General features: G+C 41.5%; 2 protein-coding genes across 4 annotated transcripts; one reads left to right on the forward strand and one right to left on the reverse strand.

Annotated features, from left to right (window-relative positions):
• Positions 1-10,659: 10,659 nt before the first annotated feature.
• Positions 10,660-38,668, forward strand: LOC120309272 (regulator of G-protein signaling 8-like). Of its 2 annotated transcripts, none has more exons than XM_039346332.1 (7): positions 10,660-10,701; positions 11,124-11,540; positions 19,356-19,441; positions 21,925-21,990; positions 26,800-26,861; positions 29,629-29,795; positions 37,393-38,668. In XM_039346332.1, exons 1-7 carry the CDS (start codon positions 10,669-10,671, stop codon positions 37,582-37,584), a joined length of 1,023 nt encoding a protein of 340 aa, XP_039202266.1. In that variant the 5' UTR covers positions 10,660-10,668; the 3' UTR covers positions 37,585-38,668. The 2 variants fall into 2 exon arrangements, with proteins under 2 accessions (XP_039202266.1, XP_039202267.1); XM_039346333.1 differs by having other exon boundaries at positions 11,124-11,303.
• A 14,093-nt stretch (positions 38,669-52,761) lies between these two features.
• Positions 52,762-66,432, reverse strand: LST1 (leukocyte specific transcript 1). 2 transcript variants are annotated; one of them, XM_039346335.1, is made up of 5 exons: positions 65,995-66,432; positions 64,249-64,306; positions 58,095-58,202; positions 55,290-55,360; positions 52,762-53,400 (listed from the first exon to the last, which is right to left on the reverse strand). In XM_039346335.1, exons 2-5 carry the CDS (start codon positions 64,280-64,282, stop codon positions 53,137-53,139), a joined length of 477 nt encoding a protein of 158 aa, XP_039202269.1. In that variant the 5' UTR covers positions 64,283-64,306; positions 65,995-66,432; the 3' UTR covers positions 52,762-53,136. The 2 variants fall into 2 exon arrangements, with proteins under 2 accessions (XP_039202269.1, XP_039202270.1); XM_039346336.1 differs by having other exon boundaries at positions 55,338-55,360; positions 65,995-66,402.
• Between the last annotated feature and the right edge of the window lie 5,326 nt (positions 66,433-71,758).

The raw sequence follows: 71,758 nt of genomic DNA on the forward strand, positions 1-71,758 counted from the left end.
CCACTGGTCTAATTCATACTTCTAAGGTCAAGTAGTGTCCTCTTTACTTGTGATATATTGCTGGACAAATGCCCCAAATTGCCTAAATAATGTCAAACCTTGTAGAACAGGGGTGTTAAACTGCCGGTCCATCAGCCGGATGCGTCATCCGGAAGCCGCGTCCACCCCATTGCCAGCAATGGCAAAACCATCCCGATACATTTCGTGATGTTACATGATGTCGCAAGTTTGACATGTCTGTTGTAGAACATTTGTGAACTGAGTTCACAAATAATTATATATGTGCTTCACATTAGACAAACAAATGGGAAATTAATTCAAGTTCACTATTAAAATACAACATGCATTGTTGTTGTTAATTGCGAAGTCGTGTCCGACCCACCGCGACCCCATGGACAACGTTCCTTCAGGTCTTCCTGTCCTCTACCATCTTCTGGAGTCCATTTAAGTTCTCACCTACTGCTTCAGTGACTCCATCCAGCCATCTCATTCTCTGTCGTCCCCTTCTTCTATTGCCCTCAATCTTTCCCAGCAGTAGGCCCTTTTCCAGTGAGTCCTTCCTTCTCATTAGGTGGCCAAAGTATTTGAGTTTCAACTTCAGGATCTGGCCTTCTAAAGAGCAGTCAGGGTTGATCTCTTATAGGACTGACCGGTTTGAACGCCTTGCAGTCCAAGGGACTCGCAGGAGTCTTCTCCAGCACCATAGTTCAAAGGCCTCAATTCTTTTGCGCTCAGCCTTTCTTATGGTCCAACTTTCACAGCCATACATTGCAACTGGGAAAACCATGGCCTGGACTATACGCACTTTTGTTGGCAGGGTGATGTCTCTGCTTTTTAGAATGCTGTCTAGAGTTGCCATAGCTTTCCTCCCCAGGAGCAAGCGTCTTTTAATTTCTTGGCTGCAGTCCCCATCTGAGGTGATCTTGGAGCCCAGAAAAATAAAATCTGTCACTACCTCCATTTCTTCCCCATCTATTTGCCAGGAATTGAGAGGGCCGGATGCCATGATTTGGTTTTCTTAATGTTGAGTTTCAAGCCAACTTTTGCACTCTCCTTCTTCACCCGCATCAAGAAGCTCTTTAGTTCCTCTTCACTTTCTGCCATTAGAGTGGTGTCATCTGCATATCTTAGGTTGTTGATATTTCTCCCGGCAATCTTAATTCCAACTTTTGATTCATCTAGCCCTGCCTTTCTCATGATGTGCTCTGCATATAAGTTAAATAGGCAGGGCGACAGTATACAGCCTTGCCGGACTCCTTTTCCAATTTTGAACCAATCAGTGGTTCCGTGTCCAGTTCTCACTGTTGCTTCTTGACCCTCATATAAGTTTCTCAAGAGACAAATGAGATGGTCTGGTACTCCCATCTCTTTAAGAACTTGCCACAATTTGTTGTGATCCACACAATCAAAGGCTTTAGCATAGTCAATGAAGCAGAAGTATATGTTTTTCTGGAACTCCCTAGCTTTCTCCATGATCCAGCGTATGTTGGCAATTTGATCTCTAGTTCCTCTGCCTCTTCGAAATCCTGCCTGTACTTCTGGTAGTTCTTGATCTACATACTGCTGGAGTCTAGCTTGTAGGATTTTAAGCATAACTTTACTAGCATGTGAAATGAGTGCAATGGTGTGATAGTTTGAACATTCTTGGGCATTGCCTTTCTTTGGAATTGGAATGTAAACTGACCTTTTCCAATCCTGTGGCCACTGTTGAGTTTTCCAAATTTGCTGGCAAATTGAGTGTAGCACTTTTACTGCATCGTCGTTTAAGATTTTCAATAGCTCAGCTGGAATACTGTCACCTCCACTAGCTTTGTTGTTGCTCAGATTTTCTAAGGCCCATTTCACTTCACATTCTAGGATGTCTGGTTTGAGGTCAGTGACCATCTCCTTGTGGTTATCTGGGATGTTAAGCTCATTCTTGTATAGTTCTTCTGTGTAGTTTTGCCATCTCTTCTTAATCTCTTCTGCCTCTGTTAGGTCCCTGCCATTTTGGTCCTTTATCATGCCCATCTTTGCATGAAACGTTCCCTTCATATCTCCAATTTTCTTGAAGATATCTCTGGTCCTCCCTATTCTGTTGTTTTCTTCTATTTCTTTGCACTGTTCATTTAAGAAGGCATTCTTATCTTTTCTAGCTACTCTCTGGAATTCTGCATTCAATTGGGTGTATCTTTCTCTTTCTCCCTTGCCTTTCGCTTCCCTTCTTTCCTCAGCTATTTGCAAAGCTTCCTCAGACAGCCTTTTTGCTTTCTTGCATTTCTTTTTCTTTGGGATGGTTTTAGTTGCTACCTCTTGTACAATGTTGCGAACTTCCATCCATAGTTCTTCAGGCACTCTGTCTATCAGATCCAGTTCCTTAAATCTATTTGTCACCTCTACTGTATATTCATCAGGAATATGATTTAGTTCATACCTGAGTGGCCTAGTGCTTTTCCTACTTTTTTCAATTTAAGCCTAAATTTTGCAACGAGAAGCTCATGATCTGAGCCACAGTCAGCTCCTGGTCTTGTTTTTACTGACTGTATAGAGCTTCTCCATCTTTGGCTGCAGAGCACATAGTCAATCTGATTTCTATGTTGACCGTCTGGTGATGTCCATGTGTAGAGCCGTTTCTTGGGTTGTTGGAAAGAGTGTTTGTTATGACCATCGTATTTCCTTGCACAAAATTCTATTGCCGGTGCCACTGCTTCATTTTGTACTCCAAGCCTAACCTTAGCCGTGTTATTTCCCGGTTATCCTTTGGGCTTCCTTCTAAAACCTAACCTTAGCATTCCAATCCCCCATGATGATAAGGACATCCATTTTTTTTGGTGTTAATTCTTAAGGTGCTGTGGGGCTTCATCACAACTGGGTCAATTTCGAAATTCCTCTTACAGCCCCAGTGGTTTGGGGCAAAAATCGGATTTGGACTATTGTGCTATTGCCTGCGTTTGCCTTGGATTCGAATGAGATCATTCTGTCATTTTGGGATTGTATCCAGTAATTTGCTTTTCGCCTATTCTTTTATTGACTATGAAGGCTACTCCATTTCTTCTGAGGGATTCTTGCCCACAGTAGTATATCTGATGGTCATCTGAGTTAAATTCACCCATTCCTGTCCATTTTAGTTCGCTGATTCCTAAAATGTCGATGTTCAGTCTTGTCATCTCTTTTTTGACTACGTCTAGCTTGCCTTGATTCATGGATCTTACATTCCAGGTTCCTATGGAGAAAAAATCTTTACAGTATCGGACTTTCCTTTCACCACCAGATATATCCACAGCTGAGCGTCCTTTCGGCTTTGGCACAGTCGCTTCATTCTTTCTGGCGCTACTAGTACTAGCCCTCTGCTCTTCCCCAGTAGCATATTGGACACCTTCCGACCTGAGGGGCTCATCTTCCAGCATCATATCTTTTTTCCTTTTAGTACTGTCCATGGGGTTTTCATGGCAAAGATACTGGAGTGATTTGCCATTTCCTTCTCCAGAACTCTCTGCTATGACCTGTCCATCTTGGGTGGCCCTGCACGGCATAGCTTATAGCTTCATTGAGTTACGCAAGCCCCTTCGCCACGACAAGGCAGTAATCCATAAAGGGGAATCCCTGTTAGGGAGATTTAAGTGTAGAAGCAGCCAGCATAATTTTAGAAGAGACACCCAGTTGTCTCACACAGTGTGGAGTAAAATGCCTCTTCAGAAATTGTGATTGCCATGTTCAGGTCCCCCTCCAAGAAGGGTAGGCTAAGCTTAGAACCATCTTCCCCCTATCTCTAAAGATAGTCTGGTTCTGCTTTGAGGTTGGAAGACTGATGTGAGATGCCCACGGGGAAACTGAAATGAAAGCCGATGCCAGATTGGATTAAGATTGCTGGGCGAGTGGATTTTGAGTCACACCTAATTATTTATTATTTTTGCCTATCAGTCCCAGCGCCACCGCGCATCTATTAGATTGTGCATCAGAGTGCACTAGGAAAGGAAGAAGGAAAAAAAAAGGAATACTGATAATGAGTGGAATATAATTCCACTCAAAATGTTTTTCCATTTCAGATGCCAAGATTCCGCCAAATAATTTTTGAATTAGCTTCTGGAAGGAGTTGCTGCTTTGGATCAATTCCCACCGTAAGAGCAAATGGATGGACTGCTTTCAGGCCAGAAAAATTGTGTGACTCTTCTCCAGAAGAGAGACACTTAGAGGCAGGGTGAGGGTGTGTGTGTGTCGTAGCTCAAACAAGTCTAGTTTCCTAGCTTTCCGTCTGCAGGCTTTGCCCCAAAGCAGCAGCTGACCGATGAGAATAAGAGAGCCTCTGAGCTTCTACAGACTCCCATTCAGCACGTATTTGGGTTCAGGAACCCAACACGCAGAACCAGAGAGTAACATCGTGCAGTGTGGAGTGTCCCTGTTCAGGCCTGAAGCCAGCAGTGCCCTTTCCCAGGAACTCTGTCTGTTTCCCCTTCCTTGGAGAGGGTGTGTGTTTGTGTTATTTTCTCAAGAGCCCACAAGCTGAACCTATCCTCCCCAACTCTGCTAATGCCTCTCTTGTGTGTGGATGACACTGTTTAGTTTCATCGCCACGGGTGACCACACCAAAGAAGGCAGTACAGAAGTGAGGATGTACAGTGCATTTTCCTACTCTTTTCCTGTACAGGTAGTCCTCGACATAACGACCACAATGGAGCCCCAAATTTCTGTTGCTAAACGAGACAGTTGTTAAGTGAGTTTTGCCCCATTTTACGACCTTTCTTGCCCCATTTGTTAAGTGAATCACTGCAGTGGTGAAGTTAGTAACATGGTTGCTAAGCGAATCCGGCTTCCCCATTGACTTTGCTTGTCAAAAGGTCCCAAAAAGGGATGGATGACATGAGCCCAGGACACTTGCAACCGTCATAAATATGAATCAGTTGCCAGTCATTTGAATTTTGACCGTATGACCATGTGAATACCGCAGTGGGCGTTAAGTATGAAAAACGGTCATTAGTCACTTTTTCCCGTGCTGTTGTAATGTTGAACGGTCACTAAATGAAGTGAACCGTTGAAAGTCAAAGACTTTCTCAGAGGAAACAGTCCTAGATTCATAGGATTATATTTAAATGTGTGTGTTTACATTCTTTCCTCGTGGATCCTTGTCCCTCTGTTTCTTCTTATTTCCATTTTTGAATTTTTAACTCTAAGCTCCCTTAAGCAAGACCCATTTCTTTTTTTCTATCGAGTTGTGTTCTTGGCATATTATTAGGAATACTTTTATGGCCAATCTCTATAGAAACTAGATAAGAGATAAGGTAAGGTAAGGTAAGGTAAATTGAGGCAGAAACTTTCTGATTTTTAAAAATTCCTTGGAAAAGAATATCCAGATTTGCTATAGGTACATAGTAGGCACATAATAGGATTTGGGAGACCAATAACAAGGTATTATGTAATCGGGTTTTCCATGCCAACCTGACTACTTAAGTATGTCCTCTTTCTTTCTTTCTTTCTTTCTTTCTTTCTTTCTTTCTTTCTTTCTTTCTTTCTTTCTTTCTTTCTTTCTTTCTTTCTTTCTTTCTTTCTTTCTTTCATGACCCCAGGTGGGTCAAGTCTTTTCACTGATAATAGGGAAGTGGGCAGCTGACTATTTTCATAGAGTCTCTGGTTTCTAGGAAGCAAAACCTTACAATTATACAATTCAAAGAAGAGGAGAAATCTCAAAATAGCCCAGTGAAGAGTGAGCATGTTCAGTGGCCCTGGAAAGCTATAAAACCATGGGAAAGGGAAGGTGGGGCATTGGAAAAGATAAGATAAGATAAGATAAGATAAGATAAGATAAGATAAGATAAGATAAGATAAGATAAGATAAGATAAGATAAGATAACCTTTATTGTCATTTTTTTTTACTGTGGGCACAACGGCACACATCAAAAATGAAATTTAGTTGCCCGGTCTCAAAGTGAAACACATACATGACACACACCTAAAACATACCATATACAACCTATGTATAGACCCACACCCCTACATATACTTAACAAATAAATATTAAATACTGTCCATCTTGAATATATAACGGAAGGAGGAAGCTTGAGAGTTTGAATTCCCATTGAAATCAGGGGCTACCTTCAAAATGCAGTGTAAAGAATCTGCTGAACCAAAGCAAAGAGCCACACAGCTCATCATCCTGTTCCCATGATGGTCATCAGTAACCTTCACCCATGTGCCCCAGTATATTGCTCCTAGGCCTGGAAAAAAAGGCCAGTTTGATTAGCAGTGATTAATAGCCAAGGGGATGTCTTGGTAAGTAAATTCACAGTGAGACTGCTTTCAAACTGACTGTATACAATTGCAGTATCCTATATCATCGCCTTTAGTTGTGCAGACTGGAAGCGTTAAGGAAGCACAACATTCCTTTTGGACTTATGTGTCATTCAGGAGCAAAAATCTTGATGGAAAAAAACAGAAGCTGATTCACTCTCCCCTCCAGGAAAAGATCATTAAGCATAATATTGCATCTATCCTTTAAAAGGATTGATAAGATGGAGCGAGTCCAGAGATGGGGAACAAAAATGGTGGAAGATCTGAGGGACAAAACATATCAGGAGAGATTGGAGGAACTGAATAGGTGCAGCCTGTAGGACAGAAGGGAAAGGGGAGGGGAACATGATTGAAACCTTTAAATATATTAAAGTTTGACTAATGTTCTAGATCAGTGGTTCTCAACCTGTGGGTTGGGACCCCATTTGGGGTCGAACGACCATTTCACGGGGATCGTCAAACAACGCAGTCCGCCATTTTTCCCCCCTTTTTCTTAGCTGCGCTACTCCCTTTTATTCTATTGGCTTTTGAAAGCCAATAGAATAGACTCTCTTGAATAGAGTCTAATTCTATTCGCTTTCAAAAGCCAATAGGAATTATCCAGGCTGTCTCTGCCCTGCTGAGCCCACCAAAAGTCCCATTCTGCAAACGGTGCTGCACCAGTTGAGTAGTCCTCGACTTACAACCGGTTGAGTAGTCCTCGATTTACGACCAGTTGGGGGTCGCGGCATTAAAAAGGTTGAGAACCACTGTTCTAGATGAAGGCAGCATTTTCAGTATTAAGCAAAAATAAAAAACACAGCATAACCCCAAACTGACATGAGGGATGTTCAAAAGTAATGTTAGAAAGTATTACAGGCAGTCCTCGACTTACAACAGTTCGTTTAGTGACCATTCAAAGTTACAACGGCACTGTAAAAAGTGATTTATGACCATTTTTCACAGTTACAATCTTTGTAACATCCCCATGGTCACATGATCAAAATTCAGATGCTGGGCAACTGTTTCATACTTAGGACTGTCCCAAGGTCATGGGATCACTTTTTTGTGACCTTCTGAGAAACAAAATGGTGAAACCAGATTCACTTAACAGCCTGGTTCCTAATCAACTTCAGGGATTCACTTAACAACTGTGGCAAGAAAGATCATAAAATGGAGCAAAACTCACTTAACAAATGTCTCACTTAATAACAGAAATTTTGGGCTCAATTGTGGTCATAAGTACCACAGAAAGAGTAGCAGAAGCTTGGAACCAACTTCCAGTGAAGGTGGTGGGTCAGTTATCAGTAACTGAATTTAAACATGCTTGCAATAAACACATGCCCATCATCCCACAAACATTATAAAATAAAATAAAAATAATTAACGAGAGGCCCATAGTGCTCTCTGAGCTTGGTTGTTTTCTTGCAGACGATTCATTACCCAAATTAGCCCTGATGACGTTACCTAGTTAGGTAATGAAACGTCTGCAAGAAAACAAACAAGCCCACAGAACACCAAGAAACCCTTCATTTCAAACCTGAGCTACAAATATTCTCCTTTATTAACAATAATTAAAAATAATAAATAAATCAGTAAGTTAAAAAGAAAACAAACAAAACTTCAAAGGGCAAACTCAGTGGACCTCTAGGTCTTTTTCTGCCATCAGCTTTCTATATTTCTTATGAAATGGGAAGGGGGAAGGCAATATTTTAAAAATAAATCATACTGGGTCTTGGAGAAGAGGAAAGGTAACATCTCAAGTTGAGCCTGACTTGTAGTAGGCATAGCATTTTTGGTGAAGATCTGGAAGTGCCTTGGCATTTGGTGGATTGTTTTTTCTGCTTTCCCTGTCTAGTCTCCAGTCTTGGAAATGGCTGGTAGTCTTCCATCAAAGTACCAACCATATATCTGACTTTGTTTAGCTTTGTCAAAGTCAGCCAAGAGTGACTACATGCTCTGTTACCTTGCTGACTGTTTGGGGTAGGGCTGACCAAATGATCTTTGAGACTCTACAAAGAGTACAGAGAAGAGCAACAAAGATGATTAGAGGACTGGAGGCTAAAGCATATAAAGAACAGTTGCTGGAACTGGGTGTGACTAGTAGTTTAATGAAGAGAAGGACGAGGGGGGACATGAGAGCAGTCTTCCAATATCTCAGGGGCTGCCACAAAGAAGAGGGAGTCAAGCTATTCTCCAAAGCGCCTGAAGCCAGGACAAGAAGCAACGGATGAAAACTAATCAACCTAGAACTAAGGAGGAATTTCCTGACAATGAGAACAATTAACCGGTGGAACAACCTGCCTCCAGAAGTTGTGAATGCTCCAACACTGGAAGTTTTAAAGAAGAGATTGGACAACCATTTGTCTGAAATGGTATAGGGTTTCCTGCCTGAGCAGGGGGTTGGACTAGAAGACCTCCAAGGTCCCTTCCAACTCTGTTATTTTATTCCATTCCATTCCAAGAATCTGGAGGTTCAGAAGACGACTAAGGGCCTATTATATGTTATCAAACCCTGCAGAATAGAACAGCTGATGTGGGGTTGTGGTTTTCCTCCATTGGTTTAACCAAAATGACTCTGATAGCCATGGTGGCATAGTGGCGCAGTGGTTAGAATGCAGTATTGCTGGCTAATTCTGCTAGCAGTTTGATCCTGACCGTCTCAAGGTTGACTCAAATTTCCATCATCCAAGGTCAGTAAAATGAGGACCCAGATTGTTAGGGGCAATATGCTGACTCTGCAAATCAATTAGAGAGTGCTGTAAAGCACTGTGAAGTGGTATATAAGTGCTATTGGTATATTTATTCAGGAAAATATTTTGCCGAATTTTTCAAGTTTTTAACAATACATTTATTTAAGATTCAAAAACAGGGAGAATTTAAAGGATTCATTGAATTTAAAAAAACAGCATTTGATACTAAAAAAAACTTTGCAGAAATGGCAACAGTACTGTTAATTATGGAGCTTTCTGTTCAGCCTTGTTGGAGAATTAGACAGCACAAAAATGCTCTCCCCATTGCCAGGCCTTCTTGTGGCTCTGCTATTTTTATTCTTGGTCATTAGCCAAAATGTTCCTTCCAAAATAACGATAGACAAACTCTGGCCCATTTGCTACACCTTGAAGCTGCCTCTGCATAGTATTGGAATAAGGAGGGAAATGCAAGTGGTCCTCAACTTATAACATTTCATTTAGTGACCATTTGAAGTTACAACAGCACTGAAAAAAGTGACTTGTGACCATTTTTCGTACTTAGGAACATTGTAGCATCTCCATGGTCACATGATCAAAATTCAGATGATTGGCAACTGACTCCTATTTAGGACGGTTGCAGTGTCCCGGGATCGTGTGATCCGCTTTTGCGACCTGCTGGCAAGCAAGGTCAATGGGGAAGCCAGATTCATTTAACAACCATGTTACTAATTTAACAACTGCAGGGATTCACTTAACAACTGTGGCAAGAAAAGTCATAAACTGGAGCAAAACTCATTTTGGGCTCAGTTTTGGTCTTAAGTCAAGGACTACCTGTTACCACTTTGGCACCCCCTACAGGTAAGGAAATCTTTAGGCCAGTGGTTCTCAACCTTTTTAATGCTGCGACCCCCAACCGGTCGTGAGGACTACTCAACCGGTCGTAAGTCGAGGACTACTCAACTGGTGCAGCACCGTTTGCAGAATGGGACTTTTGGTGGGCTCAGCAGGGCAGAGACAGCTGGACAATTCCTATTGGCTTTTGAAAGCCAATAGAATTAGACTCTATTCAAGAGAGTCTATTCTATTGGCTTTCAAAAGCCAATAGAATAAAAGGGAGTAGCACAGCTAAGGAAAAGGGGAAAAAAATGGCGGACTGCGTTGTTTGACGACCCCTGTGAAATGGTCGTTCGACCCCAAATGGGGTCCTGACCCACAGATTGAGAACCACTGCTTTAGGCTGTCTCCTTAGTGAATCAAAGAAAAGGTGAACAGCCAAAGGCAGAATAGTGATATTACAAACAGGGAGTGTTTGTGTCATGATTAAGTGCAAGCAGGGACACGGCCTGATAAAAACAAGCCAATATCAAGGATCTGGGTAAACAGATATGTCATTAGCAAGTGCTGGAAGCTTTTGAGGCTCAGTGCCAGCCACAAATAAACCAACAGGGAGTTCCATAACCGAGGCACTAATATGAGGAATGGCTGTTCTGGATTCTTATTTGGTGAATCATGAGCCAATGTGACAGTCTCAAGAGGAATATCTCCACTAGGACTGGGGGGGGGGGACACACGACAGCAGTGTTCCAATTTCTCAGGGGCTACCACAAAGCAGAAGGGGGGGGGGGTCAATCTATTCTCCAAAGTACCAGAAGGCAGAACAAGAAGCAATGGATGGAAACTAATCAAGGAGAAAAGCAACCTAGAACTAAGGAGAAATTTCCTGACAATTAGAGCAATGGAACAGTGGAACAACTTGCCTCCAGAAATTGTGGGTGCTCAAACACTGGAGCCTTTAAGAAGGGACTGGACAATCATTTGTCAAAAATGGCATAGAGCAGTGGTTCTCAACCTTTCTAATGCCGTGACCCCATAATACAGTTCCCCATGTTGTGGTGACCCCCAAGTGGGTGTGGCCACCAATAAGAGGGAGTAGGACAGCTAGGGAAAAGGGAACAAAATGGCGGACAGCATGGTTTGGCGACCCCCATGAAATGGTCGTTCGACCCCAAATGGGGTCCCGACCCACAGGTTGAGAACCACTGGCATAGAGTCTGCTGCTGGAGCAGGGGTTGGACTAGAAGAGCTCTAAGGTCTCTTCCAATTCTGTCATTCTGTTGTTCTGTCTTGGTGGATGGTCAAGTACCTCCAAGGAATAGGCACGGTACTAAAATTTTGTTCTCCTCCATCTAGATGTTGAGCCCTCTCCAGAAGTGCGGCTCTGAAGGTTGCCTCGTCGATTGTGACTTCCTGCCATGGCAACGGAGCACCCTTCGGAAGCAGGACCAGAGCTGTGAGGATCCGGAGTTGAGGAACGACTGTGAAAAGCAGGAGAAACCTTCCACCCCAAGCATTCGCTTAGATGACACCGAGGTGATCAACTGTCTTCAGCTCCCTCTTCAAGATCCGGGAGGGTTCTGGCGCTCTCGAAGTGAAGGACGTTTGGATCAACAAGGGGCACCATGCCAAAGGGGAACTGAGGAAGGGAACAAAACAGGAAGTGGGTGGAGCTTGCCGTCCCCCAAATCTTTGAGGAAAGAGCGACAACTGGGCGAGAAATTGACAGCAGCAAAGCAACACCTGAGGAATTTCTTTGGAGGATCAAATAAAGTCAGTGGAACTTCTTGATTTCTTACTGAGCACCTTACCAATGCTTTCTTCCTCCTCCTCCTCCTCCTCGTCCTCCTCCTCCTCTCCCCCAGAAATGCAAGCCTAGACCTTTTTTTATTTGCCTCTCCATTTTTATTTTTATTTTAGTTTGCTTGTAGTCTAAACATCTGAGTGTCTTTATTCCCATTGGTTTGAATCTCTGGAATTTGCTGCTGTGAACAATGTATCCCATTAAGATTACATAGCTCATAATTAATGATCAAGGAAAGGTTATGGTCGGGGGCCTGGGATACTGAGTGGTTTGTTGGGTTCCCCACAGAGGCCAGTGAATCACTCAGAGAGACCGAGAAGCCTTCTCTTGCCATTCTCCAAACTCCCTTCCCCCACCTGATATTTTTTTTCAAAGCAATGTTTTAGTTTTTTTTTTTAATTAAACAAGAAGCTGACATGCCGCAGAACAAAGAGTTCTCCTCCAACAGCGTTTTCATTAGCCAAAATGACCGTGTCCCTCAAGCATTCATAGCCAAGAAAATTTGCTGGATTCTAGGGTGTCGCATAGGTATCAATAAATAATAATAATAATGATAAAGTTGGAAGGGACCTTGGAGGTCATCTAGTCCAACCCCCTGTTCAGGCAGGAAACCCTATACCATTTCAGACAAGTGGCTGTCCAGTTTCTTTTTAAAAACTTGCAGTATTGGAGCATTCACCGCTTCTGGAGGCAGGTTGTTCCACTGGTTAATTGTTCTGTCAGGAAGTTTCTCCTTAGTTTTAGGTTGCTTCTTTCCTTGTTTGGTTTCCATCCGTTGCTTCTTGTCCTGCCTTCAGGTGCTTTGGAAAATAGCTTGACTCCCTCTTCTTTGTGGCAGCCCCTGAGATATTGGAACACTGCTATCATGAGAAACCTCATCCTTCTCTTCGTTAAACTAGACATATCCAATTCCAGCAACCATTCCTTATATGCTTTAGCCTCCAGTCCCCTAATCATCTTTGTTGCTCTTCTCTGTACTCTTTCTAGAGTCTCAACATCTTTTTTACATCGTGGTGACCAAAACTGGATGCAGTATTCCACGTGTGGCCTTACCAAGGCATTGAAAGGCATTGTAAAGGAGAATATTTGTAGCTCAGGGTTGAAATGAAGGGTCCTTGCTTCTCCCTGAACTTGGTTGTTTTCTTGCCCAAATTAGGTAACATCGTCAGTGCTAGTGTTACCCAAATTAGGTAACATCGTCAGTGCTAGTGTTACCCAAATTAGGTAACATCGTCAGTGCTAGTGTTCCCATTTGCGTGCTTTCTGAAGCGTTTGATGCCCATATGTGGAACCAATAAAGGATATTTGTAATTCAGGGTTGAAGTGTGGGGGTCCTAGGCTAGCACTGATGATGTTACCTAGTTGGGTAATGAAACGTCAGCAAGAAAACAACCAAGCTCGGGGAGCACCAAGGATCTAGAAAAGATACAGAGGTAACTTGAGGTTGCAGAAGGCATTCCAGAAATGTTGAAGGTGGCAGTAAACAATTTCACAGTGTATTTTCAGGCAAATTGTGTCTTTGGGTGCCAGCCGTATCCATCTGGTCACTGGCAACGATGTGATGAGTTTGTGAGATGCTCATGGCATGTCACAATTCCAAATGTATCCCCAAACAGAGTCTCTTTAGAGACACAAGGTAGAGAGCTCAGTGGGAAGTAGCCACTGCCATCCAATTGTGGAGAGGGGGGGGTCAAAAAAAAGCAAGATGGTGGTCACGGCAGCCATATCACAGCCGTGCCTTTGTACATGTATGCAATATTAATGCATTACAAAAGGGATGAGACTTCAATTCTGCCTTCCTGAAAACACTCACCCCAGGAGATGCCAATGGAAAAAAAACATTGTCTAAAGGAAAAACAGGTGTGGTCCTCAGAGCAAAGAAAGGAAAAAAAAAAACAATTGGATTTCAACTTGCATAATTTCCTGTCATGCAGAGCTTTGAGCTTTCAGGTCCCAAATGAAAACCATCTAATTGAAAGTCATTGTTTTCAAGCTGGGAAGATCACCTAGGTAGAGGAGCCTCTCTGCCCTTGGGACTCTGTGGTTCTCTGCCCCACTTTGTAGTGGCGTTTGATGTATGGCTACAGTGGCCAGTCCTTTGTGAAGCAAAACAGTTCCTTTCTATCACTGTTGCTAGCTTAAGCCAGTGTCTTGCCAGATTGGTATTCAAATAGTATTTTCCCATAACTGCAAGAATAAAAGACAGGATGCTTCAATCTTACTCAGAGTAGACCTAAGCCACTCATAACACAGCCCATAACTGAGAATGAAACCACGATCCAAATGGGTTCCTTAATTATCCGGCCAGTCTAAGGAAAAGGTTGAGCCATTTTTCTATAAAGTAAGTTCCCAATTGGAGAATAACAGAATAGAGTTGGAAGGGATCTTGGAGGTCTTCTAGTCCAACCTCCTGGTCAGTAGGAGACCCTATACCAGAGGTCCCCAATTTATTGAGCACCAGGGACCGGTTCCATGGAGAGAGATTTTTTTGCGGACCGGAGGGAGCATGGTTTCATGTACTGCCTGCATCCTGCGGATGGAGCGTTGCTTCTTTGTGCAGCCTGGTTTCTGGCATGCCACGGCCCAGTGTTCAGTCCATGGACTGGGGGTTGGGGACCCCTGCCCTTTACCATTTCAGACAAATGGCTGTCCAGTCTTTTTTAAAAAAAGCTTCCAGTGATGGAGCACCCACAACTTCTGAAGGCAAGCTGTTCCACTGGTTAATTGTTCTCACTGTCAGGAAGTTTCTCGTTAGTTCTAGATCAGTGGTTCTCAACCTTTTTAATGCCGCGACCCCCAACCGGTCGTAAGTCGAGGACTACTCAACCGGTCGTAAGTCGAGGACTACTCAACTGGTGCAGCACCGTTGGCAGAATGGGACTTTTGGCGGGCTCAGCAGGGCAGAGACAGCCTGGACAATTCCTATTGGCTTTTGAAAGCCAATAGAATTAGACTCTATTCAAGAGAGTCTGTTCTATTGGCTTTCAAAAGCCAATAGAATAAAGGGGAGTAGCACAGCTAAGGAAAAGGGGGAAAAAATGGCGGACTGTGTTGTTTGGTGACCCCCGTGAAATGGTTGTTCGACCCCAAATGGGGTCCCGACCCACAAGTTGAGAACCGCTGTTCTAGATTGCCTGTTTTCTTGGTTAGTTTCCATCCATTGCTTCTTGTCTTGCCTTCTGGTGCTTTGATAAATAGGTTAACCCCCTTTTCTCAAATATCAAATATCGGAACATTGCTATCTTTTTCTTTAAGTTGGTCTGTTGGTCACGATTTCTTGTCAAAAGGTAAAGTGTTGTAATATTGCTTTTATTTTCATCTGCAAAACCTCGATCCAAGGTGGGACTCTTACGCAAGACTTAGAAAGCTGAGTTTCTCTAAAGAGTTTGGAAGAACAGAAGAGTGCAGTAGCTCACATTTCTGCTTGAATGGAATGGCACAAATTTCTGTGTCCCCCCCCCCCAGCAAGACTGAGATTGTTTGATTTCTGTGGTGTTCTGAAAACTAATGCATCAGATGCATGAAAAAAAGTTGGTGGGGATAGGTTTTTTCTCAGGGAAGATTTTGGGGCAAGGGGAAAAGATTTTTCTATGCTCTTTATTCCCTCAGCTAATAGATGTTTAAAAGTTAAGGCTCATATTTCTCACCTGATAGTGGCAGGAAATGATGCAATCAGTTTTCAGCCACTTTGATAAAAAGTATGTTCAGAGGCTGCCTGCAGATCTGAGACTTCAAGTTGCCCATCTCTGTTCTGGAATAAAACATAAGGAAAGTTTCAAGACCCCAAGAAATTTAGGGCTGTCAAAAGCTTATAAGTCACGTGATCCTCAGTAAGTTTCAGGGAAAGCCCACTGGTGAATTATCACAAATGAGCACTAATTGCAAATTTTGAACATATACACATTTTGGTAAACTGCTGAAAGAGCTCTTGTTCAGAACATTTGAAAGAGAATCTCATCTACAAGGAATTTTCATATGGAGATCAGCCAGATATTAATGCCTACTTCTTTGTATGATTTTAGTAGATGAGCAAATATGTTTGATTTCCCAGTATAGGTAATCCTCAACTTACAATTGTAGTTGAGCCAGGAATCACGGTTCTAAGTTGTGGCCATTAAATGAGTCACCATGTGACCAGATTTTATGACTTTTATTTTTGTGGCAATTATTAAGCAAATACCGCGGTTATTATCTGAATTCATTTTACCCAATGGTCACTTTTTTTTTTTTTTGCTGGAAATCAGAAGTAAATGCCGGAAACTGGCAAAAAAACCCCACATTGAAAACCATGGTCATGTGACTGCTGGATGCTGCAAACAGCCACAAAGGTGAACTGGTTGCCTAGAATCCAAAATGTGATCACATGACTGCAAGGTGGTGTGTGTGCCACCATTGTAGCTCAGAAATCAGGTTGCAAGTAACTTTTGAGGAGGTCATGGCTGGCTGAGGAATTCTGGGAACTGAAGTCCATAGATCATCAAGGGTCCAAGGTTGAGAAACACTGCTCTAAACTCTGATTAGAGAGAATTTTCAATTGGTCTTTTGAAAGCATTTCATTTCAATAGGTCTGTATAGGGTTGCAGGGAGGCATGTGATTTTTCTCTGTCCTTGAGCTGGCTTTGTCCTTGGACAGCCATTATTCTGAGCCCACTTTGTGGATTTTCAAGGTCTGGAAAAACTGAACAAACCTGAAGTTTATCCCTGGCAGCCCACTTGGTTTATTATTAATTGAGTAGTACTGTGGCTATCTCTTTTAAGTATTTATTTATTTAAAGCAAGCATGTCCTGCGCTTCAGCTAGATAAGTAAAGATAAATAAAGAGACACAGATCCTGCTATTAGACTGAGTATTTAACAAAAACACTGACATAAAAGGAAGAAAAGGAACGGGGAAGGAGAAAGTATTTGCTTTCCCTGAGTTATTGCAAAGAGCCACTTTCCTCTAAAGCAGTGGTTCTCAACCTTTTTAATGCCGTGACCCCAATCGGTCGTAAGTCGAGGACTACCCAACCGGTCGTAAGTCGAGGACTACCCAACCGGTCATAAGTCGAGGACTTTCCCTGTCAGGGAGAGCCGTGCATGCGTGATGCTGCCCCCTGCGCCGGCTGAGGCGTAGCTGGCAAGGGGCAGCGACGGCGCAGGGCGACCACTGGCTGGGCCACCAGCTGGCCCAGCCCAAGGGAAGTAAGGCACCCGCCGGGCCCTATGTGCGCCAGCAACCCTCCTGCGCCCGCCGGCCTCCCACCTCTCACCCCTGGCCCTCTTTTACTTACATTTTTAGTAGTTGCTCAGCAGGGAGGGGTGGAAACTTCCAGACAGCTCACCTTCTCTGCAGACAACTTGCAGCACCATTTCCAGAATGGGACTTTTGATGGGCTCAGCAGGGCAGAGACAGCCTAGACAATTCCTATTGGCTTTTGAAAGCCAATAGAATTAGACTCTATTCAAGAGAGTCTATTCTATTGGCTTTCAAAAGTCAATAGAATAAAAGGGAGTATCACAGCTAAGGAAAAGGGGAAAAAATGGCGGACTGCGTTGTTTGGCGATCCCCGTGAAATGGTCATTTGACCCCAAATGGGGTCCCGACCCACAGGTTGAAAACCACTGCTCTAAAGACTTGGGAAACCCTAAAGATGGTGTCATTTTACAGATGCCCTCAGTTTGGGTCTTCCTAAATCAGTCACTTCAGCAGGTGCCTTGGAGCTGTCTGAGATTGGTATCTTAGGCTAGCAGATCTGGACTGTAGGCAACTAGAGTTCAGCAAGGCATTTGACAAAGTAGATCACAATCTACTTCTTGGAAAGCTAGAAAAATGTGGGACAGACAGCATCACCACCAGATGGATTTGTAACTGGCTGACAAACTGTACTCAACGAATAGTCCTTAATGGTACTACATCTACGTGGAGGGAAGTAAGCAGTGGGGTACCACAAGGTTCCGTCTTAGGCCCAGTACTCTTCAATATCTTCATAAATGACTTAGATGAGGTAATAGAAGGGGAACTCATCAAATTTGCAGATGACACTAAGCTGGCAGGAATAGCCAACACCCCAGAAGACAAGCTCAGGATCCCAAAAGATTTTGATAGACTTGAACAATGGGCCCTATCCAACAAAACGAAATTTAATGTGGAGAAAAGCAAGGCTTTACACCTGGTCAGGAAAAACCAAAGGTACAAGTACAGATTAGGCAAAACCTGGCTCAAAAACAGTAACTGTGAGAGGGACCCTGGAGTCCTAGTGGACGATCACTTAAATATGAGTTAGCAGTGTGCTGCAGCAGCCAAAAAAGCTAATACAATCCTTGGTTGTATAAACAGAGGTGTAGAATTAAAATCATGTGAAGTATTAGTACCGCTTTATAAAGCCTTAGTAAGACCACACCTGGAATGCTGCATCTAGTTTTGGTCACATTACGAAAAGATGTTGAGACTTTGGAAAAAGTACAAAGAGCAACTAAGATGATTAAAGCGCCTGGAGACTAAAACATATGAAGAACGGCTGCAGGACTTGGGTTTGGCTAGTCTAGAGAAAAGAAGGACTAGGGTGACATGATAGCAGTATTCCAGTATTTGAGGGGCTACCACAAAGAGGAGGGGGTCAGTTTATTTTCCAAAGAACCAGAGGGCAGGACAAGAAACAATGGATGGAAACTAATCAAAAAGAGAAGCAACCTGGAATTAATGAGAAACTTCCTAACAGTAAGGACAATTAACCAGTGGAACTGCATGCCTTCGGACGTTGTAGGTACTTCATCACTGGAAGTTTTTAAGAAGAGACTGGACAGTCACTTCCCTGAAATGGTATAGGATCTCCTGCTTGAGCAAGGGATTAGACTAGAACAGGACTTTTCAACCAGTGGTACGGGTACCACCTGTGGTACATTGGCACCTGGCAGGTGGTACGCGACCATCCTAGAAAAGTGATAGCAGGGGAGGGGAATGGGCTGAACTGGTGGCAGCACCGCACAAACCTGAGTGAGAGACGGCTGGAGCTGCAGGGCTGTCAGGGCTCAGCGGAAGCGCCAGGATCAATGCCAGGCTCCAGCTGGAGCTCGGTGCTGATCCTGGCGCTTCTGCTGAGCCCAGAAGAAGCGCCGATCAGCTGGAATGTTGCAGCATCTCCAGGGTCTTGTGATTTACATTCAGATGCTTGGCAACTGATTCATATTTATAACGGTCACAGTGTCCCAGGGTCATGTGAAGTGACCAAAACCTGCTGCAACCACCCAGCAGATGGGGGGGGGATAAAAATCAAATTCCCCCACCCCACCCCCGCTGCCAATCCTCAACAGAAAAGCTCACAACAATGAAAACCTCGGACAGGAGGAAGATCGTGGCCGGGCGGGCAGGCAGGTGTCTTGCTCGGCTGTGGCTTGGGCACTTTTTTCAGTGCCATTGTAACTTCGAACGTCACTAAGCGAACTGTTGTAAGTCGAGGACTACCTGTACTTTATCACTTTTTTCCTGGTTTTTCTTTTTTTTTGGGTCATCAAGTTTTTGACACCTTGCTAGGCGACGGGTGGTACTTGGATGTTGCCATATCCTAAAAGTGGTACAAGGGGTGAAAAGGTTGAAAAGCCCTGGACTAGATGACCTCCAAGGTCCCTTCCAGCTCTATTCTGATTCTGATCTGCATGGCCACTAGAGGGCAGTAACAAGATATAGAAACTCAATTTCTGTTCCCACCTATTGGTCATCCGGATATCTGCAGCCTGGATGCGGCAGCCTTTGGTGTTGGCTGAGAGATGCCCTTTAGGCTCAAATCTTGCTTTTTTGTGTTTCAGTCACTGGCCTCCAGTGTGGAATCAGACGTAGGGTCAGACTGCGATGGCAGCCATCAGAACACACAGCAGAAGCAAAAACATCCCCGGTGAGTGTCAGTGGAGCATTAATTGCTGGGTTTCAAGCTATATATCTCAAAATAGCCCTTTAAAACTATGCCTTCTTCCTGGGCATGTTGAGTAACCTACACTATCTCTCTCTCTCTCTCTCTCTCTCTCTCTCTCTCTCTCTCTCTCTCTGCCCACACATGTGCACCTTCAAGGTTTTTTTTTTTTTACCACTTCTCGCAACTACCTGGAAAAATCCCTGCAATTTTCTTGGCAAAATTTCAAAATTAGTTTGCCCTTGCTCTCTTCCTAGGACTTAGAGCAGTGTTTCTCAACCTTGGCCATTTTAAGGCATGTGGACTTCAACTCCCAGAATTCCACAGCCAGCAACGCTGGCTGTGGAATTCTGGGAATTGAAGTCCACATGCCTTAAAATGGTCAAGGTTGAGAAACACTGACTTACAGAGAGGGACTGGCTCAAGGTCACCCAACTGGCTTTGTGCCAAAGCCTAGGGCTAGAACTCCCAGTCTCCCAGCTTCTAACCTGGTAAATATCTATAGATAACTGCTACACCTCTTCTCTTTGAGCCTCGAAGTTGTAAATTCTGTATCTGTAAAACAGAAATCATCAATTCTGGCCAAGTTATACCCCATTGTAAACCTGGGTGAAAAAAACCTCCTCCAACCAGGTTGAAAATACCAGTCAATGTGGTAGAAACGGGATTATGGTTCAAATAACCTGGAATTCACCAGTTTAGGAAAGGCTGATCTAGATGAAGAAGTTTGAATGTTTTTTTGGGGAAAAAAAAGATAATATAAATATATCTCATTTCCTATGGCTGTGAATGACCTCCGGTGCAGATTTTCCTTCAGATTGATAAATGAGTGTTTATCTCTCAGTCTCCTAATAGCGCTGGAATATCTAATATTAATCTTCCTGATATAGGAGATATCTCAGATGATTCATTTCACCATACAATACTTTATTTGAGACTGCAACAGAACGATGGTTTCAGTCCACCATAGAAGCACCATTCCCCACTGCTAAGAAAAGCCTAATTCCTCTCATTCTGCTTTTAAAAAACAGAAAATTATGTGTACACCTGTATATACTGCAGACATGCATCTACAGCTCTGTGTGGAGATTTTTCTTTGTTCTTAATCTTTCACTGCTTCCGATGCTTTAAAAAAGAACTATGGCAACAATGTGGAGCTATTAGATGTATGTGTTTGGGCTTTTCCAATCTGACCTGTGATCCTGGATATTGATGTACAAACTCTACATATCTTAAGTTGCTTTAGGAAAACAAAACCAAGGCACTTTGGATACATAAAAGCTCTGTACTTGCCCTTGTGTGCTCTAGGAGTAGATAAATGGTATATAAATCAAACCCTTGGACAAATAAATGTAATTCGGGTTATCATCTTAGTGCCTTCTAACAAAGAGGAAGTAGATAAATTATTAAGTCAATAACGACTAGGATAATAACATTTTACAGATAGGAAATGCCATTCTCTTCATCTATGAGGAACAACTAAGGGTTAATATGCAAACGTGTAAGTCTTTTTTAATGGTTATGGAGAATAGGAAGGGTGGGACATGACTGAATGGCTGATGATCACAGGGATGAAAATTGTCAATCATCTAGATCAGAAGGAGGGGAATTATGACCCCTTTGTGACTTGTGAACTTCAAGTCCCAGAATTCCTGAGGCAGCATAGCTGGCTGAGGAATTCTGGGACTTGAAGTCCACAAGTCATAAAAGGGCCATAGTTCCCCACACCTGATAGATCAGCGGTTCTCAACCTATGGGTCGCGACCCCATTTGGGGTCGATCAACCATTTCATGGGGGTCGCCAAGCAAGGCTGTCCGCCATTTGTTTCCCCTTTTCTGGCGGGTGCCTTACCTCCCTTGGGCTGGGCCAGCTGGTGGTCGGCCTGCTCCATCTCTGCCACTTGCCAGCTACGCCTCGGCCGGCGCAGGGGGCGGCACCACACATGCGTGGTGCTCCTGGGCAGGGAAAGTCCTCGACCTACGACCGGTTGGGTAGTCCTCAACTTACAACTGATTTGGTCCTCAACTTACGACCGGTTTAGTCCTCGACTTACGACCGGTTGGGGGTCGCGGCATTAAAAAGGTTGAGAACCACTGTGATAGATAATTGGGTTATCCCAAAGGTACTTTTGAAAAGGCAACTGGACTTTCTTGTCCCCCCCCCCCTTCTTATCTAAGAAGTGAAGAAGCTTCTTGGATGAAAAGCAAAACATTGTATGTTTCCTTAGTAAGGGGGAAAAAAATCCAAGAAAATCCAGTTGCCTTTTCAAAAGCATCTCTTTGCATCTCTTTCAATGGTGATAGATTGGGGTAGCAGCTAAAGCTAAGCTTGGGGGCCCTTTGTCCAACTGGCCATGCTTCACATCCATCTCCCTAGCTTCCCCCATCACTTAACTTTCATGCCTGAATTAGCGTGCAGTTTGACTGTGTGTGTCCCTGATTCCCCATCTTTCATTTCTGTTTCTTAGAAAGAAGAACAAAAAAAATTTCCTAAGGTTGTGGAGCTCAGGAAATCAGGACCTCCAGTCACTAAGGTAACCTCACTTTGAACCAGATTTCTCAGCTGGGAATGGGAGCCAAGAGATGGTAGTTGGGACAAGCTGCAATGCGTGCAACTCCATAGAGATAACTGTTGTGGTTCCAGCTAATGAAACATTCCAAAGAACTTCCAGGCATTTATTTTCCTAAAAGACTTTTATTGTTACAAAATGTCGGCACAGGCACAATGGAGGGATGCTAGGATCTAAGTTCTCTTCCTCTGAGCAGTTAAATTATCAGCATGTTCCCTCCCTAAATTAGCCCTCATATCTCACACTATCCAATTAGGGTGAAGGTCAAATGTTTTCTTTCCCGGGCTTTACCCCCAACACCCCGTCTGCTCTTTATTAACCCCATATTTACCAGACAATTCTGCATATTGTCAAAAGCAAGAATATACAATATTTGCAGCGTTGACAGATAACTATGTCAGAGACCTTTTAAGTTTCTGAAAAGGCTGACATCGGTGCCAAGAGACTGTAGTTATATAGGTAGTCCTTGACTTATGACTACACTTGGGCCCCAAATTCCCACTGCTAAGCGAGACAGTTGTTAAGTTTTGCCCCCATTTTACAACCTTTCTTGCCACAGCTGTTAAGTGAATCACTGCAGTTGTTAAGTTAGTAACACGGTTTGTGAAGTGAACCTGGCTTCCCCATTGGGTTTGCTTGTCAGAAGGTCACAAAAGGGGATCATGTGACCCCCGGAATGCCTGCAGCTGTCATAACTATGAGCCAATTGCCAAGCATCCAAATTTGGATCACGTGACCATGGGGATGCTGCAGCGGTTGTTAAGTATGAAGAAGGATTGTAAGCCACTTTTTTTCAGTGCCGTTATAACTTTGAATGTTCATTAAACGAATTATTATGAATTGAGGACTATCTGTAGTCAACTGTCTCTATGACCCCAGACCAAGGGCTTTCCAGAAACATAAGATCAGGGGGTAACCAACTCCCGGTCCGCAACATGCCAGAAACCGAAACAAAGCCCCATCCACGGAATGTAGGCATCACACAAAACCACACCCTCTTCCGGTCCACGGAAAAATCTCTCTCCACGGAATCAGTTCCTCATGGCCAAAAGGTTGGGGGCCGCTGCAGTAGACGCACTGCTCACCACTACTCAAATACCTTCCACTGCTACACTTTTCAAAGCCAAAACTACTTTGCTAGTCATTGGCCGCGACTTACTAAATTAAAGCTCCCGTCTTCCTGTCATGCAGGGCTCCCTTGGTTCAGCTCCCATTTCTTCCCAAGGAAGAGAGGGCTCCATCGTCTGCCCACTGAACAAGATAGTGGTTACGTTCTCGCAAAGTGCAGAACCCCACAATTCGCACCATGCAAGTACATTGAACGAACGAGAGGGGCTGCCTGCATACAACTCACTCGTAAACAACGACCCAAAGATTAAAACTTTGCAAACTTGTATGCATGCAATCACTAAGTGGTTAACGAGCTGAGTTAAATTAAGTGTAGTTAAATGTATTTTGGAAATACACTCCAGTCTGTTGATAGGACACCAAATCAAATGTTCATGGTTTTTTTTTCAGAAGAATCTGACTTCCCATGAATGAGGAGACATCCATCTGTCTCCTTTTATTTATATCCAGGAACAGGAGGGGCTAGGAGAAATTGTTTTTTGTCCCGAGCTAGATTCCTTGCAGAGTGCTGTTGAAAGAAAGCCAAGAGCTCATAGAGCCTCAGGGCAGCAAATTGGAAGCCCTTACGATGATAAACAGATAGATGGAGAGAAAGAGAGTACCCTAGAGACCTAGATAGGGTATGCGAGCTTGCAACATTAGAACTCTAATGGGTCTACATTTACTGTAATTTTATTACCTGATTTGAATGTCCACTATGTTGAAGGAACCTGAATGTGCTTTTAGAGCTACAGATGGTTTCCTGAATGGATCTCGTCTTAGAGGCAAGTCCAAGATAAGTACTGTCTCTGTCAGCCCTCTCCACTTTATTAAGCATCCAGATTGTGGGACTAAAACTCCCCATCATCCACAGCCACAGGTGAGCAGAGGGAAGCCTCGCAGCACCAGATTCACAGTGAATCTGAAGGCTGCAAAGAAGAACCGGCAACTTATTGTATCCAGAAGCCTGCAAATTTGAAACAATTTCTCTTTATTACTAAGGGCTGTATGGGGTAGAAACAGGACAGTGAATTAATGGCATCACTAGAGGGGACAGTAATAGCATTCTACTTGATTTTCCTGTTTGGAGAGGATTGACCAGAAATTATTCTATTGCTTTTCACAAAGTTTGCAATCGATTTTCTGGTTTGGAAGTCTCGAGGGCTGCAAAAAAGACAACTGCTGGGCTGCACCTGATCCTTGAATCGCCCCTCTTGATGTCAAGAATAATCTGGATGTTTGGCTGCAGAAGAATCAGATAGGGCCCCAAGAAGACCTGTGGAGTGGATGATTAAGTTATTGTGGCCGAAGCATGAAGTCTTTCAGCCATAGAAAGTGAAATCAAAAGCTCTGCAGACTCAACAGCCAACTAAGAGGAAAAAGGAGAAGGAAAAGATATAGGGTAGGGTAGGGTAGGGTAGGGTAGAGTAGGGTAGAGTAGAGTAGAGTAGAGTAGAGTAGAGTAGAGTAGAGTAGAGTAGAGTAGAGTAGAGTAGAGTAGAGTAGAGTAGAGTAGAGTAGAGTAGAATAAGAATAGAATAAGAATACTGTGGAGTAGAGTAGAGTAGAGTAGAGTAGAATAGAATAGAATAGAATAGAATAGAATAGAATAGAATAGAATAGAATAGAATAGAATAGAATAGAATAGAATAGAATAGAATAGAATAGAACCTTGGAGGTCTTCTAGTCCAACCCTCCATACCATTTCAGACCAATGTCTGTCCAGAAAGATGCTGTAAGAACTTGCTGGCATGAAGCTATAAGAAATGCAATCCTTCTGATGGAGGTGAATGACTTGGAAGAGAATTTCATTGACCTGCTTTGATTGTGAATGGAACTTTTCTTCATATGGGTAAAAACAACCTGCAGGAACACTTGTTCCCGAATGTCTATGGAGATTTTCAGTCAAACAAGTCATGGTTGTCCCAAAGATGCTTTATCAAAAGGCAACTGAACTTTCTTGGTTTATTTTTTTTCCTTGAAAAGAGTTTCGTTTTTCATGCGAGAAGCTTCTTCAGTTATGAAACTTCTTTGGTTATGAAGAAGCCTCTTGAATGAGAAGTGAAATGTTTTCAAGGAAACCTCCCCCCCACAAAAGTCCAGTTGCCTTTTGATAAAACACCTTTGGGGCTTGATCCTGAAACTGAAGGAAGACAGTTGCCGTTTTGAGCAGTCAGTGCAAAATGCTACATTTTTGTTGATGCAATTAAACTACTGGGAATTGGACACCCTTGCCAATCCACGGAATGAGATTAATTGATTATGCCATCAAGTCTGTGATGACTCTTAGTGCCCACATATAGTAGATAGTGATTTAATCGATGAAGATGCTGTTTTCTGGTGCAATTTTCTAAAGCACCAGAAGGTAAAACAAAAGGCAATGGATGGAAATTAATTAAGGAAAGAAGCACTCTAGAACTAAGGAGAAATTTCCTGAGAGTGAGTACAATCAACCAGTGGAACAGTTTGCCTTCCGAAGTTGGAGGCTTTTAAGAAGCCTCACTGGAGGCTTTTAAGAAGAGACTGGACAGCCACTTGTCTGGAATGTTACAGAGGGTTTCCTGCTTGAGCAGGGGGTTGGACTAGAAGACCTCCAAGATCCCTTCCAACTCTTGTTATTCTTATTTTTCGAGATTTGTCTCTAAGCTGGTCTTCCAACAGTGGCCTCATTGCTAGTGTAATTTAGCCCAACCAGCTTGTTGCTGATCCTCTTCTTCTCTTTCCTTTTACCTTTCCCAGCGTTAGAGCCTTCTCCAGAGAGCTAGGTCTTCACATAACATTCCTGAAAGAATAACTCCATGTTATTCTTACATTATTTGCAGCACAGACTAATAAGATAACTCTTACTAACGTTCTTTGGGCAAAGACCTCTCATCTGTCACATCTGATTTCCAGTTCCAATCAATCAGAATAGAGCTAGAATGGACCAGTGGTTCTCAACCTGTGGGTCGGGACCCCATTTGGGGTCAAACGACCATTTCATGGGGGTCGCCAAACAACGCAGTCCACCATTTGTCCCCCCTTTTCCTTAGCTGTGCTACTCCCTTTTATTCTATTGGCTTTTGAAAGCCAATAGAACAGACTCTCTTGAATAGAGTCTAATTCTATTGGCTTTCAAAAGCCAATAGGAATTGTCCGGGCTGTCTCTGCCCTGCTGAGCCCGCCAAAAGTCCCATTCTGCAAACGGTGCTGCACCAGTTGAGTAGTCCTCGACTTACGACTGGTTGGGGGTCGCGGCATTAAAAAGGTTGAGAACCACTGTTCTAGACCAACACCCTAACCCTAACCCTAACCCTAATCCTCACACCATTTCAGACAGTGGCTGTCCAGTCTTTTCTTTAAACTCTCCAGTGATGAAGCACCTACAACTCCTGAAGGCACGTTGTTCTACTGGTTAATTATTCTCACTGTTAGGAAGTTTCTCCTTAATTCCAGGTTGCTTCTCTCCTTGATTAGTTTCCATTAATTGTTTCTTGCCTTGCTGTCTGGTGCTTTGGGAAATAAGCTGGCCCCTTTCTCCTTTGTGGCAGCCCCTCAAATACTGCTATCATGTTCCCCCTAGTCCTTCTTTTCTCTAGACTGGCCATGCCCAGTTCCTCATAGGTTTTAGTCTCCAGGGCTTTAATCATCTTAATTTTCAGTCACTCATTTTTGTTCTCTCTTCAGGCCAACTCCCGAGGAAGCCCAAGAATGGGCAGAATCTTTGGAAAAACTGCTACTACACCCATGTAAGTTTACACAAGTGGCTCGTCAACCTTTTCAAGGGATTGTTTGACACACAGTTTATAGATTTCTGGGTGTCTTTTTCACAGAATGGTGTTTGAAAATTAGAGGGTTAGTCATCCTGAGAACCTTTGTTTATTCCAGATGGTTTCTTGGCACCAACCCAGCCTGCTTAATAATAATAATCATTAATGCCGATTCCCAGAATTCCAACCGGTAGAGAGCATAGGCAAATATGTAAACAAAAGGCCTTTTCATAAAAATGGTCCGGTCCTTGCCAAATGAATTAAATCCTGTTTTCCTCAGAATCCAGCTTTCTCAGAAGTCCTGTGGGACATGGAGAGAGACGTTAGTAGAGGAACAGTCTAGTTTACAACAGAGCAGAAAGCAGTTGGAGTGGCCAAATTCCAATCAAGTAGCTTGTTTGATAGGACATTCATCCCTATTCCCTCCTGGCATATTCTTTAGGTCAAGATTTGGTAACCACCATATTCCTAGGAACAGGACTGATGGCCAACAGACATGTTGCTTTATGAACGCCTTCTTGTGAGATCTGGACATGATGTGAACTTTAGTTCTCAGGGATCTGCAGACTATCACGATGGGTCTGGAAGAGGGAAATAAAATCATTTAGGGCTCTGGTTCATACCGGTAAAACATACTGTTATGACTTTCTTGATCAGGGACATGTTTTGGCTATGATCTAGGACAGGAATCTTCAAACTTGGGCTCAGCTGTGGTCGTAATTCGAGGACTACCTGCAGTAAGGTTGACAAAAGCTATTGTATAGCTTAATAGCTGTCCTCATAGATTTGTTTTATTTTATTTTTTTCCTTCTTCTGTGGGTTTAAAATTGTAATATAATAATAATACTAATACTAATAATAATAATGATAAAGTTGGAAGGGACCTTGGAAGTCATCTAGTCCAACCTCCTGCTCAGGCAGGTAACCCTATACCATTTTGGACAAATGACTGTCCAGTTTCTTCTTAAAAACTTCCAGTGTTGGAGCATTCACCGCTTCTGGAGGCAGGTTGTTCCACTGGTTAACTAATTGTTCTAATTGTCAGGAGGCAGGTTGTTCCACTGGTTAACAATTGTTCTAATTGTCAGGAAATTTCTCCTTAGTTCTAGGTTGCTTCTCTCCTTGATCAGTTTCCATCTGTTGCTTCTTGTCCTGCCTTCAGGCACTTTGGAGAATAGCCTGACTCCCTCTTCTTTGTGGCGGCCCCTGAGATATTGGAACACTGCTATCATGTCCCCCCTTGTCCTTCTCTTCGTTAAACTAGACATACCCAATTCCAGCAGCCGTTCCTTGTTTTAGCCTCCAGTCCCCTAATCATCTTTGTTGCTCTTCTCTGTACTCTTTCTACAGTCTCAACATCTTTTTTATATCGCGGTGACCAAACTGGATGCAGTATTCCAAGTGTGGCCTTACCAAGGCATTGTAAAGTGGTATTAATACTTCACGTGATCTTGATTCTATCCCTCTGTTAATGCAGCCTAGCACTGTGTTGGCTTTTTTGGAAGCTACAGCACAATCCCCAATGACACAAGTACTCTCTAATCAAAAAAAACCCATGACCCTTATTGGAAAAACTAGAGCGTAAATATCTGTATGAAGAGGCTCATTATTAAATATCATTCTCTCTGTGTTAGCTAGGTATTTAAGGGCAGCATCTGCAAATCAGATTTTTAAGAGCTCATCGTTCATAGAACAATACATAGTTTTCAATAATGATAGGAAATCAGGCATTCAAATAGCAATCTGCTCTGCCTGTCCCTAAGGTAGAGTGGAGGAAGCCTCTCAAAATTCAGAGGGACATTTCAGCTGGATTTATTGTTTCTGGAATTTCCCTGCTCATTTCTTAAAAGTTTGTGTCTTCGTGGCAAGAGATTTTTTTTTAAAAAAAAAAAGTCTACAAATAGTACTCGGATTAGAAACTTCCAGACAGTGAGAGCAATTAATCAGTGGAACAACCTGCCTCCAGAAGCTGTAAATTCTCCAACACTGGAAGTTTTTAAGAAGAGACTGGACAGCCATTTGTCCGAAATGGTGTAGGATTTCCTGCCGGGGCAGGGGGTTGGACTAGATGACCTCCAAGGTCCCTTCCAACTTTACTACTACTACTACTACTACTACTACTACTACTACTACTACTACTACTATTATTATTATTATTATTATTATTATTATTATTATTATTATTATTACAACCACAACTGAGCCCAAAGTTGCTTTTGGTAAGTGAGACATTTTGTTAAGTGAGTTTTGCTCCATTTCATGGCCTTTCTTGCCAAAGTTGTTAAGTGAATCACTGCAGTTGATAAGGTAGTAACCCAGTTGTTAAGTGAAATTGGCTTCCCCGCTGATTTTTTGTGAGAAGGTCGCAAAAGGGGATGACATCATCCAGGACACTGCAACCGTCATAAATATGAGACAGATGCCAAGGTCTGAATTTTGATTTTGTGACCATGGGTCATAAGTGTGAAAAACGGTCATAAGTCATTTTTTTCAGTTCTGTTATAACTTTGAACAGTTACTAAACAAACTGTTGTAAGTCAAGGAATATCTGTACTAACATTTTCTCATTTCCTAAAACATCCACTAATATCGCTTGGTAACCTGAAGTAGAAAAAAAAAAATCCATGCGATAAACTGCAGAATTTATTCCAGGTGGAATTAACAGAATTTCTACAGATTTTACGTAAAAAGAAAAGAAGGAAAGATTTCAATAAATCGTTTTGGTTTGTTCATCTCCGCATTATAGATGGTCGAGCTGCTTTCCACGCTTTCTTGAAATCAGAATTCAGCGAAGAGAACTTGGACTTCTGGATGGCCTGTGAAGATTATCGAAAACTCCGAGGATGTGACAAACTCCAGGATAGTGCAAAAAAGATTTTTGACCAATATATCACGATCCAAGCTCCAAAAGAGGTAGGGGAATATTAAAGTTTCCTTTGGATTCGCAGATTCATTCATGAAATGGGATGCATTTGTTGGAGAAAACCATTATTCCTCATTTTACTTTGTGTTTTTCCCCTTATATCAGTGGTTCTCAACCTTTTTAATGCCGCGACCCCCAACCGGTTGTAAGTCGAGGACTACTCAACCGGTCGTAAGTCGAGGACTACTCAACTGGTGCAGCACCATTTGTAGAATGGAACTTTTGGTGGGCTCAGCAGGGCAGAGACAGCCTGGACAATTCCCATTGGCTTTTGAAAGCCAATAGAATTAAACTCTATTCAAGAGAGTCTATTCTATAGAATTAGACTCTATTCAAGAGAGTCTATTGTATTGGCTTTCAAAAGCCAATAGAATAAAAGGGAGTAGCACAGCTAAGGAAAAGGGGAAAAAAATGGCGGACTGCGTTGTTTGGCGACCCCTGTGAAATGGTCGTTCGACCCCAAATGGAGTCCCGACCCACAGGTTGAGAACCACTGCCTTATATTATCAATACACATATGGTGTAAGAGAGTTCATAACAGAATAAGAAGGGACCTTGGAGGTCTTCTAGTCCAACCACTGCTCAAGCAGGAGACCCTGTGCCAGTGATGGCGAACCTTTTAGAGACCGAGTGCCCCAAAACCGCCCCTCCCACCTGTCCCCGCTCCGCCCCCTGCTCCACCTGCCTGACCGTAGGGCATCCCACCACCACCATGGCCCGCCGCAGATCGCCCAGGTAGGCCTGCAGTGCCATGGCGGCCACGCCCTCTGCCCGCACCCCACAGCATCATTTGTGTGCAATGGAGCGTGAGGGCGGAGTCTTGTACCCACTGCCCGGCTGCCATGTCCTTGGCTGCACTACTCCAGGCGGGCCAGGCCCAGTGGCGAAACTCCTCCCGGGGGGGCTGCTGGGGAGGAGGGGGCTGCGAGAGGAGGCGGGGATGGGGCAATGGTGCGTGTGCCCACAGAGAGGGCTCTGAGTGCTGCCTCTGGCACCCGTGCCATAGGTTTGCCATCACTGCCCTACGCCATTCCAGACAAGTGGCAGTCCAATCTCTTCTTAAAAGCCTCCAGTGTTGGAGCACCCATAACTTCTGAAGACAAGCCATTCCACTGGTTAATTGTCCTCACTGTTAGGAAATTTCTCCTTAGTTCTATGTTGTTTCTCTCCTTGGTTACTTTCCATCCATTGCTTCTTGTTCTGTCTTCAGGAGCCTGACTCCTTCTTCTTTGTGGCAACCCCTGAGATATTGAAACACTCCTCTCATGTCAGCCCTAGTTTTTCTTTTCACTACACTAGACATACCCAATTCCTACAACCGGTCTTCATATTTTATAGCCTCTAGCCCCCTAATTATCTTTGTAGCTCATATCTGCATGCATGCATGAGTATTGCTGCACATATAGGCATCTCAAATCTTTGTATTCGTCATTTGAGCAGATTTTTTTTCTTATTCTTTTCTTACAAAGTTTTTTTTTTCTCTGTACTAATCCAGACAAATGGGTGTGTCTCTACCAGGCCAAATACCACACAGAACAAATCTCATATATTCATGCTGGTGGCCGATCATATTGAATTTGCTTTTTTTGTAGTGTTTTATCAAGATCTAGTTCGAAAGCTAGAAAGGAAGAGATGCCGATGAAATGAAAATATGCAAAACTATATGTCCTTCATAGTGGTATGATGGAGGAGGTGAATGCATTTCCTCAGTTGTTTTTCTTTCTTTTTTTAAAAAAAACAAGTTTTATTAGTTTTTTCATTTTACAAACCAGTGCTTAAGAATCACTGTAGTGGCAGGGCAATCAATTGTCCAAATACAAAGTCATACTCATAAAGACCTCTCTATTCCCTCTAGTACAGTGGTCCCCTTTTCCTTAGCTGTGCTACTCCCTTTTATTCTATTGCAGTGGCTCTCAACCTGTGGGTCGGGACCCCATTTGGGGTCGAACGACCATTTCATGGGGGTAGTCAAACAATGCAGTCTGCCATTTTTTTTCCCCTTTTCCTTAGCTGTGCTACTCCCTTTTATTCTATTGGCTTTTGAAAGCCAATAGAATAAACTCTCTTGAATAGAGTCTAATTCTATTGGCTTTCAAAAGCCAATAGGAATTGTCCAGGCTGTCTCTGCCCTGCTGAGCCCGCCAAAAGCCCCATTCTGCAAATGGTGGTGCACCAGTTGAGTAGTCCTCGACTTACGACCGGTTGAGTAGTCCTCGACTTACGACCGGTTGGGGGTCCCGGCATTAAAAAGGTTGAGAACCACTGCTCTAGTAGTATATTATATTCAAGTTAATGTATTTCAGTACAACTAAGTCAGTCAAAACAGTCATCAATAAGATTTCATCTAAATAAATCCAAATCATATATTAAACTTACTATTTCAATTGCTATATTCCATATTGCTAACATAAATACATAATTAGCACTTCAAATGTCTCTCCATACCTTTTTTTTTCCATTAACACAATCAATATTCATTTATTAATATCATTCCTTCTTTTTTTCTTAGTAACATTTCATCTAAATAAGTCCAAATCCTGTATTAAGCTTTACTATTTCAGTTACTATCTTCCATATTGCTAATCTAAATACATAATTAACACTTCGGGTGTCTCCCCATTCCCTTTTTCCTTAACATAATCAATAAACATTTGTTAATATCATTTCTTCTTTTTTTCTTATTCTTCTTCCATTACAAAATAGCTATCATTCCTAATAATAAAAATATTAATTCAAAAAATAAATGAGAGAAAGGAAAAAAAACAAAGAAAAAAAAACAAAGACAAAACAAAAAAATACCTTTCTATTTCTATTATATGTTATAATCTATCACTCCTTCAATATCTGGGTCAAACTCCTTTAACCTCCTCCCAAAATTACTATTACCACAACAAACATATTAATATATAGACAAATGTCTTCTTATTAAATCCAAACCTTTAATTAATTTTTATTCAATCTAACATCTCATTTAACCTTCTTAAGCCATAAATCAATCCATATCTAGTAAGCCTTAAAATCCAATATATAGAGCCTTAAGTCAAAACTCTTAAATCTTATTCTAGCTTTCCTTTTATGCCAAACAGGTTTCCATAGCACCGCCTCTATATCAATGAATAAGTCACTTTTTATGCCTTGTAGTATCCTTTGAGTCAAACAAGAGTGTCTCCTTTTCTGTGTTAAAGACCTAGCTCGTTTGTAAGTAATCCCTCGTTGTTTTAAAGAGTCAAGTCTCCACATTTGAACTCAGTTGTTTTCCTGAATCATACTGATAGTCCCTGGGCTCTGCTGTTGTTTAGCAAAGATTAGCAAAGAGGAAGTCAGAGAGTGAAGTTAATAATCAAACAGGACTGTTGAAGCCAGCATAAGACCCAATCATTTATTTATTTATTTATTTATGAGACTTATATACCGCTTTAAGTGCAAGCACTCTCTAAGCGGTGTACACCAGTAAGCAATGTATATATATATATATATATATATTTACATTGCCCCCAACAATCTGGGTCCTCATTTTACCTACCCTGGAAGGATGGAAGGCTGAGTCAACCTTGAGCCGGTGAGATTTGAACCGCTGACCTGCTGAACACATGTCCTGCTACTGTTCAGTTAATCTTAGGACTCTGTGTAGTTGAAAGTTGCAGGACATGTAACTGCTTTTCTTGGACTTGTAACTGCAGGACATACGGTTAGTCCTCCCCTTATGACTGTGATTGAGCTTTCATTTTCAGTCCTAAGTTATGACGAGAAGCAGATCACATCACATGATCATGCCTCATTTTACAGGGTTTTTTTTTTTGCAGTGGGTCATTAAGCGAACCTGGCAATCATAAACCAAGCATCACAGTCATTAAGAGAATGCTGTGGTCACTGAGCGAGTTCATTTTTCACTATGAGGTATTTTTTGCCAGAAACCAGAAATAAACATGGGTTTCCAGCAAAAACATAAAATTTTAAGGTGAAGAAGTAAAAAATATAAATCAATAAATCATAACACAGCAAAAATGTCATACATTCACATGACTGTGGGGTGGTTAAGTGGGCATCGGAACTTCAAATCCAGGTTGTAAGTAGCTTTTGGGGGGGTCTGTTGTAACTTTGTAACAGTTGTGAGTCGAGGATTACTTGTTTGTGTGGAATGATCCTGGATATTCTCTTTTTGACTGAAATATGCAGTAGGAGCTGTGGAATAATTTAGCTCATATCTCACACTGGGTCTGCTATTTGCTTTGTTTAGTTTGGATTTAGTATTATGTAAACCCATCCCACTGTGGTTTATTTAACCCACCATGACCATGCAAATGATGTGCAAATTTAGCCCATTGTAGGGTGATGTGCAAATTTAGCCCATTGTTCATTAAATATGATATGAGGAACTAATAGAAACTAATGAACCTGTTGAGAAAAAACAAAGGAAGTGTATATGCTGTGCATTAATTCCACTTTTAGACTAGACTAGATTAGAACAGAACAGAACAGAATAGTAGAGTTGGAAGGGACCTTGGAGGTCATCTAGTTCAACCCCCTGCTCAGGCAGGAAACCCTGTACCATTTCAGACAAATGGTTATCCAATCTCTTTTTTAAAACCTCCTGTGTTGGAGCATTCACAGCTTCTGGAGGCAGGTTGTTCTACTGATTAATTGTTCTAACTATCAGGAAATTTCTCCTTAGTTCTAGACTGCTTCTCTCTTTGGTTAGTTTCCATCCGTTGCTTCTTGTCCTGCCTTCAGGCACTTTGGAGAATAGCTTGATTCCTTCTTCTTTGTGGTAGCCCCTGAGATATTGGAACACGGCTATCATGTCCCCCCTCGTCCTTCTCTTCGTTAAACTAGACATACTCAAGTCCAGCAATCGTTCCTTATATGTTTTAGCCTCCAGTCCCCTAATCATCTTTGTTGCTCTTCTCTGCACTGTGAATTCTCTGAATAAACTACAAGTGCAGTAGTCCTTCATTTACAACCATTTGATTATCAACCATTCGAAGTTACAATAGCGCTAAAATAAGTGACATAGAACTTGCATTATGCCCATTGTAGCATCCTCCACAATTGCATGATCAAAATTTGGGTGCTTGGTAACCAGCATGGACTTATGATGACTGCAGCATCCCAAGTGCCATGTGATCATTATTTGCAACCTTCCCAGGGGGCTTCCAGCAAGCAAAGTCAATAGGGGAAGCCAGATTCGCTTAACAACCTCACAATTTACTTAGGGAGTGTAGTAATTCACTTAACAATCGTAATAAAAATGGTTGTAAAATTGGGCACAACTCACCTAAGAGCCATCTTGTTTAATAACAGAAATTCTGATCCCAATTGTGGTTGCAAGTCAAGGACTACCTATAGATGCAGTTAAAAGGAGGGAGGTCCACTAATGTCTATGTCAACACCTGTTCTGCATCAGCATTTATTCATTAAAACTCTGCATCCACTGTGATCAGGTTTCTAACTTTTGAACTCACGACATCTCGTTTCAAGCCCCTGCTACTACAAATAAGATTTATTCATGTTTAAAGAAATCACAGTTGCAGCCACTTTTCACAAACTGCATCACTGTCTGGTTTGGTGGCAGCAGTGCCTCAGGTAGAAAATCCATACAGATGAAAATCTGATTAAGAAACTTTATAAATTCCTGCTAAACTGGAAGATGGAAGAAGAACAAGTGAAAGAAACAATGATAGTGTGGGCAAAGAATTTTGGTTATTCTGTAGATTTATAAGATTGGCAAAAACTATGGGACCGAAATATTAAATTTACTAAAGCAGCTACATATAAGGAAAACTTATATAAAATGTTTTATAGATGGCACATGACACCAGTTAGATTAGAGAAAATGTTTAAAAATGTATCAGATATGTGTTGGAAATGTAAACAACAACCAGGCACTTATTACCATCTCTGGTGGATATGTCCTAATGTTAAAAAAATTTGGTTTAAGATCCATATGTGGCTAGAAGAGATGATTAAAATACAGATAGAATTTAAACCAGAACTTTGTTTATTAGGAATATTAGGTTTGAATTATGGAAAAGAGAATGAGTATTTAATATTGTATGTGCTGACAGCTGCAAGAATAATATTTGCCCAATTTTGGAAAAATGAAAATTTACCAGGCTATAATAACAAAAATACTCGAATGTGCAGAAATGGATAGACTGACTTTAGAAATGAAAGAGAAAGAAGACACAATTTACTTTAAAACATGGGGAAAACTTTATTATTGGTTAGAAACACGCTAGAGTGAGAAAAGGTTATGAAATTTAAAGAGATAATTGATAATTTGTATTTATATTCCATGATTATTTGTATGAACTTGTTCTTATTTTTTCTTCTTCCTCTTTGTATATTTGTGATCTTAAATAATATGGTAAACTATAATTAATATGTAGTATATTATTATTTTAAAGTGATTATAATTAATTAATATTAAGCATTATTAAGTAATAAAATGAATGAGATTTATTGACTAATTTGTTATTTACGTGATTATATGAAAAGTTGTTTAATAATAGAGTAATTATTAAGATTTAATATGTAAACCCGGACTGGTAGACTTGTTGAAGCAATGTTATTTTGTGGGATTAATCACACTTTGATGTTATCCCTTTTCCCTGGTCTAACCTTTTTGTATGTTTCCCGTTGTCTTACCCTTTTTGACCCTATCCCCTTATTATCTTTATAAAACTCAATAAAAATATTTATAAAAAAAGAAAGAAAATCCATACAGAGATTGGTAAGGACAGCCGAGAAGATCATAGGAAGCTCGCTCCCTGGTATTCAGGATTCTGTTTATAAATGCTACGTGTTTAGAGCTTGAAGCATTGTTAGAGACCCCACACACCCACTTTACGGTCTGTTTCTGTTGCTCCCCTCTGGGAGGAGGTTTCGAAGTATTTATAGCAGGTCTACCCGATTCTGTAATAACTTCGTTCCCTATGCCATCTGCCTGGTAAACTTGCAAGATTCGTTTTTCTCGCCATGCACATGTATACATAACCCAAACTGGACTGTTTTGTTTCTCTGTGTCATATAATATTTGTGGTTATATGCATAATTCTGTATCTATTTATTTATTTTTGTCATATTTATCTAGTGTACATCAGAGGTGGTGACCCTTTGAGAGCCGTATGCCACGACATTTCATTTTAATGTTTGCCAATTAGTGTACATTCAGAGTGATAATAAAGTTATTATTCCAATATTCCAAGTATTCCAATATCTCAGGGGCTGCCATAAAGAAGAAGGAATTAAGCTATTTTCCAAAGCACCTGAAGGCAGGACAAGAAGCAACGGGTGGAAACTAACCAAAGAGAGAAGCAACCTAGAACTAAGGAGAAACTTCCTGACAGTGAGAACAATTAGCCAGTGGAACAACCTGCCTCCAGAAGCAGTAAATGCTCCAACACTGGAAGTTTTTAAGAAGAGACTGGACAGCCATTTGTCCGAAATGGTGTAGGGTTTCCTGCCTGAGCAGGGGGTTGGACTAGATGACCTCCAAGGTCCCTTCCAACTTTACTACTATTACTATTACTATTATTCTATTCTATTCTTTGTTCCATGTAGATAACCATTTGCATCTCGTTGCAGGTGAACCTTGATTCTCAGACCAGAGATGTTACCAATCGGAACATTTTGCTCCCCACCCGGTCTTGCTTTGACCAAGCCCAAAAGAGGATCTTTGGGTTGATGGAGAAAGACTCGTATCCTCGCTTCCTTCGTTCCCTTGTCTATCAAGAGCTGGTACAGCCTGATAAAGAGCAGCCGAACGGCCCCTTGTAAATCTGTGGCATTTGCCCTTCCTCTTCTTCTGAAGCCAACTTGACCAAGGAGATACCTGGAGACGGCTTTGCTGTTCAGGATATGGACAAGCCAAGAACGTTTGGGAGAAATGGGCTGCCTTTGTGCTATTCTGTTAAGATGGTGAACCTTTCCCATTCCTAAACATTATGGTGGGTGAAAGAGATGGTGGAAAGTTGGACTGTTGCTCATTTGGCATGGACAAGTGGCTTTGAGGGGTCCTTGGTGCTCTCTCAGCTTGCTCGTTTACTTGCAGACGTTTCATTACCCAAACTAGGTAACATCATCAGTGCTAGTACAAGTGGCATTTTTGGACGTCAGTAAAATATTAGGCTTCTAGGATGACAGGCAAAATTGTGCATATTTTGTTTGTGTCAAAACAAATGAAAGCAACTTTATGTTGGAGCATATAAAGCTGGGTGGTGCCTGCACTGATGTTGGCATACAGTTGCTCAGGTTGGAAAATGAAATGGGTTGATTGCCTGGTGTATTTATATGTCTGTTTAAGCTTGGTCTCCAATTTTACCAAAGTCTTAGAGGTTTCCCGTCCCCTGTTGTTATAGAAATATTTGGGATTGAAGTTGGCACCTTCATGTGTTTGTTGCTCTCAGTGTGTGAAATTAGGCATTGTAAAGACTGCCTAGGAAATGTATAGGAAGCCAAAAATGGGGCATCAGAGCGTGAAACACTTAACATTTCACAGATTTCCTAGGCAGTCTGTGCAACACCAAAAGGCAAACTAGCAAAATATAAAATACTTCCACTGAAAAGCCATTCTGGACTTCCTTATTGTATCAGATGGGTCAATAATGGCATCTTTTGTTTATTTTTTTCAGTAGGAAAGTCCTGTATTTTATTTTGCATTTCTTTCATTTTCATATACATTTTTTCAATAAAGGGTTAGGATTAGGATTAAGTATGAAAAGAGTGTCATGAAAAGGGCTAGGGCAGTGGTGGCGAACCTATGGCACGCGTGCCAGAGGCGGCACGCAGAGCCCTCTCTGTGGGCACGTGCCATTGCCCCAGCACACATGGTCTCTAAAAGTTCACCATCACTGGCCTAAGGCCAGCCAGCCTGGAGCCGCCATTGGGGAGCCCACCATCCCACCCGCCAGAGACCCCCTGGATCTCTCCCAACCCTGCCCGGCTCCCACAGATGTCCCTCCCCATAAGCAACATCGAGGTGGCCACACCCACCCCAGCCGTGCCCACTCAGTCTGCGATGACTACTGCAGCCACACCCATCGTGTGGCCACGCCCACCCAGTCTGCCACACCCACTGTAGCTGCGCCCACCGAGTGGGCCATACCCACCTGGCACCCGGCAATACATAAGTGGGTTTTGGGTTGCAGTTTGGGCACTCGGTCTCTAAAAGGTTCGCCATCACTGGGCTAGGGTTAAGCTTTTTCATGGCACTCTTTTCATACTTTGCCTAAATAGCTCTTGTCGTTCTGCATAATGCCTAGGTATTGTGTAGGGAATCTATACAGGTAGTCCTCGACTACGACAGTTTGTTTAGCGGCCACTCGAAATTAACAACAGCACTGAAAAAAAGTGACTTAATGGCTATTTTTCACATGACTGTTGCAACATCCTCATGGTCACATGATAAAAAATTTAGACCCTTGGCTGTAACAGACTCACATTTATGATGGTTGCAGTGTCCCAGGGCCACCTTTTGCGACCGTCTGACAAGCAAAGTCAATGGGGAAGCCAGGTTCACTGAACAGCCTTGTTACCAACTTACCAACTGCAATGATTCACTTAACAGCTGTGGCAAGAAAGGTCGTAAAATGGAGCAAAATTCGCTTAACAACTGTCTCGCTCAACAATAGAAATGTTGGACTCCATTGTGGTCGTAAATAGAGGACTACTGTATAGCATATTAACATAACACGGCCATTTCATACTTTGCCTAAAAATGTCACAATAGATTTCCTAGCCATTCTGTACAACGCCAATTTTTCACACATTGCCGATAACATCTTCCCAAGCCAGCTCTGCCTCCGTTCCCTCCTCGTGTTCATACTGTGCCCATGTGGAATTTGGTAGGGTGCCTGGCATTGACACCCGGAGAATGGACCATTCTTCAAGAAGGAATTGTAGGAATGTCATAGGAATGTAACTCATGGTTCTTTTCAAATTTCCAAGTGAATAGAAGCTGGTAGAATAACTCTGTAGCTTGTCAAGTCTCACATACTGTAGCTGGGCAAGACCAAAGAATTAAACACAGTTCAGTCAAGTCTCTTTATTGTTTGGAGTAAATATAGAACCTTGGAAAGTGTATTGGGAATTTTCCAGCCTGATTTATTATCCTTCTCTCTGAATAGTTCAAGATGCTTTTTCCCCACACTTCTCCTCACCTGACTGAGTTGCCGATGATGAGATAAGGTTTCAGCTGACTCACCCACTGAAATCTTACACTGCTTTCCCAGCCTTTAACAATCTCTCACAGTGGCTCCGTGGTCAGTCTTTCTGTATGTATTTGGACCTCAGAAGCTTCCTGAAGCATCAAAATGAACAAAAAGGATGGAGGCCTTCCAGTATGTGAACCTAACCTAACTCAAAGAAGATCTGAAGTTGTTGTTGGCTTCTTTTGAGGTTCCTCAAGTCAGGCTTTCTTATCTTTCTTATCTTTCCAGATGAGCTACACCAGTGTTTCCCAAACTTGACAATTTTAAGGCATGAGGACTTCAACTCCCAGAATTCCACAGCCAGCAACGCTGGCTGTGGAATTCTGGGAGTTGAAGTCCACATGCCTTAAAATTGTCAAGTTTGGGAAACACTGAGCTACACAGGTGTGCCGATTCATGCCTCATTTTGCCAGATAAAAATGGATAGTGTTCTGCCATTTTAGCTAAGCAGAAGAAACATTTGCTTCTCTGTTCATAAAGAATTACTGCAGCAACAGCTGAAACAGCGGTGGTATTTCTTGTTTTCCAGAAGCACCTAGTGTGTAAGAACTGCTGAGAACTAAATCTAGTTCTTTAGCTGGATTCAGTTCAGACCAGGATGAATAAGTTCAGACACAGTAATTGGCAAGTGGGTTACAGTCTGGAGTGGGCCAAATTGAGTAGGTCTGTTGGAAGCCGAGCCAGCTGGACCAGGATCAGCAATGATGGACCTCTTTCATTGGTAGAGAATTGGATTAAGTGACCTTGTCAGCCTTCCCAGGTAGGCCACACCAGAAACACAACCAGATGAGTTATTTGTATTTATTGTAAAGTTACATTGACAAACTTGCAAGTGTGAAAGTACTCATCTCCCGCCCTCTCCTTTTCAGTCTGAGAAGTTAGAGTGGGTCCCTTTCTGAGTTTCTTTCTCCGTCCATTATGCAGCTGCTGGTTATGCCCTCCCTTATCTGACCATTCTCTAGGCAGCATCTCTTCCTCCACCCCAAGGTCCTTCTCATTCACCATTACAGACCTTTAAAAATACCTTCCAACTCAATGGTAATAATCACCTTGGCTTTAAGTCCAAGATGCTAGTTTGCTCAAAGAGCCGAGGTGGCGCAGCAGTTAGAGTGCAGTACTGTAGGCCACTTTAGCTGACTGTGTTCAGCAGGTCAGCGGTTCAAATCACACCGGCTCAAGGTTGACTCAGCCTTCCATCCTTCCGGGGTAGGTAAAATGAGGAGCCAGATTGTTGGGGGCAATGTAAATATATATATACATTGCTTACTGGTGCTTGCACTTAAGGCGGTATATAAGTCTGATAAATAAATAAATAAAATGAATTCACAGATGGCAGGAGGGAAAATGCCAGGAAGATTAGGTAACGTGGCCTCTGAAATTATCATTGGACACCCCAGGAAAGGCTTCGTTTCCCCCAGATACAACTGATTCCAGTGCCACCTCAAGATCCAGTTGAAAAAGAGCCATTCCAGCCCAATGTACATTTGAGTATGGTCTGACTCAGTTACAGAGTAAACTCTTGTTTAGCTAGCAATAACTGCAAGAACACCAGGAGATTATAAAACTATAAAAAGTTTTAATAAATTTAAAACACCAAGCTTTCGCCGGCAACTGCCAGCATCGTCAGGGTGGTTTCCAGTCGATGGGAGAGGCTATTTATGGCTGTGGCGTTCTTTGCGCCCGGCTCATGGATCTCGTCACGGGCCCCCGCCAATCCATCTGCGCTTTGATCCTAGTTTCCGTGTTACTTGGTGTTTTAAATTTATTAAAACTTTTTATAGTTTTATAATTTCCTGGTGTTCTTGCATTTATTGCTAGCTAAACATGAGTTTACCCAGGAATCACCTTTTTATTTTTAATATTTTTAAGAACAAAGTAAACTCTGCTAAGGTTTATTTTTGCCAAAGTGGTAGGCTTTCAAAAATGTTGCTTGCTGCTGTACTTATTAAAGCAGAGGTCCCCAACCTTTTGGGCACGAGGGACCAGTTCCATGGAGAAAGGTTTTTCCGTGGACCAGAGAGTATGTGGTTTTGTGTGCTGCCTGCATCCCACAGATGGGGCTTTGCTTGTGTATGTGGACCGGTTGCTGGCATGCTGTGCCCCAGTACCGGTATATGGACCAGAGGTTGGGGACTCCTGTATTAAAGCAGGGCTTTTCAATCTTTTCACCCATTGTGCCACTTTTAGGATATGGCAACATCCGAGTACCACCTGTCGCCTAGCAAGGTGTGAAAAACTTGATGACCTCCCCCCAAAAAAGGAAAAAAGTGATGAAGTACAGGTAGTCCTTGACTTACAACAGTTTGCTTAGTGACTGTTCGAAGTTACAATGGCACTGGAAAAAGTGCTCCCCCCCGCCACAAGCCACAGCTGAGCAAGACACCTGCCTGCCCACTCAGCCACACTCTTCCTCCTATCCGAGGTTTTCATTGTTGTGAGCATTTCTTTTGAGGATTGGCAGCAGGGGGGTGTTTGGTTTTTATTCCCCCATCTGCTGGATGGTTGCAGGTTTTGGTCACTTCACATGACCCTGGAACACTGACCGTCGTAAATATGAATCAGTTGCCAAGCATCTGAATGTAAATCACAAGACCCTGGAGAGGCTGCAACATTCCAGCTGATTGGCGCTTCTTCTGGGCTCAGCAGAAGCGCCAGGATCAGCGCCGAGCTCCAGCTGGAGCCTGGCATTGATCCTGGCACTTCCGCTGAGCCCTGGTAGCCCTGCAGCTGCAGCCATCTCTCACTCAGGCTTGTGCGATGCTGCCACCAGTTCAGCTCATTCCCTTCCCCCGCTACCACTTTTCTAGGATGGTCGCGTACTACCTGCTAGGTGCCAATGTACCACAGGTGGTACCCGTACCACTGGTTGAAAAGCCCTGTATTAAAGTACTTACTTTAATGGGAGCATCATTACTCAGAAAACCAGTAGGGGGCGATAAGCATCCTCTTATTTTGCTTTTAACCATAGATGACACCTGGTGGCTTATCTCAACTGTCTGCCAGATATATTGAACAGCAGTTCCCGTCACTCTCAGGGCTGTTGGCTCTTGTAGTGGCACAGCTTGGGGAGTATGTTTATGTACTGAAATAATTTTTTAACACTGCCTCAGTCTTAAAAGTCTCCTGAAGCCGCAACAGCAACAAGCCTAGCAGAAATCTGGGGATCTGAGAATTACATTATAATTGGCTATTGCAGATTTGGCATCTCCCACCAATCAGGTGATGGTTGGCCAATGGTTTCTTCTAGTAGGGTGAATTATGTTTGTGTTTGGACACCCATCTTGGCATGTCTGTTTGCCTTGGTGGCGCAGAGATTAGAATGCAGTATTTCAGGCTAACTCCATTCACCGCCAGGTGTTCAATCCTGACCGGTTCAAGGTTGACTCAGCCTTCCATCCTTCCGAGGTGGGTCAAATGGGGACCCAAATTGTTGGGGGGCAATAGGCTGACTTGTAAACTGCTTAGAGAGGGCTGTAAAGCACTCTGAAGCATTATATAAGTTTAAGTGCTATTGCTATCTTTATATGTTTAGCTGGGATAATTTCTCAGCATCTCTGCATACATGTTACTTCACTGAGTGTTTCATTTCATGTCAGATACACAGTGGTTGCCTGTACATTTAACAAGTGTGGAAGTAGTTATTTTTAAATGGACATACAGGTGATCCTTGACTTACAATCAATCATTTAGTGACTGTTTGAAATTATGATGTGACAACTGGCCCATAGGAAACTGCAAACAGCTGCTGGTTGTCAAGCACCCAAAATGTTGTCACATGATACTGATTTATGATGTTTTTGCTGTTTGCTTGATAACCCCTACTTGGCTTAATGATTGCTGCACAAAAGAACATAAAATCAAGTCTGGTTACATGGTGACCAGCTTTACAACCAACATGACCTACGGCCAAATTGCAGACTCCAGTATGGTCATGAGTCGAGGCTTATCTGCCTATTGCAGATTGATGTAGGCGTGGGTAGAGATTAAGGATTTGGGATCGTGGCGTTTGACTGCCAGCCGGTGTTCATGGATCCTGTTTTTTAATTGACATGAATTGAAGGATAATATCTTCTGTGCATTTCATATACTCCTTTGGAGTAAGAACAAAGTAGGGCCAGTAAAGATGTTAGTGGTTGGAGGAGTAGCTCCACATTACAGCTATTCTTGTATCCCACGTCACTTTCCTAGATGCTTAAGAATTAAGAACTAAGTAACCCTTAGTTTAGATCTGAATGAAACGTGGACTGTGATTAAGGTGAGCTAATCAAATTCAAGCCATAATTACACATTGTAATTGTAGCACTCTGCCTTGACCAGGCGTCATGCCTAGCCATGCCACAATAGAGTTTAGGATAGTAATTGAGTTGTCTGTGAGACTGAATCTAGCTTGTCCAACAAACTAGCTAAAACAATGATTTAGCATTAACTATGAAAATGGCTACTGGCTTAAGAACGGAGGTCTCTATCAATTCAAGAGTGTGCTTCACAGATCTTGAAACTGATGTGCATAAAAGTATTTGGAGATGTCCTGGGGTCTAATGCAGTCAGCTTCATCCAGAGGTCTTACCCTTTTCCGTTCCTATAAATTAATACAAACCTAGTTATTTCATAGCCGATAGAAATGTCTACAAACTTCTTGCTGAGTCCAAATGGTTTTGAATAGTCAGCTTTAAATATGTATATAATTTGAATAATTACAGGTGGTTGTTTTTAGCTGAGACATTTCCTCCTCTGGCATCAGAAATGTATCATTTGCATAATAGTAGTCATTTTTTGATGCAAATGTTTTCGTGTTTTCCTTTCTTTAAGTAAGTTCTAACTTCCCTGCTTGGCTTATTATATCTCTCAAAGTCTGCTGAGCTCATAGTCATAATTGCAAAAGGTCTTTCAGCCCCAGCCGATTAAAACTTATAGTACTCAGGTCTTACAAAGAAAATAATACAGTGGGAATTTTGGGTGGGCAGGGTCTCTGTGGGGTTCTGGAGCCTACAGCTTTGGAGGAGAAGTATTTGGCATCAAAGTAAAGTTAAAAGAGAAAGGAAAGAATGCTTTCTCTAAAAAAAAATACACTCTCTACCAAATCTTCGTTCTCCAAATGGAAGTCTGTCAATTAAAAATGTTTAGGATGAAATATGTCTATTAATCCATCCTAGGCACTCCTGTTGGGATGAGGTTTCTAATAACCTATTTGGACAGGAACTTTATTTTTGCATTTGTATTTGTATTTAACTCTAGATTGCATGATAGCTTTCCTATATACAACTCTATGGTTCATTGTGGTTTATTTAATTAAATGCATTTTTTAGAATTATACAATACTTGGAAATATGTACTAATCGCTCTGGCTAGATTCAACTTGAGTCTCCTATTGTGGGAACATGGCTTTGTGAGGAAATTATGCCAGTCTGTTTCTTTCCCAAGGATTAATATTATATATGCAAGTCCATGTAAAATACCCCAGAAAGTGTCCACGTCAAAGTTGTGGTTGTTAGAAATGAAGGTACAAGCATTAAAAAAAATAGCCTCAATCAAGTTGTCTTTGAAGAAGTTAACTCTGCCCTTCTTAAAAAGTTGATTCCTTCTGCCATAAATGCACAAAGAATCCATATTGGAATAAGAAATTTAGAAACATGGAGGTTCTACAGGACCATGGACAGCAATAAAATTATTCAGACATTGCTCCAGCAGCTGTGGTTTCCTGTTCCTGTCTACAATACAGGCAATCCTGTTCATTTAGTGACCGCTCAAAGTTACAACGGCACTGGAAAAGGTGACATGACCATTTTTCACACTTATGGCCATTGCAGCATCCCCATGGTCACATGATTTACCTTTGGATGCTTGACAACTGACTCCTGGGGTTATGTGATCACCTTTTGCAACGTTCTGACAAGCAAAGACCCTGGGGAAGCCAGATTCACTTAATAATTTAATAACTTCAGTGATTCACTTAACAAATGTGGCAAGAAAAGTAATAAAATGGGCAAAACTCACGTAACAAATTTCTCACTTAACAACATAAATTTTGGGCTCAGTTGTGGTCATAACTTGAGGACTAACTGTAACATATTGTTTGGTCTTAAGCTCCTGCTGAAATCCACTTTCTCGGTGCAAACTTATATGTCTATGAACTTCCTACAAGAGAATAATGGTAGAGCAGGTTTTTTTTTCTTCCTTTATTTCCAGTATTCCAATATCTCAGGGGCTGCCATAAAGAAGAGGGAATTAAGCTATTTTCCAAAGCACCTGAAGGCAGGACAAGAAGCAACGGGTGGAAACTAATCAAGGAGAGAAGCAACCTAGAACTAAGGAGAAACTTCCTGATAGTGAGAACAATTAATCAGTGGAACAGCTTGCCTCCAGAAGCAGTAAATGCTCCAACACTGGAAGTTTTTAAGAAGAGACTGGACAACTTGTTTAATTTAATGTATTTAGATTTGCTTAGGATTTATATGTGTTTTAAGTTTTTTTTGATAGGAGAGAAAATTATGGAGATCGAATGAAAATTTTAGATAAGAAGTTTAAGTTTAGCAATTTAAGGAGTATTCAAAAGAGTATTTAGTTTTAATGGTATAATGAATGTTTATATATTTATTTTTGTGTCTTAGGATAAAGAAAGAGGGAGAGATTAGATTTTATATTGTATGTATAGATATTTAAGGAGTATTTAAAGGAACAAGTAGATTATGGAGATTGAATGAAAATTTTAGATAAGAAGTTTAAGTTTAGCAATTTAAGGAGTATTCAAAAGAGTGTTTAGTTTTAATGGTATAATGAATGTTTATATATTTATTTTTGTGTCTTAGGATAAAGAAAGAGGGAGAGATTAGATTTTATATTGTATTTATAGATATCCAAGGAGTATTTAAAGGAACATTTTGGAGGGAGTTTATAAAGAATGATGGATAATAATATAAGTATGATATTAGAAAATGTTTAGAGTATATTATAACGTGTTTAATGATTGTAATTATTATTTTTTAGAGAAGATAACTTGTTTAATTTAATGTATTTAGATTTGCTTAGGATTTATATGTGTTTTAAGTTTTTTTGAAAAATTTTAACTAAGCCTGTACTAAGCTCTGGGAAGGTTGGGGGAGGGTATGGGAGGTTTGGGGAGGCGGGGGAGGGTATGGGAGGGTTGGGGGGGAGGGTGGGGAAGGGAATTGTTTTTGTAAAATTTAAAAATTTTCAATAAAAAAAAAGCAGAAGAGACTGGACAGCCATTTGTCCGAAATGGTGTAGGGTTTCCTGCCTGAGCAGGGGGTTGGACTAGATGACCTCCAAGGTCCCTTCCAACTACTATTACTATTACTATTTTAAGAGCTGGACAACCCAAACAATTTTCCATCCTAGGCGATCTGATCTGAGCACTATTCTATGTCAAAAGGAGGGCCTTCTTGTGTCCGCAGCTCAGTAAAAACTTTGCATAGACTGAATTGCTGTGCAGGTTCTGAGGTTTTGCTTGATAAAAAAATGCGGGAAACCAGAAGTTGCCTTTAAGCTTTACGTTTTTATTCAGCTGAACAAAGACGGGCTCCTCTAAAAGAGAGAAGCCCCGAATGACAAATCCTTGTATTTATTCTTTCTGATTACATAAGCAATCCACCCAGCAAAGCTGACACACATAAGATGAAGATTTCACCCAGTAAGTCTGGCACACTGTAGATAAGAAGGGAGAAAGCAGAAGTAGCTAAACATGTCTCCTTTTGGGTGTTTCCCTAAAGACATTGTACGTTCCCAGGTGGGTTAGGACATAGGGTGTTTTCCTTGCTGTCCTTTCATGATCCTGCATCCATGACTCGGCAAGTGTCCAAAGACAGCAGGGCCATCTGCACATATTCACAATTGATACTTCCTATGCTGTCTCCTAATTCCAGGTCAACAGAACAACAATCAATTGAGTATTTTTTTTCCCTCTCACAATAGAACTGGACATGATGGAGGTGTATGTCTACCCTCCTTGCTGTCTCTTATGGTGTAGCTTTCAGTAATGAAAGGATTGCAGTGCTACCTGATTGGTCATGGCCATTGATTACTCAAAATTTAGTCGATATATGTTAAGATATTTGAATTTAATAGCTGGAGCAATGGGGTTGGGCAGGGAGCCAGAACACAGAGTTGTGATTGATTGGTTGGAAAGTGATGGCTCCTGTGTGAGGCAATCTATGCTGTGATTGGTTGCTATGGGTGCGGAGGGGGAGTTTCCCTTTTTCCCCATCTTTTTCTTCTGTGTGCCCTGTATTTAGATTTACCTCATGATGTTCCTGTTTGCCTATCTGGTTTGCTGTATATGTGTAAAAAACATATTTATTTATATAAAACTACAAGTTCGTGTCAGCATCTCCGACTTCATTTGGGTACCTGCTGTGCAATTCCCTGACTCTATCTATCTATCTATCTATCTATCTATCTATCTATCTATCTATCTATCTCTATCTACATAAAACAAATAAATAAATAAAATTTCCTCCAGACAATTATGCAATTTGATGCTCAATTGATATTTTCAAGCTCCATCACACCTGAATTCCATGTCTGTTGCTGTCCAAACCATCAGTGAACACCTAGAGGCAAACAAAGTCATTACCAAAATACACGCAAAGAAGTACGGCTTCCCTTGATCTTGGCTTAGCCTGTTGTGTGAACGTAGCCCTCTTATATTTTTGAATTGTGATTTAGATTTTAATACGCAAATTTCATCAACTGATGTTTATTATTATGATTGTAAGCTATCCAGGTTTACCTTGAGGTAAGATGGTCAGCCTATAAATTTTATTAAAAAAAATTAAAGTAGGATTTTAAAAAATCATGACTTAGCACAATGTGTGATTACAATCCCTAGATGCAAAGAGAACGTCAGCTAAAAGAATTATATGTTTACTTAACTGCATCTTCCAGGTGTCCATAACTAATATGTGGACTTTGTGGATTAAGCCAAAGAAACATTTTCAACTAAATGTCTATGGAGATTCTCAGTCATCCAGGACATGATTTTCCCAAAGGTGCTTTTTCAAGAAGCAACTGGACTTCCTTTGTTTTTCCTTGAAGACATTTCGCTTCTCATCCGAGAAGCTTCTTCAGTTCATTCAGTTCAGTTCAACTGAAGAAGCTTCTCGGATGAGAGGCAAAACATCTTCAAGGAAAAACAAATCCAGTTGCCTCTTGAAAAAAAAACTTTTTCAGCCTCCTATTGCTCCACGTTTGTGTGGAGCAGCTCATGAAGAAGACCTGGCTTTAACTTCTGAATACATGTGGGTGTACCCAGGCCTGTTTATGTAAGAGAAGAAGTAGATAGGAAGAAAACAATGAGGGGGGGAGGAGTGTTGAACTTTTTTTTTCTTCCACATTTTGAAATCTTACAGAGAAATAGAGAGGAACTGTAACCATTTCCTATTTTTTTCATTGTCTTCTCTGTTTGAGGAAGAATGGGAGAATGACTTTTGGAAAGCAGTGAGTGATGTCACTTCCTTTGTTGTTGCTTGTAAGTTGCTTTGAATAGTGTTGTAATCATTTTTTTTTTAAAAAAAACTCTTCACAACAGAGATGTGCCAATAATGAGTTTTGCTCTTTTCTTATTTTCCTCAAAACTTACCTTTTACTTTTTCTAAGATAATAATTTGGTATCACGAAGGACCGTTTTGCCTGCTCGATTGTGGTACAACCACTTGAGTGTAAACTACAGTGGTTTCCATCAGCTCTACTTAACCATCATCCCAATTTGATAAATACATACCTTCTTAGGAAACCCTACAAAGAATAAGCATTTTGGAGCTTTTGCAAGACTTTGGGTTACCTCTTTTCTACTGTTATCAGAAGTATTTACTGGGGTTGGACTGTTTTAAAATATTTCTACCTGGAAATAGCACTCTAAGCACATTTGATACGTACTAACCTTTAATAAATTTAATCATTGGTAGATGTTGGAAAACAGCCCTTTCATTTTATAAAGAGGAAATTGGAAGTAGAACTGGTCCAAACAATTCTACTCCTTGAGTAAAAAATCCTTTCCCCCTGCTTCCATAAATTAAGTAGTCATGTTACTTTGGAATCTTTGTTAGAAAAATCCACAGTCATCTCATCAGTGATGTTTCGTGTGATAAAGGTGCTCACAAGGTCATCATTTTGATATCAAAAGTCAGAAGGCTGGAACAAGACTTTTCAGTTTCAATGGTTTTAGAAAGGACAAATTTAGAAAGATAGTGCTATTAATACCTATGAACCACAATGTACTATATAATACTTTTAAGATCACAGGGTGACTGTATATTTCTCAGTACTTCTCCCTAATGTCTTCTAAAGCATTAGGTTGATCATTGTAGGAACCAGGAAACTAGAAGTCTAAACTAGATGAGCTTTGATCTGATCAAGTCCAGCACTTATGCTTTTAGATTGTTGCACTATCTTCTCAAATTCTCCTATCGCTAAATTCCAAATGTCCCTTCAGGCAGTAATGAAACAAAAATAAATACAGCCAGCTATTATCCAAGGAATGACAATAGTGGGTTGGGTATTTCTTCCAATTATGAAAAAAGGGAGCTGAGGAATGCAATCTAACAAAGAAGTTCTGAATTCCGGAGATTGTTACTTTTTTAATTAGTGGTCTGCTAGAAAAGGCTGTGACTAATTACAGCATTAGTACAGAATGAATTCCAGCAGTATCTTTCCATAAAGTGCATGTCTACTCCTTTTCTATCATATTTACACAAAATGCTCAGAAGAATACACAAAAGTGATCATATGCTCTCACCACTCATAGCATGATGGGTGAAGGTGATCAAAATGTCTTATCCAAGCCCGTATCAGTGATTGAACTTTTGAATCCATGCTTTCCCAGCCAATACAGGTAGTCCTTGACTTACAATCACAATCGAGCCCAAAATTTATGTTGCTGAGACATTTGTTAAGTGACTTTTCCCCCACTTTACGACTTTTCTTGTCACAGTTAAGTGAATCACTGCAGTTATTAAGTTAGTCACCTGGTTGTTAAGTGAATCTGGCTTCCCCATTGACTTTGCTTGTCAAAAGGTTGCAAAAGGGGATCACATGACCCCAAAACACTGCAACTGTCATAAATATGACTCAGTTGCCAAGCGCCTAAATTTTCATCACGGGACCGTGGGAATGCTGCAACGATCGTAAGTATGAAAAGTCGTAAGTCACTTTTTTCAGTGCCATTTTAACTTCAAACTAAATGAAGTGTTGTAAGTTGGGGACTACCTTTTAATATGGCCACCTCATTGACTATGAAGACATCAGCAAACTGGGAAAGTGTAGAGTAGAGTAGAGTAGAGTAGAGTAGAGTAGAGTAGAGTAGAGTAGAGTAGAGTAGAGTAGAGTACGGTAGAGGTCCCCAACCTTTTGGGCACCAGGGACCGGTTCTGTGGAGACAGGTTTTTCCGTGGGTTTTGTGTGCTGCCTGAATCCTGCGGCTAGAGCTTTGCTGGCAAGCCGCGATCCGGTTCTGGTCCACAGACCAGGATTTGGGGACCCCTGGAGTAGAGTACAGTAAAAGAGTAGAGTACAGTGGAGAGTGGAGTGGAGTGGAGTGGAGTGGAGTAGAGTACAGTAGAGTACAGTAGAGTACAGTAGAGTACAGTAGAGTACAGTAGAGTACAGTAGAGTGATGGAAGTGAAGGGCTTAGGGACTAAATCAGAGGTGGGGAATTATGGTTCCTTTATGATTTATGGACCAACGCCCAGAATTCCTGAGCCAACCATGCTGAGTCAGTAATTCTGGGAGTTGAAGTCCATAGGTCATAAAAGGGCCATGGTTCCCCATCCCTGAAGTAAATCATAAGAATAAACTAAAGCAACTGGGTATGTTTAGGCTAAAGAAGAGAAAGATAAGGAGAGATTTTTCCAATATTATATTTAAAGGGTTGACACAGGAAAAAAGGGGGGGTGAATTTATTCTCCATCCCTCTGCAGAATAGGACAAACACAATGCATGGAAGCTTTATAGAGAAAAATCCAGACCTGAAATAAGAAGGAATTTCCTGACCCCAAGAGACATTAACCAATAGAACAGCCTGTCTTCCGGCATCATGGAGGTTCCATCAGGCTTTAAATTGGACAATTATTTGTCTGAGATGCTATTACGTTTCTTCCCACGGGCAAATGGTTGGGTTATTATTATTTATGAGACTTATATACCGCTTTAAGTGCAAGCACTCTCTAAGCGGTGTACATCAGTAAGCAATGTATATATATATTACATTGCCCCCAACAATCTGGGTCCTCATTTTACCTACCTCGGAAGGATGGAAGGCTGAGTCAACCTTGAGCCGGTGAGATTTGAACCACTGACCTGCTGAACACAGTCAGCTAAAGTGGCCTGCAGTACTGCTCTCTAACTGCTGCGCCACCTCGGCTCTTAGAAGCTTTTCATGGTCCTTTCTAGCATCACGATTGTATGACTCTATGATTCTACGTGTTGTGAGAAAATATCCCAGTTCTTCACTTCTTGTACTCCCTGCAAACACCCCAAACATTTGTAAACCATGGCCGGAGACCAGAAGGAGGGAACCTCCAGAAGATGTATGAATATATACTAAAAGTGCCTAAACAACACAGATAGTCCTCAACTTATGACCACAACTGACCACCCAAAATTTCTGTTGCTAAGCAAGGAAGCTGTTAAGCGAGTTTTGCCCCATTTTATGACTTTTCTCGCCACGGTTGTTAAGCGAATCCCTGCAGTTGTTAAATTAGTAACAGGGCTGTTAAGTGAATCTGACTTCCCCGTTGACTTTGCTCGTCAGAAGTTCACAAAAGGTGATCATAATGACCCCCGGGACACTGCAAAGGTCGTAAATAGGAGTCAGTGGCCAAGCATTTGAATTTCAATCATGTGACCATGGAGATGCGGCAATGGTTGTACATGTGAAAGAGGGTGATAAGTCACTTTTCCCCATGCCATCAAAGTTACAATGGCATGGGTAAAAGTGACTTATCACCCTCTTTGAACTTAACTTCAAACTGCCACTGAACAAACTGTTGTAAGTCGAGGACTACCTGTATAGCTGTAGAATTGGGCTTCTCAAGAAGGAAAATGTTAGCACAAGAGCCTTGCCATCCATTTGGAACACCCAAAGCTTCTGTCCCTTGGCCGACTCCCTTATTCCAAGTCACATGAAGCTGATTCAGCTTCTACAAAAACCTGGTCATCCCTCACCCCATCCTCTACCCCACTGTCCTCTTTTTGCTGGTGACTGCCAAAATCTTCCTCGCTGGGATCTTCTTTCAGCACAGCCACTGTAGCGTAGTCACTGTTCTGAGCATCCAGGTTGGCTCCCCCATCACACTGACCTCTGCCGAAGGCCGGGAGGTTTTGTAATTCGGCATAATGCAAATCGGCTTCGCAGGTGTTTTCTGACGCATTCTGGGGAATGGGGAAAGGATGGAGAGACAGTTTGGTGCTAGCTAGAAAATCATTGCAGTTGAGTAAATCAGTTTGTGAATTTCTCTTCTGCTCCATGCAGAGGCTCTCCAAAGGGATGCCTGAAAATTCAAAATGGCAAGCCAGGCTGTACGATTGAAGCGCTACCTCTCTCTCTCTCTCTTTTTTTAATCTGCATCTCCACTCATATAAAATGAGGTGGGGCTTTGATCACAGAATCAAAGAAGGAACATCTTGTCTTCTGGAGTTGTGGGTGCCCCATCACTGGAGGCATTTGAAATGGGACAACTATTTGCCTGAAATGGTCTAGGGTTGCCTGTTTGAGCAGGGGGTTGGACTAGAAGACCTCCAAGGTCCCTTCCAGCTCTGCTACTCTGTTCATTTTGGCTGCCAATTTGACTTTTCTGAGCCACCCACCCCTTGGTTGATGCTCCTGCTGTCATGTTCCCTTTCTTCCCTCAGTATAAACTCTTTGAACAAGGAGAACTCCAACTTCCAAATTTGCTCCACTCCCACTGCTGGCTGAACTCCTTTCTCCTGGTTAAACCCAAGCTGTTGATGCAAAGACCTCCACTCTTCTTTCCTTCAGCCCTTTTCAGATTCTGGCCTTCTTTGTCCCCCAATCCCATGGCCTTCTTTTCACCTTATGTACCTCTCACTGAAATGGCCCAGGTCCATCTCTACCATTTGGCTAACTGAGATGGTGGCTGGTGTATCCATGACCTGTGGCGGCACAGTGGTTAGAATAGAGTATTGCAGGCTAACTCTGCCCACAACCAGGAGTTCAATCCTGACTGGCTCAAGGTTGATTCAGCCTTCCAGCTTTCAAGATCAGTAACATGAGTATCCATATTGTTGGGGGCAATATGCCAACATTGGAAACTACCCAGAAAGTTCTGTAAAGCACTATGGGCTGGCATATGTCTAAATACTATTGCTAGTGCTAGTGCTATCTGTGGGGACAATAAAAACAGCCTCCATTTATTCATTTTCTTCTGTTGGAGGACAGAATTATCTCTGCACTTCTGAAGGGTCTTTCTTCCAAGTCTGCTGAAAGATGCTGTCCCCTCACACCAATGTTTTAATATGTTTGGTACATGAATAAGAGGGACACCATCTTATCTTTCACAACCCCAACTAAATGTTTGGGAGAACTCAACCTACAGATAATTCCTGGTAGCTTTTGGAGGCCCTCAAAGAGTTGGATGTTCCCTTGAGCAGAAGAATGTTGACATTCTCAGTGTGGATTTGTGTGAGATCTTGAGCAGGGTGGGGAAGATTATCCAATTCCTGCAAAGTGTCATGCACTTCATTTAATTTTTTAAAAAAACACATTTTTTTCATCCACCGCAATATGCAACTTTCTGCTTGGAAATATTTTTGATTTTCCTTTGGATCAAAGGAATCTGTTGCAGTTAGGTTTAAATCTCCCTTCTTTTTATTGCTGCAACAGAAAACCTGTGGGATTGGCTTGGCTGAGGGCCAATGCTTAAAGCAGGGGTCTTCAAACTTGGCCCTTTTATGACTTGTGGATTTCAACTCCCAGAATTCCTCAGCCAGGCATGCTTAAAATCACCCTGTGAGTTTTTGCAACTGAAAGTCAAATTTAATCTGGGACTTCAGGCATCTGCATCCATTAACCAGCCCAAGGTGCAGAACAGGAAGAACAGAAACCCTTAGGTGATGCCAAAACTGGGGCAAAATCCAACCTTAGATTTTCCTCAAAGTTCCCCCGTTTTCATCATCACCAGCTTCATCAACATTAAATTTATACACCACCCCACACTGACAGGGATAAGGAGCATTCTTCAAATTTTTCATTAACTTTAGAGAAGTGGGATGCCAAAAAGTTTTCAAAATCTTTCAGATACCACACTTCCTCTTCTGCCCATCTGGCTCTTAAATCCCTCTAAACGTACCAGTGACATTCTTCGCTTCTTCACTGCAAAGACAAAAAGGTGGTGGAAAAAAAAACAGTATTACTCTGATTAGAATTCGGGTGTCTTTCAGCTACGGATAGCAAAGCTGTTGTGTTATCAAAGGTTATCAGAAGACCCAGTTATTTACATGTATAGGTGAGAAATTTTAGATTAGTTGAGTGCAATCTGCCACACCTACTATTTTTGCTTTGGAAATGCATTTCTAACCCCAATTAGCTTCATCAGGAATATACTGAAGGTTTTTTTTTTTAAAAAAAAAATAGATATTGAAGTGACTTCCAGCTATTATGAAAAGCAGTTGCCTTCGAATCTAGAGGAATATTAACTTGCCTTCTTTTATACAGTTTTAAATATATTAAAATATAACTTCCGCAATATAATTTTCCGCCATGACTTATTACATCTACTTCCAATTATCAGCAATACAGGTAGTCCTCAAGTTACGGCTGCAACTGAACCCAAAACTTCTGATGCTAAGTGAGATAGTAATTTTTGCACCATTTTTCAACCTTTCTTGTCACAGTTGTTAAGCGAATCACTGCAATCGTTATGTTAGCAACATGGTTGTAAAGTGAATCTGACTTCCCCATTGACTTCGCTTATCAGAAGGTCATAAAAGGGGATCACATGACTCCAGTGCATGAAACTGTCATAAATATGAGTCAGTTGCCAAGCATCTGAATTTTGAATCACTTGACCATGGAGATGCTGCATTAGTCATAAAAATGGTCGTAAGTCACTTTTTTCAGTGCCATTGTAACTTTGAATGGTCACTGAATGAATCAAGGACTACCTGTATACCTCCTTTTGGGATACGTCAATCACAGATAAAAGAGGCAGGATGTGCAGATTTTTAAGTGGGACAAACGGATGCAAGCAGATTCTACTTCATGTGAGGATCTGGGCTATGACAGACTTTTGTGAATCCTGGCATTTTTCAGGATAAAATATCAACAGATTTCCTTTACATTGTCTAGACCAGTGATGGCGAACCTTTTAGAGACCGAGTGCCCAAAAACTGGCCCTGCCCCCACTCCAACCCCCTACCCCACCCCCACTCTGTCCCCCCATCCCCTGCCCTGCCTGCCCACTCACTGCCTCCAAGGCCCACCGCAGATCACCCAGGCAGCCCAGCAGCACTATGGCGACCACACCCTCTGCCCATGCCCTGCAGCATCAACTGCATGATGGGGTATGAGGGCAGAGTCTTGTCTACGCTGCCTGGCTGCCATGTCCTTGGCTGCGCTGCTCCGTGTGGGCCACGCTCAGGGGTGATTCTCCTTAAGGGGGGTTGCTGGAGAGGAGGGGTGAGGCAAGGCTGGGGCAACGGCACGTGTGCCCACAGAGAGGGCTCCAAGTGCCGCCTCTGGCACCCTTGCTTCGCCACCACTGGTCTAGACTCAGTGTTTCTCAACTTTGGCAACTAATTCTGAGAGTTGAAGTCCACAGATCTTAATTTTGCCAAGGTTGAGAAACACTGGCACAGAATCATAAAATTTGAATGAACCATCTAGATCAAGAGGTGGGAGTGATGGGTCCTTTATGACTTGTGGACTTCAACTCCCAGAATTCCTGAGCCAGCATAGTTGGCCCAGGAATTCTGAGAGTTGAAGTCCACAAGTCATAAAAGGGCCATTGTTCCTCACCCCTGATTTACGGGTGTCCAGTCTTTTGGCTTGCTTGGGCCTCATCAAGTGAAGAGGAATTGCCTTAGGTTACATATAAAATACTGTATATAATGTAGTCAATGGATATAAATAACAAACTTCCTTTATTTTTAAATATTTTTATTATATCTTAAGGGGCCGCATTACTAGCTGTACAGAGCTGCATGCAGCCCATGGGCCATGGATTGGACATGCCTAATCTAAATCACCAAGCCCGATTGAGTGCAGTTCAGATGTTGAGAATGAGAATTTGTAATCCTTTCGTGTTTTCCAATCATTTTTCACATTTTTTTTTCTTATTAAAAATCTTTCAGGAGAGAATGACACATTTATCTCAATGGTGCTAGAAATCTTTTTATCTGGTGCACATCAGTTTTCTGATTCCAAAGTATCCTGATGAAAGAAAACTGTTCCAGTTTGGGCTATTATTTTTTTCACGGAGGGCTCCATGAAAAAAACCCTGGTTCCATTTTTATTTTATTTTTTTTAGAAAAACTTAAAAAAGGGGGTTCAGGACAGAAAAAGAACAAGAGAGGTCTCGTTGTGGTCACTGATCAGTGAAAAAAACAAGTGTTCTGCATTTTAAAAGATTTTATCCCTAATCTGGTCATATTTAAAGAGTTCCCCCCCCCCAATAAAAGAGAAATCTTGGACTGTGCTGAGATGGACAAATTAACAAAAGAGATAAAAGAAAAGGAAGGCACAGAGTACTATCTAACATGGAACAAGTGGTATGACTGGTGGGAGACTAGAAATAATAGAGGAGAATAAATATGGAAAGGTCAAAAGTGAAAATATGTGTATAATAATGTATAATAATAATAATATGAATTATTCTTAGTAAGAAGTAGAGTATGAAGGAAGAAAAATGTAAACAAGAAACAATGGGGCAATAAGGACAAATATTCTAAAGAAGAATAAGGAGGAGAAATGTAAATAATAGAAGATTAACGTTACGTAATCGCTGTTAAAAAAAGGGGAGGAGTATATAATGTGTATGTATGTGTGTTATGTTTTGTTTTGTTTTGGTTGGTTGGTTTAAAAATTATATATATAAAGAGATACTCACCTCTTTTACAGACCCGGCAAAGACATATGGAGAGGACCACAATTGCCAGCAGCATCAAGAAGACAACCACAGCTGCTACAAGCATTGCCCAGTCAGGAATATAACATCCTACAAGTAGATTCACAGGAAAGATGTCAATGAGCAATTTGGTTCGTTTGTCTCCATCGCTATATCTATTGTAACCCATTCATTCATTCATTCACTTTATATGACTGCCCAAATTGAAAGAAAAGCTCTGGGCGACTTATAATTTAAAAATGAAATTAAATTAAATGTTACGTTATGCTTTGCTTTTCTATCTCCTTGTGACATAAAATAAGAACAAAATTTTGGCCGAGCTAACAAATTATTCATTCAGAGGTCTCGCGTTCTATATGGGCTCATCCCAGGGTCTGAGCCCATTTTGGGGGCAAGAGTCAGATTATTCAGGTCTTGTGAAAGAAGAGAAGGTTTAGGCCCTTTGAATTTCAGGAGAATGATGCAAGAGAGCAGGTATGCCCTTTGGGTTCTGCTGGGTGGTTTTGTTTCATCAAAGGAATCCAAAACTCAAGTTAGTCCTTGATTTTCAACAGTTCATTCAGGGACCATTCAAAGTTACTTATGACCATTTTTCACACTTGCAATTATTGGATAGATAAGATAACCTTGGTTGTCATTTTTTTTTTTACTATGGGCACATTGGCACACATTAAAAATGAAATTTAGTTGCTTGCTCTCAAAGTGTATACATACATAACACAATTTTAAACATACTATAATAATAATGATAATAAAAACTGCATCCAAGAAATTAAAAGACGCTTGCTCCTGGGGAGGAAAGCTATGGCAAATCTAGACAGCATATTAAAAAGCAGAGACATCACCCTGCCAACAAAAGTATGTAAAGTCAAGGCCATGATTTTCCCACTTGCAATTTATGGCTGTGAAAGTTGGACCATAAGAAAGACTGAGCGACAAAGAATTGAGGCCTTTGAACTATGGTGCTGGAGAAGATTCCTGTGAGTCCCCTGGACTGCAAGGCGATCAAACCGGTCAGTCCTAGGGGAGATCAATCCTGTTGCCCTTTAGAAGGCCAGATCCTGAAGTTGAAACTCAAATACTTTGGCCACCTAATGAGAAGGAAGGACTCACTGGAGAAGAGCCTGATGCTGGGAAAGATTGAGGGCAATAGAAGAAGGGGACGACAGAGAATGAGATGGCTGGATGGAGTCACTGAAGCAGTAGGTGTGAACTTAAATGGACTCCAGAAGATGGTAGAGGACAGGAAGGCCTGGAGGAACATTGTCCATGGGGTCGCGACGGGTCGGACACGACTTCGCAACTAACAACAATGTTGGAAGGGACCTTGGAGGTCATCTAGTCCAAACCCCATACCATTTCTGACAAATGGCTGTCCAGTCTCTTCTTTAAAACTTCCAGTGTTGGAGAATTCACAGCTTCTGGAGGCAGGTTGTTCCACTGATTAATTGTTCTAATGGTCAGGAAGTTTCTCCTTAGTTCTAGTTTGTTTCTCTCCTTGATTAGTCTCCATCCACTGCTTCTTGTCCTGCCTTCAGGAGTTTTGGAGAATAGCTTGGCTCTCTCTTCTTTGTAGCAACCCCTGAGATATTGGAACACTGCTATCATGTCCCCCCTCATCCTTCTCTATACAACATATATATAAACCTACACCCTTACATATAAATAACATATAAATATTCAGTGCTTTTTTGTAAGAAAAAAGGTGCTAGAACTCAGCCCCCCTCCCAGCAGGCCATTCCTTGATCGGCAACCTTTCACTCCCCTCCCGAGCCGGACTGCCATACTAAGGTGGATGGGGTAGGTCTGGTCCCCCTCTGCCATTTTGGAGCCGGGGGAGTGACGGTGAACGGCTCCGCTGCTACTCTGCGCCGCTGGAGGGGCTTTCTTTAAGCTTCGTCCCGCAGATTACCTGCCCAGACACAGTCGCCACCTCCTTCTCCTCCACCAACTCTTCCGTGTCTTGCGCCATGACTGAGCCGCACAAGCCTCTCCCACTGCCTCCCTCCGCCAGTCCTTTGTCACCTGTCTCACGGAGAACGGAGAACACAGCACAGGGATGCAGAGCAGAGAACAGCACTTGCTTGCTGACCTGCATTGCCCCACATCTCCCTTCTCCCTTCTGGAAATGGCAGCCCCGTTTCCTGCCGCTTCTCCTCCCGGCGCAGTTCCTCCCTCTTCCCAAAAGCATTTCTTTGCTAACCTGCTTTCCAGCTCCGGCATGGTTCTCTTCTGCTGCATGGAAACGGAGTTTGTGGGACTAAAAAAAGTTCAGTCAGACTTTCCAACTCCATGTGAGATTTTTTTTCCCCCCACAAGAAGTTGGAAGGTCTGACTGAACTTTTTTTAGTCCCACAAACTCCGTTGAAAAAAGGTGCCAGAACGCCGTTCCGTGTGTTCTATGACAAAAAAAGCCCTGTAAATATTCATCCCTGTCCATCTTGAATACATAACGGAAAGAAGATCATCCTCATGCAGCATCCCCATGGTCACATGATCAATATTTGGGCAATATTTGACAATTGGTTCTTATTTATGATGGTTGCAGTGTCCCGGGGTTGTATGATCTCCTCTTGCAACCTTCTGACAAGTAAAGCCAATGGGGAGGCCAGATTCACTTAACAACCGTGTTGCTAACTTAACAACTGTAGTAATTCACTTAGTCATAAGTGAATGTCAATTAAGTCAAAGTCATAAAATGGGGCAAAACTCACTTAACAACTGTCTTGCTTAACAACAGACATTTTGGGCTCAAGTGTGATTGTAAGTTGAGGATATCTATACTTGGACTATGATAGCTATTCTAAATATAACCCAGATTCACATCATCTTATGTTTCACACCATAGATAGACAATCTCTTGTGATGTGCCCAAAATGTAGCCTATATAGAGAATTTCCTAAAATTCACTATCGAATTATAAAATGTATGTATACACTTTGAGAGCAACTAAATTTCATTTTTAATGTGTGCCATTGACAATAAAGGTTGTCTGTCTGTCTATCTACCGTACTTTCCAGCGTATAAGACGACTTTCGTAAGCGTTAAAATTGGCGCTGAAGTCGGGGGTCGTCTTATACGCCGAGTCGTCTTATACGCTGGAAATAACGGTAGTTTCCGGTGTATAAGATGACTTTCTAGGCATGCAACTCGGCGCCAAAGTCGGGGGTCATCTTATACGCCGGGTCACCTTATACGCCAGAATATGCGGTATCTATCTATCTATCATGTTAATATGACTAAAGGGTGAATATTTTTAAATACTAGGGCTGTGCTATAAATTGAGGCTTTGTTTTTGTTGTGGTCAACTTTTGGCAATCTCTCCAACAGCACATTCTGGGTGCTATCCTGAGTCTTTGGGTTCCAAAAAGCCTGCCAGGTTTGAAATAATCTTTCATGGAGAATAATTCTGAACACCACACAACTCAAATATATATCCAAATTGCTCTCATTTAATGTTTCAGTCATTGCATTAATTCAGTTTAATAAATTAGGCAAATAAATACCTTAATCATTTAATTATGACATTATTGTAGCTTTCATGTCAATATTAACATTATTCCCTTCATATGTATATGAAATTAGAACCTTGATGCCAATTAAATCAAATGTGTAGAGTTTAATGTTCTGATTCCTTTGTAGAACCTCTAGCAGATGTCAGTTCTTTTATTTTTTTTCCCAAGCAGCCCTTACACATTTATCTATAAATATGTCAAGCAACCACAAAGGCATTCTTGACTTAGTCTGTGCCCACTATTGAACTGTTTACTAAATTTATCTCACACATGACTTCCTTTTACCATATACCAGCCTTACCATACCCAGTAAGCAAATCCCAACTCTGTATTTCCATAATTTTACATTTGTGAAACTTTCCATAAGTCAAAGCTCTTCATATTATTATTTTCTCTCAAGAAATGTACAGTGAACTTCCTTTTTCACAAGCATCCATTTCTGAGGGCACTTCTCAAATTTTGGTCATGGTGACCTCTATACTCTTTCAATCAGAATTCTGCCAAGGAGTTTCCCAAGCAAGGCATGCTGGGAAATAATCCGCTTTTTTTGGTACCCATTCTTGCTTCCGTTTCTTAGGGAAGAGGGAACAACATTCTTCCAATAGTTTTAGGCACAAGGACAGTCTTCACACTCCCATTCCACAAGTAGCACAGCCTTTGCACAAGCAAACCACTTCCGTATTTTAACATTTCTCCAGTTACGCCAGCCCCTCTTGCTACAACAGTGGTTCTCAACCTGTGGGTCGGGACCCCATTTGGGGTCGAATGACCATTTCACGGGGGTCGCCAAACAAGGCTGTCCGCCATTTTTTTCTCCTTTTCTTTGGCCATGCCCCTGGCACCCGGTGATATATAAGTGGTTGGGAGATCACCACAACATGGGGAACTGTATTATGGGGTCGCGGCATTAGAAAGGTTAAGAACCACTGTGCTACAACATTACAATTTTACTGCATTCTCCCAGCCATCATACTTTCAGATGTAGTTGCTATCCTTTTCTAGGTGTACATATCAATAGATTTATGCTTAAGTCACTTATTTGAAAGCAGAGATGGGGAACAATGGCCCTTTTACAACCTGTGGACTTCAACTCCCAGAATTCCTGAGCCAGCCATGCTGGCTCAGGAATTCTGGAAGTTGAAGTTCACACGCCTTAAAGGGGCCATAGTTCCCCAGCTTTGCTTGAAAGCAGGAGATAATTTTTCTCTGTAGATGCTCACCAGACAAATAACCATTTTCATCATTGTTGGGTATTGGTCCATTCATTTTTTATGCTCTCTCTCTCATAATATCCTTCTCTAGCTATTTATTTCCCACAGATCTCACTCATTCAGAATATTGCACGTCTGCCACAAACTCATCTCTGTTTCTTTCATGATCACTGTGCATTGAATTGTAATATCCAATTACTATCAATCTATTAATTCTTGTTTCCACATGCACCCACCACAATCTAGATTACATCAATACATATTTCCTGGCACACATTTTAGCCATTTTGTTCATCCTTAAACCTAAATCAGGGGTTTTCAAACATGGCAACTTTAAGACTTGTGGACTTCAATTCCCAGAAATCATTAGTCAGCCTTCCTCACATGGCTAGTTGATGAATTCTGGGAATTGAAGTCCACAAATGCTAGGCTGCATTAACAGAGGGATAGAATCAAGATCAGATGAAGTGTTGATACCACTTTACAATGCCTTGGTAAGGCCACACTTGGAATACTGCATCCAGTTTTGGTCGCCAGGGTGTAAAAAAGATGTTGAGACTCTAGAAAGAGTACAGAGAAGAGCAACTAAAATGATCAGGGGACTGGAGGCTAAAACATATAAGGAACGGTTGCTGGAATTGGGTATGTCTAGTTTAATGAAGAGAAGGACGAGGGGGGACATGATAGCAATGTTCCAATATCTCAAGGGCTGCCACAAAGAAGAGGGAGTCAAGCTATTCTCCAAAGCACCTGAAGGCAGGACAAGAAGCAACAGATGAAACTAACCAAAGACAGAAGCAACCTAGAACTAAGGAGAAATTTCCTGACAGTCAAAACAATGAATCAGTGGAACAATCTGCCTCCAGAAGCTGTGAATGCTCCAACACTGGAAGACTTTAAGAAGAGATTGGACAGCCATTGTCTGAAATGGTATAGGGTTTCCTGCCTGAGCAGGAGGTTGGACTACATGACCTCCAAGGTCCCTTCCATCTTTATTATTATTGTTGTTGATGATGATGTTGTTGTTATTATCATCATCATCATCATGTTTCGTGAAACATTTCCTGATAATGTTAAGGACAAAGCTGATCAATTTTGGCCACTATACTATAACCATGATCATGCTATTCTGTGCAAGCTCAGTCTCTAATCTAGAGGCTACCTTGCCACCACCTACAACTATTATGTTCAGTGGGTTATCATACTCAAGATGTGTCTCCAAAATTCTGATCTCCAAGATGACTTGCCAAGGAATTGTGGTCGAGCACCTTGGCTTAATCTTGATTTCAACTTCCAATTAAGTCATCATTTGTAATCTCCCAAAGGCCATCCTCAGTTCTAGAACATGGATTCCTCTTCTGAAGAAGTTAGATTTCACAACACAAAAGATATAAGCAAAACAGCACTTACCATACAGACATCTTCCACCAAAAATTGAATTCATTGCCAGTGTTATAGGGGAAGGCTTCTGAGAAACAAACAAAAGAGGACAAATGTCAGAAGAAGACTTATGGAAGTGAGGAAGGCTCAGAAGGAACCATAAAGTGCAAATGATAACATGTGGGTCGCAACATCACCCTGCATAGTTTATAACTATGATTATGGTTAGTTGCACAGTTAGATATGTAAACAGGGTTTGGCATTTTTATCCACCTGTCGAGTCCTTCCCAACAACCCAGAATAGACAAATGTTGTTTGATGGTGTTTATAGTATGTTGCAGGATTTCAGCTGTTCCAGCTGCCTTTTGCAGTTGAGTAACAGAGATTGTCAATGCTGATAGTGTTCAAGTGGTACTCCAGTTGTTTTGGCATTGCACCCAAAGCACCAATTAAATGTTTTATACCACAAAGGTATAAAGGATAACAGAGTTGGAAGAGACCCTGGAGGTCTTCTAGTCCAACCCCCTGCTCAGGCAGGAGACCTGTACTATTTCAGAGTACTTAGGTAACATGGGCAGTGTAGACTTTAATAAATAAATAAATTTATATTGATACTATCTTTGTTTTCTTTTGTCACAGTTGTTCTATTTCTATATGCGGGGGGGGGGGGGTTGGGGTTGTCTGTGTGATTTTTCTCCAGTTCTTCCTCTTCTATTATGCTGGGTTTTTAAAATGATTATTATTATTTCACCAACTACAAAAAGCTGGGGCTGATGTCAACACATTTCATCATTTTTTTTTTCCTTCATCGAAATGTGTGCCAGATGCCAATGGATGGACAAATCAGTTTAGGGAAACCTCTCTCCTGTTAGGGATCTCAGTGAAGAATCCAAGAAGTTTCACTTACAACAAAACACACAGTTCTCTGTTTGGAGGTAAAGCACATACGCGGTATTTTAAAAGCTTTAAAGAATTTAAGCAGTAGTGTTACTACAGCAGGCATGTAGGGTCTGCTAGAGTAACACAATCCCCAGAATGGCAACATGCAGGGTCCTCTCCACAAGCTCTAATTTACCACATGTAAGAGACGCAACCACATTGCAACCAGTGTTCCATTCCTCATAAGAGCAAATTCTACCAGTTCTACATCCCTGGTTTCACATACTCTCCGTAAACACAAAAGCCATGTACTGTATCTCCTCATTTGAGAAACCACTTTGGTGTAAGTCAGTGGTTCTCAACCTTTCTAATGCCGCGACCCCATAATACAGTTTCCCATGTTGTGGTGACCCCCAACCACTTATACATCACCGGGTGCCAGGGGCATGGCCAAAGAAAAGGGGGAAAAAATGGCGGACAGCCTTGTTTGGCGACCCCCGTGAAATGGTCGTTCGACCCCAAATGAGGTCCCGACCCACAGGTTGAGAACCACTGGTGTAAGTGGTAAAGGCACCAGATTAGGAATCTGGAGACCATAAGTTCTAGTCCCACTTTAGGCATAAAGCCGGTTGGGTGACCTTTGGTCAGTCCCTCTCTTTCAATCCTAGAAAGGAGGCAGTAGTAAACCACTTCTGAAATCTTGCCAAGAAAACTGCAGGGACTTCTCTAGGCAATTGCCAAGAGTCAACACTGACTCAAAGACACACACAATCACACCTCCCCGTTCACCAAATCTTTCCACCATTTGCCATCATCTGATCTTACTTCTAGCTCCTTCTCGGTTGTTGTCCCACTTGAACTCCGTCAACTTCTAGAACTTCTTTAGACCTTTCTTACCTTCTTCCCCTTATCCCACCGAATCTCCTCTGTGAGTTTTGGGTTCTTTCACCATTCCAGACACTCGAGCGTCTACCTTCAACGGTCCGCCTTCTTTGGGATCTGAGGCATTTCTGCTTCTGGCAGATGAAAGAAAATAAAAAGCTTGCTGAAACTTCTGCTTCCACCAGGAAATACAGACCTACCACACAAACTAGAAGTAGACGAGCAGATGTTTCCACTCAGCCACAAGACTGAACTAAATAGGCCTGAATATGTGTCTTCCTCAAGGAGGGGAAGTTGCAGATTTCATTTTCATAGGTAAAACTTGGCCCCATTCCACTGCATGTTTAACCAGGTCAGTAGAAGGAAGTGATGTAAAGGTATTATGAAACGTCAAGAAGGGGATCTAATGGTCAAGTCAATCAACTTCCAGCAGGTTAGATTTAGCCCCCACCCCAGAAGGAAAACCTAATTCTACTCACCCAGCCATGCCTCTTTAGTTCTCCCAAAAAGCAGAACTGGAAAGAAAGAACAAGGGAAAAACAAACTTCTGCATTATATAATTGTCATTTTTTTAAAAAAAATTATTAAAGTTTTAACATGGTAAAAAATGAGTACAGCTAATCCTCAACTTACAACAGTTCATTTAGTGACCATTCAAAGTTGCAACAGCACTGAGAAAAGTGACTTATGACCATTTTTCACACTTATGATGGTTGTCTATGGAGAGTCTCGGTAATCCAGGCCATAGTTGTCCCAAAGATGCTTTTTCACCAGGCAACTGGAGTTTAAAGTCCAGTTGCCTCATGAAAAAGCATCTTTGGGACTTATGACCATTGTAGCATCCCAATAGTCATGTGATTTACATTATGCTTGACAACTGGCTCACATTTGTGACAGTTGCAGTGTCCCAGAGTCATGTGATCCCCTTTGGATCACATTTATGACAGTTGCAGTGTCCCAGAGTCATGTGATCTTCTGACAAGCAAAGTCAATGGGGAAGCCAGATTCACTTAACATCTGTGTTACTAATTTAACAACTGCAGGGATTCACTTAACAAATAGGGCAAGAAAAGTCGTAAAATGAGGCAAAACTCACTTAACAAATTTCTCACATAACAATTTTGGGCTCAATTGTAGTGATAGTTGAGGACTACCTGTGCAGAAGAATATAAAGAGAAAAGAGAAAATGAAAAAGTAGAGAAGAGGAAACAGTTAAAGAAAGAAAAAAGATAAAAAAGCAACTTCTGCCCTTCTTTAAAAGCACTTGCAAACTAATTATCCCGCCTTCCTCCTTAATATTACAATAACCCTGTCATCCCCTTTTCAATCATCAGAGCCACAAACTACTATTTTAGTTTTTCCCGGGTTCAGAAACAGTCTATAAAAGGTTTACAGTCTTTTATAAAAGTATTTATTTTTAGTGCCTGACAAAACAGGTAAGTTTTTCCATCTCAGCTAGTTCTGTCAGCTTCACAATCCATTCCTCCATTATTTCATTGTTCTTCCATCCTTGTGCATATAATAATCTTGCTGCAATTATCGTATATAAACTCAATCTTCCGTAACTCTCTAATTGGCTATCTATAACTCCCAATAAAAAAAGTTTCATCTTAATAATATTAGTAAATTATAGTTATTAATTATTATCAATCACTAATTATAAATTATAAATAAATTATAAATTACTAATTACTATAATTAGTAATATGCTCTATGTTATATAGTAATCTTCAGTACTCTTTGTAGAATTGCCATAGAATAGAATATCTGTAGTTCAGGGTTAAACTGTGAATTCTCTCTTGGTTATTTGCCTACAGACGTTTCATTATCTGACTAGCTAATTTTATCAGTTCTAGTGTGAGGTTTGCTCTCTCTTTACATACAGTAACTTGTAGCTTCTTTTTCACCAAATGTAATAATTATTTTAATGCCACTGGTTTTTTTTTTCCATTTTGATTGCAAGTACACAGAACTGTGTGTTATCATTCATATTGTTTAATTGCTTACAGCAGTTTATAGGAGTGCTCAGATAAGCAGAAGGGGTCTGCTTTTGACAATAAAATATACAGTATATACACCCAATGCAAAACATCCCAACCAAAGCAGAATTCTCTATGTGGAATGATAAAAACAGATCAGCAACTTTAAGATGTATAGATTTCAGCTTCCAGAATTCTCTAGCCACCAGAGAAGGCCCGTTCTGTATTTCTAATTTGAAAAACATCTAATCTGAAAGACATCTTTCATCCTACCTCAGATTTTGTAACTCTAGTTTGCTTATTCCTGAGGTAGGGATTTCCAAACTTTTTCAGGCAACAAAACCTGTTAAGAAAAAAAAATCAATGGATAAGCCAATCAAGAGGCAATGATCTAGGGATGGCAAATTGGCTATGTTTGAATTGAATGTCTCCCTTAATCTGTCCTGAAAACCCATCACGTTCTCACTGAAAGCTAGGGTAAAGCTAGTCCTCAACTTACGACCACAACTGAACTGAAAGTTTCTGTTGCTAAGTGAATTTTGTCCCATTTTATGACCTTTCTTGCCACAGTTATTAAGTGAATCATTGCAGTTGTTAAGTTAGTGGCACAATTGTTAAGTGAATCTGGCTTCCCCATTGACTTTCCTGCAACGTTTGTAAGCATGAAAACTGGTCATAAGTCACTTTTTTCAGTGCTGTTGTAACTTTGAATAATCACTAAATGAACTGTTGTAAGTCGAGGACTACCTGTTCTACAGAAGACAGCTTGAAAACCCCTGGTCTAGTCCTCTGAATAAGATATACTTTCTGCCAGTGGTTTCAGTTACTATTGCAGGAAGATAGACAGAAAAAGCTTGATTTTTGTAACAGAGCTATATAATAATAATAATAGTAAGTGATTGTCCACTAGGACTCCGAGATCCCTCTCACAGTTACTATTATTGAGCAAGGTACCCCCTATACTATACCTGTGCATTTGGTTTTTCTTGTCTAAATGTAGAACCTTACTTTTTTCACCATTGAATTTCATTTTGTTAGATAGCGCCCAGTGTTCAAGTCTGTCCAGATCCTTCTGTATCTTAAGCCTGTCTTCTGGAGTATTGGCTATTCCTGTCTGCAAATTTGATGAGTTCCCCATCTATACCCTTGTCCAAATCATTGATAAAGATGTTGAAGAGCACTGGGCCCAGAACAGAGCCCTGGGGCACCCCACTACACACTTCCCTCCATGTAGATGTGGTTCCATTGAGGACCACACGCTGAGTATGGCCGGTCAGCCAGCTACGGATCCATCTGGTGGTGGTACTGTCTACCCCACATTTTTCTATCTTGTCAAGTAGTAGGTTGTGATCTACTTTATCAAATGCCTTACTGAAGTCCAAGTAAATTATGTCCACAGCATTCCTCTGATCCAGTAATTTTGTCACTTGGTCAAAGAATGCAGTAAGATTTGTCTGGCATAATCTATTTTTGACAAACCCATGTTGGCTTTTAGTTATGACTTTGTTTGCCTCTAGGTGTTCGCCTCTAGTTATGCATATCTAGGCTAGTGATATATTTAAGTGGTTTGGCAGCTCAACAATTCAACATCTAAGAATTGTTTTATAACCAAATCCACAGCTATAAACTTCTGTTTGATTTCACACCCTGCACCGAGTCCTGGACCGGAAATTTGTCAGTGCTCAAAATTTAACTCAGAAAAATTTCCCCTTCAAGATAGCTTGGCAGTTTCAAACTTATGTGAGATTTGCTTTTTGGATAATTGTTCTTTTAAGAACAATTTTAATAATCTGATTCCAGTGGTTGGGAGAGAGGAGAAGGGAGAGGCAGGCTAGAACCACAGCACAAGAAGGACTTTAAATATATATATTAATATTATATAATATAAAATGAAAATAAAGATGAGAGGAAAAGGGGAAAGGGGAACGAAATAGGTATAGGTACAGTAAAGTATAGAATAGAATTGCAGCCTTTCAACTTTTTATTTTACTGACTTAAACTTTACCAACTTTTATTTTACCAGCTTGAGCCATGGTGATGCAGTGGTTAGAATGCAGTACTGCAGGCTACTTCTGCTGACTCCTGGCTGCCAGCAGTTCGGCAGTTCGATGCTCACCAGCTCAAGGTTGACTCAGCCTTCCATCTTTCCGAGGCTGGTAAAATGAGGACCCAGATTGTTGGGGGCAATATGCTCAGAGAGGACTGTAAAGCACTATGAAACAGTATATAAGTCTAAGTGCTATTGCTATTGTTATGAACAAATGCTAGCCATTTCTATAACAACAAGTGCAAGAAGAATATTGAAGAACTGACTACCAAGAAGAGCAATGAAGATATTGGTACAAGCTGGGCTAAGATATTGAAATCTAGAACAGTAAATGGTGCCTCAATCCCAGACTGTATTAGACAACTGAGCTATCCAGGCACTCAGGGAGAAGGTCCCCAAACAAAGACAAAAGAAATAACTATTCATAAACACTAACTTTGAAGAAGCAGGATAGGAAGAATATTGACATTAATAAATGAGAATATTTGTAGCTCAGGGTTGAAATGAGAGGTCCTTGGTTTTCTCTGAGCTTGCTTGTTTTCTTGCAGATGTTTCATTACCCACACTAAGTAACATCATCATGACTAGCATTGATAATGTTAACTAGTTTTAGGTAATGAAACATCTGCAAGAAAACAAGCAAGCTCAAAGAAAACCAAGGACCAAGTATTGACACTTTTGAACTTTGTGTTGGAGAAGACTCTTCAGAATAGCATGGACAGCCAAGAAAACAAACTAATGGATCCTCAAACAATTGAAGCCAGAGTTCTCACTTGAGGCACATATGACTAGGCTCAAATTATTCTACTTTGGACACATTATGCAAAGACCCAGCTCTGAGGAAAAGGCTGTAATGTTAGGATAGGTGGAAGGAAAGAAGAAGAAGAAGAAGAAGAAGAAGAAGAAGAAGAAGAAGAAGAAGAAGAAGAAGAAGAAGAAGAAGAAGAAGAAGAAGAAGAAGAGGAGGAGGAGGAGGAGGAGGATGAGGAGGAGGAGGAGGAGGAGGAGGAGGAGGAGGAGGAGGAGGAGGAGGAGGAGGAGGAGTAGAAGGAGAAGAAGAAGAAGAAGAAGAAGAAGAAGAAGAAGAAGAAGAAGAAGAAGAAGAAGAAGAAGAAGAAGAAGAAGAAGAAGAAGAAGAAGAAGAAGAAGAAGAAGAAGAAGAAGAAGAAGAAGAAGAAGAAGAAGAAGAAGAAGAAGAAGAAGAAGAATAAGAAGAAGAAGAAGAAGAAGAAGAAGAAGAAGAAGAAGAGCAGCAGCAGCAGCAAAACAACCATGGCCTTTTCAGAACATTCAGAATCTACTTCAGAATCACTTCAGAAGGTCAGTCCTCCTAAGGCAAAATTTCTGCCTCATGAACATCTGGAGGAGAGAGAAAATGCTCTCAATCTTTCATATCCTTCTGTGGGACATAGTAGAGTGGAGGGGAAGTGGGCTGGAACACTAAGACACTTGAGCTCTTTGAATAGAAGGGAACATTTTGCAGAGCGGAAATTGAGTAGGGTGGTGCCCACCACAACAGAAGAGTTGTGGGCTCACACCTGGTGGGAGGTTTTGCTCCAATGAACCTGAGAATCACCTTGCCCACAACAGCGGCTCCTCAGGGAAAAGCGCAGACAAGAAAAGGCTCTAGATAATCTCTTACACCCAGCTTGAAAGTTCAGAAGGAAGTGAATTGTAGAATGAGATGGGAAACAGTAGAAGATTGGAAGTCATGGCCAAACAAGAATTCCAGTCTCCTAATCAATTAACACTG

The sequence above is a fragment of the Crotalus tigris genome, unplaced genomic scaffold, assembly GCF_016545835.1.
Source record: "Crotalus tigris isolate CLP2741 ecotype Arizona unplaced genomic scaffold, ASM1654583v1 scf7180000017989.1554031673:749699, whole genome shotgun sequence".
NCBI classification, from domain to species: Eukaryota; Metazoa; Chordata; class Lepidosauria; order Squamata; family Viperidae; genus Crotalus; species Crotalus tigris.

Coding starts and splice junctions, on each gene's coding strand:
- LOC120309272 (XM_039346332.1), top strand. CDS start 10,669: ATGGAACAGTGGAACAACTTGCCTCCAGAAATT. Junction 10,702..11,123: donor ACAACTTGCCTCCAGAAATT/GTGGGTGCTCAA, acceptor TCCTCCATCTAG/ATGTTGAGCCCTCTCCAGAA. Junction 21,991..26,799: donor CAGGACCTCCAGTCACTAAG/GTAACCTCACTT, acceptor TTCTCTCTTCAG/GCCAACTCCCGAGGAAGCCC.
- LST1 (XM_039346335.1), bottom strand. CDS start 64,282: ATGAATTCAATTTTTGGTGGAAGATGTCTGTATG. Junction 58,203..64,248: donor TGGTGGAAGATGTCTGTATG/GTAAGTGCTGTT, acceptor ATCTACTTGTAG/GATGTTATATTCCTGACTGG. Junction 53,401..55,289: donor TGGGCAGAAGAGGAAGTGTG/GTATCTGAAAGA, acceptor CCCATTCCCCAG/AATGCGTCAGAAAACACCTG.